The sequence below is a fragment of the Salvelinus fontinalis genome, unplaced genomic scaffold (assembly GCF_029448725.1).
Source record: "Salvelinus fontinalis isolate EN_2023a unplaced genomic scaffold, ASM2944872v1 scaffold_0437, whole genome shotgun sequence".
Classification (NCBI taxonomy): Eukaryota; Metazoa; Chordata; class Actinopteri; order Salmoniformes; family Salmonidae; genus Salvelinus; species Salvelinus fontinalis.
In genome coordinates, this window is record NW_026600646.1 from 65,453 (window position 1) to 136,060 (window position 70,608).

A 70,608-nucleotide genomic window follows, 5' to 3' on the forward strand; every position below is an offset into this window, starting at 1 on the left:
GGCGAGGTTCCTTTATCAGGGGAGGCGGAGTTTGATACCGCATCACCTGAGTCAGGAATGTCTTCATTTGGAATCGAATTTAAGCTGTTTAAATCAGCTCTGACTTCTGTCCGTGTTCTAGAAGGGATTGGGGCTGGAGTGCAATGTGTGAGGTGGTGCCAAGGTGCGCCTGATTTACCTTTGACCTGGACTGAGTGTGAAGTAACCTCCCTCACTTCGTACTGTCCAGTCCACCTGGGTTCTAGCCACTTTCTCTTGTGGACATTAACCCCACCCAGTCACCAATTTTTACCTTCCGTGTGCCAGATCTCCCTTCTGCTTCCCCGTTGGACCTTGTGAATCTGTGTGGAGAGAGCTGCAGAAAGTTCCGTCAATTATCAAACATTACAATTTGTTGTACATCAAGGGCGGGCATATGACCTCCCTTCCTTGGTGAACCCAGCATGACTCCTCCAGCCATTGTCTCATGAGGAGAGAGATGGGTGCCTGCACCTGGAGAGGCTATCATGGCCAGCAACGCCAGGGGCAGGACTTTAACCCAAATCAACTTCAAACCTGCACATACATTTGATTGGCGCGTTCCACGAGACTTATGAGATTGTGGCCTGTACACTAACCCCATCATTAAACCACATCCATTAATCAGTTGACATTTACACATCCGACCCTATTGGTACATGGAGCGTTTGTCATTAAACAACACACATGAGTTCGGTTTGCAGCCACTTAATGACCTATTTTGCATCCTCCCCTGCTGTTGGTATTGCCTCAACCCATTTAGAGAACCTGTCTACCATAACTAACAGGTACCTTTTTTCATTTGTCACATTGTCTTTCCCCATATCTGTGTGTGTTGGTGAGTGGTTCGTTCCCCAGGTCAGGTCTCCGTTTCAGTTCCTGTGCAGCTCTTTCTGCACAGGAGTGGGGTAGACCTTCAGCATTGAGTGCATCTGCCGTGTTTTTGTCAGTGTTGACAAATGTGATGTGTGATTGTGTGCATTTATTCTGGATTTTCGTTTTCCTTTCAGCGCTGAACGTGAATTCTTTGCTCATCAGATATGCTGCAACCCCATGGTGGGTGTGGATTTCCAATGGATGGCACATTATCATGTGGGCTGTTTTTCCAATAGCTTTTGCCACTGCAGCCACATACCTGGAGCATGTGGTTTGTCCTGCTTCAATGTGGTCCAGTTTGGAGGAGTGATACCTCAACACTCTTCTCTCCCCCTCTAGGTTCTGGAAAAGGATGGATGATGTAAATCCTTCTTTTTCAGAAACATCCAGATGGAACTTGTTTTTTTTTAGTCAGGTGCTGTTAGGGCTACTGCCACTTAGAGATCTGTTTTCAAGAGTGCAAAAGCCTTTGATGCTTCAGTAGTCCAGGTCAATGATGAGTGTAGGTTAGTGGTGAGCAGCTTCAGGGCCATGGGGCATATTCGTCAGCCATGCCCTGAAAAGGGGGAGGTGATTGCTGATTCGGGTCTGGATTGGGGTGATTGTATGCGGGTGGAAGGGCCGCACGTGGTTGATACATCATTGGCCTGACTCCCCCTTGGTCTAGGGGCGTATCCTCGTCCCTTTTTGGCCAGAAACTGGCTTTGGGCCGGGGTTTTTGGGTGCGGACACTGTCGCACCATATGCCCAGCTTGTTTTCAATTATGACAGCTTCCATAAGATCCAGAGTACCTCAGGGGCTGTCCCCATGTGGGTGAATAGTTTGATTGTGGTAGTGGGTAGTAGGGTTGTAGTGGTGGTTCTGACGAAGGGTATGGCTGAAGCGGGTAGGCATACGGCAGTTGGAATGGCTGCTCCTGGGGTGGGTGTATAGGTGGTCCCTGCTGGGTGAAGATGGGTAGTTGTTGTTGCTGTATCATTCGGGAAACAGTTTTTTCAATGATTTGTGAGATTTCTTGTTGGTCTTCAGCCACCATCTGTTTCTTGGGTTTCTCTCCTTTCTGGGCCTCTTTCAATTGTAGTTTCAAAAGTTGTACCTGTAGGGACTGGATTTGTGTTTCAGCCCCTCCCTTACCCTTATTGTATTGGGTAATGTGGTGATGCACATGGGAGTTGAACTGAGCCTGGGGAATTGCCATTAACCCCACAGTGCCCCTGAGATGGGTTGGGGCCGATGGGGCTGCTGTGGTGGTAGGTGGGGCGTCATTATTGTTGGGCCTGCCCTCTTTGGTGTCAGTTGGTGCTCCAGTGACCACTCCCATCGTATCAGGTTTCCGGTAAGGGAGAGCTTTTCTAATTTCCTCAATTGCCCATAATCCTATTTTCATCTCAGCCTCTGCCTTCTCCCTCTGCTTTGTCCCTTCTTTTTTAAATAAGTGACTCTTATTCTTATCAACTTCACATTCTATCCCTTGCTTCACTGCTTCCTCCAATTCTTTCTCCATAATGAGGAGTTGCCCTTTTGATGGGGCGACTCCACTAAGGAAGCCTGCTTGAATCCATCTCAGCCTCACTTCTTCCCAAACTCTTTTAACGGGTTTGTAGTGTAATTTCCCGCCTGCTCTGTCTTTCATTCTCTGATCTAAATATTCGTTGAATTTGTGTTTGGGGACGATAGTCGTGGTCATTTTGTCGTTAAGCTATGTCTGGGTCCATTATTATCTTTGTATACTTTAGCCCGTCACTGATCGAAACCAGCGATGTATTTTTCTTCCTCTAACCTCCCCCAGTCTGGTGTCCGACTCGCGTGGACAAAGGATTTTATTGCCGTGTATTCGATGAATTATTTTCGTTTTCCAACAATATTTCAGCTATATCTTTTTGAAACAATATACGAATGTATTCATGCGCTCCTGTTATAATTGGAATGACAGTTTTGGGTATTTATAATAAAAAATATTATTGCTTTTCGCTAAATTAATTAATTAAATACTTTGGCAAAATATTTCAGAAGTTTCCTTTGGGGACAATATACTAATGAATTCAGGCGCTCCTGATATAATTGGAATGGCAATTATAAGACCTTTAACTCGAGAGATATTATTTCTTTTAACTTTCCCGGTTAATTTAAACTTTTTCCGATTAATTAAATACTTTGCCAAAACATTTCAGAAATGTTCCTTTGGGGACAATATACTAGTAATTCACGCGCTTCTATAATAATTTTCAAATGAATTCTATCCCTTAAGGATTTACCAACAGTATAAGAGGGGAAAACCAGGTCAACTCATCAACCGTAAATGGCTGCTTCACCGTGGCACACAGATTCCGACTCGGCGGTCACCACTAACGGAGCCTGAACTTAGCTTATAGCTAATTAGTAGCAATAGATCTCGTGGAACGCTCAATCACGCACATTAATTTGGAGAGTTTCAGGTTTAATACCCTTGCTCCTATTTCAAGCTTAGATTTATCACCGATGCTCCTAGTTGAAAAATGTTTCAACTAGTCCCAGATTACTAATGCGACTTGAACAGCATTAATTTGGAGAGTTTCAGGTTTAATACCCTTGCTCCTATTTCAAGCTTAGATTTATCACCGATGCTCCTAGTTGAAAAATGTTTCAACTAGTCCCAGATTACTAATGCGACTTGAATCCCAATACGCCAAGCTTAGATTTCTCACTGATGCTCCTAGAGGGGTGCCATTTCCACTAGTCCCAGATTACTAATACGACTTGAACAGATCACATTACATTTCAAATACATTTGAGTTTCAAGTTTAATACCATTACTCCTAGTTCAAGCTTAGATTTATCACCGATACTCCTAGTTGAAGAATAATTCAACTAGTTCCAGATTACTAATTCGACTTGAACAGCATCAAGCTTAGATTTATCCCCGATACTCCTAGTTGAAGAATAATTCAACTAGTTCCAGATTACTAATACGACTTGATTTTATACTTCGCAAATATCTTTACACAATGCCTTAGATTCTAAACAATTCCACATAAATTTAGCAACAATTCACTCACCTCAGTACTTCTGATCATTGAATTTAGATATTGGCTATAATACAATATGCAGATTTTGATTAAACCGGCTCTGCTTACCTTAATATTTTCGAGCTCTTTGATCAGTTTCCTGGGTGAGTTGAATCGCCGACGTCTCCCTCGAGCGGGTCACCTCTCCTTCTTGAATCTTTCTCCCTCTCGTCTCCTGTCCGATGAATTTTCTATTGGGTCGAATTCAAATATGTTTTGACCATCCTCTGCTTACCAAGTTTGTTGATAATTCGTTTTACTTGAGACAGGAGACCAAGTGGAGACATAGGACGAGGTGGATAATTTTATAATAAGGCAGGTTTATTCAAGTGTAAAAATATTATGCAAAGCGTGCAGCACGGCTCTTTCTATCTGATCCGTATGGGGTCGTCAGGAAAAGAGGGAGTTTCCACAGTTGTACAGTTTTATATATAGACAACAAGCAAAGTAGGTTGATCTGCGAGTCTGGCCTTCCGATTGGTCGGTCTGGGTCTTGGGTAGTCCTGTACAGGCCTGGTGTCCACGTTCCATTGGTTCCTGAGGTAGTTCTTTGTCTGGAGCTCCAACCCTGAGTTGTGTGTGTCTGAGTGATTGTCATGGGGGAGGGGAGTTGTGGGTGTCGTGCATTTGTCCAATGAGTCCAGCATATGTCCAATATAAAAGGGAGTGTGTATATTGTGTCAACCATAGCTAATGTTGAGAAGTTGTTAAAACAAGTTACCAATATCTAATACAATTCCTTACAAGCGCAATATGATATTGCGAGGGGGTCCATCAGATCTTCGTTTCCCAAGTCGATGTGCCACATCAATCACGTCTCTTAGCCTGTCTTTGATGCATGGTGCCACTTTTCCCAGGATATTAATGACTACTTCTCTAATATCCTCTCCCTCTACCTATTTTACACCTTGGATTTTCAGATTCCACCTGCGAGAGTACGTTTGAAGTTCAGCTACATTCTCACACAGCTTATTATTTTTGGATTGCATTTTCTTCAGCTCATTCTCTAGGAACGTTATCTTATCCTTGTTCTCGCTCACAATTTTGTGTAGTTGATTGACAGTTTCTGACAAATGATCGATCTTCTTTGATGTTTCTTCTGTAGCCCGCTCTATGAGGGACACGTTGGAGAGCGTGGCGTCTTGTTTAGTAGACAGGGACTGGATTGCAGAGAAAAGTTCCGACATGGAAATGTTTTCTTTTACTTTTTTCACCGGTGGATTTTTACTTGGGGTCTGAGGTAAAGAGGTTGCAAGGATTTCATCCTGGTCAGTTTTGTTCTTTCTCTTGCTTGAGTTCGCGGCTTCTTGTGTATCCATGCTGCTCTGGTTCTCGTTGTGGCTAGCTAGCATGTCAGCCGTCTTCTGCGAGACTTGGATATTTCGTCTACTTTTGTCTTTCTGTCGTGTTCTTCCCATTCAACTTGACAAAAACGAACTCTAAACTTATCCCATGTCCATAAAAAAAGTTATAGTTAGTTTCTTTCAATATTAATAGCCAATATTTGACTGTTAACCACCTAACCCACAATATTGCTTTGAAGTCACAGCGACGCCATCTTGGCCTCCATCCTGTATTCTGATTAAGTCAACAATACCTCTAGGCATATCTGACGTCATGTATTTGATATTTTTATGTGAAGGTTAATTTCCATATTGACATCAGTTCATTGTGTTTGAGGACGGTTCACTGACGGGTTTTCAACGGATAGATTAGATTAGACTAGTTTAACAGTTACAGAGCAGCTACAGTAGCCTATCAGAACAGCTACAGTATTAGAGGCGCAGACCCTTAATTAACGGGCTACACATAATGGCTGACGACAGCCAGGTAAGGTTAATTTTAGCTTACGTTTAACGAGCTTTAGAGTTTTCCTAATTCCATCTTGTTCTAATACCAAGTCTGCCTTAAGTGCAGAAACCGTGGTTGATATTAGAAAATAAGTATGATTGGAAGTTTAGGTAAGTAATTAAATTAGGTAATTGTTGTGGGATGTTAGCATACCATACTGCGCTTATAGCATTAGTGCCATGGAGGATTGTGCAGGCCGGCAGGTTGCTACAGTTTCCTAGTAGCATTTATGCTTTAGGGATCAGATCTGGATGACTTTTTTACCTGAACTGCTCATTGGCTGTCCATAATGAGCCCAGCAAGCATGATGTGTAGCTGGGCTCTGCAATGACTAGCTCCCAGAGCAATTACAAATAACTATTCTTGTTTTAATAGCGTCATTAGAACTAGCAACATGACAGTCAGTCACCTCAGTAGAAACGCTATGTGTTGGATTCGTCCATGTCTTGCTAAATTACCTAGCTACCATAACAGCTGTGGGGAATTTATACTGCAGTTTTAAGGGATCTCTCTGAAGGTTTTAGATGATACAGTGGTGCTTCGTCCTCTGGATGAAGAATCATACATCTCGGCTTGGCTTCATTGCATTATTATTTGGGAAACGTTGACATGCCATTTGTGTTGACGGATGGATGAAAATAATGTAATTATAGTATCGTTATACATAGGCTAGCAGGAAAATCAGCATGAGATAGATACCCGTAGAACTGAGCCCTGCTCCAATTCAGCACCATGCCGCGGTCTCAGGTGCTGCCCAGACTCGAAACATTTCAGCACCATGGCACGGTTCCCTGACGCCTTGAAACGTGTCAGCACTATGCAGCGGACAATAGTTCTGAAATAGTTAAAGCCCCCTAGAACGTCATTGATTTTAAATTATTGTAAGTGCAAGTGGTTATAATTTATTGCATGTCCTAGTTTTGCAGCTTTGCAACCTCAGAATTGTAGCTAATGGATTGCAGCGAGTTACGTGTTTGTGCATGGTGATGAATGAGGATGCTTGATAAACCATACATTAAATGCAACAACGTGCACTTACAAATATTTTCGTTTGGCAGAACTTTGACAAGCTATGATCTGTTTTCTAATGGCATTGACAATTCATATAGACATTAGACTTAGGCCTAATTGTGACATCATGTGTGTATGACATCTTTGAAGAATGCCCTGGCTTCAGCCAATCGGAATCGAGTATTCAACAATGCTTTGGCATAATTCAAGGACGTTCATATTCACTTCAGTTGTCTGCCGATGGTTCACTGACGTTTTTTCAAAGGAAGTATTAGTATTACCTCTAAACAGCCTACAACAATAAGCTACACATCATGTCAGACGACAGCAAGGTAAGGTTCATTTAGCCTATTTTGAGTTTAGAGGAGAAATTACTAACAATATAGTAGGTCACTTTTTATTTATTTATTTTATTTTACCAGGTAAGTTGACTGAGAACACGTTCTCATTTGCAGCAACGACCTGGGGAATAGTTACAGGGGAGAGGAGGGGGATGAATGAGCCAATTGTAAACTGGGGATTATTAGGTGACCATGATGGTTTGAGGGCCAGTTTGGGAATTTAGCCAGGACACCGGGGTTAACACCCCTACTCTTACGATAAGTGCCATGGGATCTTTAATGACCTCAGAGTCAGGACACCCGTTTAACGTCCCATCCGAAAGACGGCACCCTACACACAGGGCAGTGTCCCCAATCACTGCCCTGGGGCATTGGGATATTTTATTAGACCAGAGGAAAGAGTGCCTCCTACTGGCCCTCCAATACCACTTCCAGCAGCATCTGGTCTCCCATCCAGGGACTGACCAGGACCAACCCTGCTTAGCTTCAGAAGCAAGCCAGCAGTGGTATGCAGGGTGGTATGGTGCTGGCACTACCACAGCAATAGGTCTCACTGGTTTAATCCATGGACTGAAATCTGACCACTATTGCCGTTTTGTTTGAAATAGGAGAGAATCATTTGTTTCATAAAGTCACAACCTTGGACTGATATTGACCTCTCATTTATCCACTAGAACGTGAATTGGGAGGATCATCCGGATGACCAAAATAAAGTTGTGGAGAATATGAAGGACGAAACAGAGACACATGAGACCAACAAGAACAGGACAGGAGGCAAGGTAAGAAATATGCTGTCCTTTATACATCCTCTGTCTACTTAGGCACAGATCTAGGATTAGTTTACTATCACTAAATCCTAACCTTAAAGCATTAGGAGACACTACACTGACCTTAGATCTGCTATGAGACCTATAATCTGTTGTCATGTAGGCTAAACGTAAGTCCAGTGGCCGTGCCAAGAAGACTTCCGTGGAGGAGGACAGCAGCATTGGTGCAGGTCCGAGATTACTTAATGTTGGGTGCAGGTTGTGTTCAAATTCATCAGCACTGATCTGAGAAGATAGTATCTATATAGGTGAAAGCAATATAGTGGAGGCCTTCAGAGAGATGTGCTTTTACCTGTCCAGTGCAATCAAATCACTAAAGGTGAAGGAAATTAGGAATAAAGTTAAGATTCAACTTTAGATTTCTCTTTGCGATTTCCCAGAGTCTTCTCAGACACCCGGGTGTGGTTTCCGGGAAAGGGGATCTATCATTGAGCAGCTGGAGAAGGAGGCTCAGAGGACTCTAATGCCTTCTCTCAAGATTGGGACATGCTGTGCCCCAATCCTCCTCTCTTTCCTGAGGAGTCTAACTGATGAGCAAGTTCCATTTCTTTTTCCAACCTCACATACAACTTATCTCAATTTATAGTCATAGTGCACCTTCTAACCACAAATGGGATTTTAAACACTACACCTAACCCTAACATCACTGTAACCACCCATAACTCTTGCTGTAAATCAAGAACAAAATGACTCATGTACATGCTAATAGCTTAATTAAATACACTTTTATTATCCCTAACATGGCTATCTAGTGACTCCACTAACTCAACACCAGTGTGCAGCTAAAATATGTTTCCTTTCTTTTCTTTTCTCTAGCCAATGGAGAGTGATTCAGCATGGCATGAAAAATAACGTAAGTCTCTCCACATAAGGTTCTGGTCAAAAGTTGTGCACTATATATACATATATATATATATATATAGGGAATGGTGTCATGGAATTGGTTGATTGGCAAAAACATTACTCTGTTTGTTGGTCATAGCTGACATTCGAGCAGCTCTCCATGCTGTGTCTGAAGATTGTTAAGGTCGTGACCCAGACAGCCCTCCGCATTCTCCTACCAGCGTTAGCTCGTATCATGGGGGTGAACCTGAGGAGTGGGGCAACCTCCCCAGAATCCCAGTGCTCTCTGACAGGGTCTGAGGATTCCTTAGGCAGTCTGGATGAGAGAGAGAAAAGGCTGCTGATCAGTGAGATGAACTACTGGACTAAGGAGAGGAGGAGGAATGGCAGTGCAGGGTGCCGCCAAAAATCCACTCGCAGAACCTCATCATCATGCTGGTCGCCTAAGAGGTATGTTCACAGCAATATTTGAACTTAATAATTTCAAGACCTGACCCATACTTATCATAAATTATTAACTTGGAATTCATACCTTGTAATTTTAAGTTCTGGACAGAAATGTTGCCCCTGAGGGAGTGGGTCCAGGTGAAGTAATTTTTAACTGGGTAAGCCATAAAGTAATCTATGAATAAATAGATCAGGTACATGCCTTTCAGAATTAGTCATATTCTGATGTCGTATAAACATAAAAATCAGGCAAAAAATTGTGTCCGTTGGCTTTAGGCTTCTAGAACTACGATGGTATGAGAAGTAAACCATCATTGCTCTAATTTGGTTTTCAGGCTCACTAATGACCCAGATAAGATACCAGTTGGTCACATTTGCATGGCATAAGTGGTGATTGTGTGTTTATCTTCAAGGTCCCAGACCTCATTGCAGAGCTTGCCTGCAACTAGAGAGGCTCCCCTCATGGAGGAGCCTCTGAAGGCTCTTTTTGGGGTAACGGAAGAGAGCCTCCTGATATCCCTGGTTGAGGGTCACTCCAACCCCACCTCCTCCAGCTCCTCCGAGTTGAGCTGTGCTATCGTGGGGGAGGTAGTACACCAGCTTAACTCTGGCCTCTCAGTGGCCATTCAGGCCAGCTCGGGGAGTTTCCCCCCTATGCACAGTCAGGACATAGCAACAGGCAAGGAGGTCATTCGGGTAGCCTCGGTGCAGATCCTGGCCGAGCTACAGAGCAAAACGTCTGAGCCAGAGTGGGTAGGGTTTATCGAGCCCCTCATGGACCCTGTGACCGATGATGTGCTGGATGCCATTGTCGGCACAATGGACAAAATGGCACAGGACTTCAACATCCTCTTGGATCTGGCCAAGAAGATGACAATCTTGGGGTCTAAATTTCTGACCAATCTTCAATGTGACCTTGATGTTGAGTGTCCATCTGGGAAAGAAGAAACCACTCACTTTCTCAAAGAGACAGGATCCTCTACCAGTGTGGTGGCCAGAAAGCTTCAGACCCTCTCTAGCCCCGACTTTCAGTCTAAAGCCCTCAAGGCGGTGAGCACCATCCTTACAAGGAAAGTCAGCAGCTCTTCTGGCATGGCTCCTTCCTCACGGGCTTCTAGTGCTGCTCCTAGCCTTACTGAAGCACCCCTGAATACCAGCTCTACAGCCCTGACATCTGTAACCTCCACTGCCACAGTGATTGTTAAGGCATTTGTGGGAGGCATGGAGACGATAGCATCATTTGAAGGCACATGTGAAGCAGTTGATTGGCCAGTTCCTGTAAATGACCACAAAACAGGTTCTTCACAGAAGATAACCTTCTCTCCAGCCCGCACACTCTACGGCCTTATACGAGCAAAGCTGAGGGACCTTTTAACTCTATCCGCTCGAGAAGAAGGTGTGGCTAAGGATGCTTCTCTTCAGGAGTATTCAGACACCCTGGAAAAGGCAACTGTTTCAACTGTTGAGGTCCAGTTACCCAGCACCAAACTTAGTAGAGTTCCCAGTGAGAGCCAAACAATATCAGCTCTCTGTCTCTCCAATCTGGATACCAGTACTCAAGAAGTTCTTAGCAGTGTTTTTTCCATCTACAAGTCAGAGTTATCAAAAGTGGAGAGTAAATCCTTGGACGTTGTCAGTTCATCTAATGAGTCCCTAGAGGCTTGTTGGTTGGTTGATGGTGTCCTATCAGAGCTTGATGACTATAGTATTTCCCAGTCATCCTCACCCAATGAAGACTTGAGTGTGAGTACTCAATGTTCTCAACTGAGCTCAGAAGAGAGTGTCAGAATCACACAGTCCTCTACTAGTCTGATTCAGAGCATTAAGAAGCTCTCCAGCAATGACTTTCAGACTCAGGCAGAAGAGGCAGTGAGTAAAGTGCTGATGAGATCCAGTCAGTCCTTTATCACACAGATCAGCCATACTGGTCTTCAGAAAAGTCCGCAGGCTGGCTTATCATCTAGCTCGCCATCAGAGATTGCCTCCATGTCTTCTCAAAATACAGCCTCTACATTAGTGGAAACCTTTGTCAAAGGAATGGTGACTATTTTCCAGAAAAATGAGTCCACTGGCACTGTGCTACTGGAAAGAAGTGGGAAAGTTTCGCAGTGCTCCCACGGGGGCTCCCAACTGGATGACACTGAATTGAGTGTTAAAATATCAGAGGAGAAGCTTTGGTCAACAGCTAAGACCATCTGCGTCAGTATGAAGAACACACTTAAGGATTTCTTCACAGGGCTGAAGCCATCCGGATCCGAAAGGACAGAAAATGCTTCTTCCAAAGAGACCCTTGGGGAAATCCTGGTTGCTATCCAGAGTGAAATCTCAAACTTAGGGCGAATGAAGGATTCCAGGGAGCTCCTTCAGATCAACGATATGGTAGGAACTATGCTGAAGGAGGTTGAGAAAAGTGAGGATGACAGTGAAGAAGTCTGCCAAGACATCCCTAGAACCTGTTCATCTTTGTCCACTTCTTTAAAGGGTCGTAGTTCCTTGTCCAGCTCTTCAAAGGGTCCTAGGTCAGAGTGTGAGTTAGAGATCAACCTCCCTGGCACTCCCATCCCTGATGAAGTGCCTTTTGATCTGACCTGCCCCATAGTCAGGAGCTCCTGCATCGACATCAGGGACTCTAAAATGCCAGAGATTTCCACAAGTGACCTAAAGACAAAGATGATGGCACACACAGATAAACCCCTGCATCGTAACAGGCCAATGACTGACAGCAGCCGACCACCGAGTGCTAAAGCCTCTTTTCGATCATCCACTCCGTCTTTCACCAGCAAGGGAACCTCTTTGGTAACAAAGGGAGATGGGATTAACATTGAAAAGAAGGAGGTGTGCATCCCCAGCAGCTCTGGCCATCTGAGGGAGCTCTTAATCACCCTGGAAATCAGCAGTGCCACTGCATTCCTACTGCAGTACTTGATGGACTCCAGCAAAGATGATGTCATGTGTTTGGTCACCATACTGGTGATACGGTTGCTATCGAAGATCAGACCCTCAGCCCTAGATGGACCCTCCCAACAGGCAGCAGACATGACAGAAACATCTCAGCAACTCACCAGACAAGTCCTGTCTGAGTTCTGTGCTGCATCCAGATTCTCCAGGACACAGGCATATTCCCAGAACCTGCACATCCACAGGGTGTTCAGAGGTGTACATAAAAACCTCATGGAGGAGTTTGGCTCTTATAACACCCTGCAAGCAGCTATTTCCTCCCAGGACCCTACATTTGACAGAGTCCTGGTAAAGTCCTTGACCCAGCAGCTGGTACAGGGATGCAAGGAGGCGTCAAGACCAGCTTCTGCTGCAACAAACCCATCAGACCAGGCTGAGACAGAGAGGGGGGCTGAGCAGAAAGCAAGAAGGAGCTTCCTTTGCTTTTCAATGACCAAACTCAGGATCAACTTCAAGGTATAGCAGGGAGTTAGCATTTTTTTGTTGTTCCAGTTAGGTGCTGATGTTATTGATGTGGCTATGATCAGACAAATACATGCGATAAATATGTTTTATTCATCACTAAATTGTTGCCTTGGATTCAGAAGTGTTCCATTTATTTATTTATTCTCTGTACCATTTTCTTTACCTTTCTCCTGTTAGCGTTCCAAGAGAGGAAACAAAAATGACTGCCATTCAGTCCAGGAACAGACTGAGATTCCCTCTACTGATGGACATTGCATAGGTAAGGATGTTTTAGAGCTCTGCTATAGCTTGTAGTTTTGTTTAGGTTTGTGTTAGAAACATAGAGTATGCCTACAAACTCATAGCACTGTTATTTTTCAATGTTATTATACTGTATTTCTCTCTCTCTCTTTCTCTCTCTCTCGCTCAATTTCTCTTTATCTCTTACCCCATCCATTTCTCTTGTGTTTCTAGCTCCAGTTGGAGAGGTTTCTCCCTCCATATCTCAGCCTATCAAAAAACGATCCTTGATTGTCAGGGTCTTTTCAGCAATGATGAAGCCATTCAGGCGCTTCACCAAGAAGAACCTGTAACCTGTAACGCTGCATGAAGAACTACTTTTGTAACAGCAAGACTTTTGACAAGAGGAATTTCTGCATGTTTACCCTTTCAAAGTCTATTTGATCAAATAAATGCAAATTATTTTACAAGAGTTTCAAGTGTTTTGGATGATTGGTAGCACTGAAGCAGCTTTTCTCAGAGAAATGTGCTAGTTCCCCCTTGGTTACACATTTATTGTGCAGTTTTTGAGTTGGCAGGACTTGGGGTGGCAAGTAGCCTTGTGGTTAGAGCGTTGGGCCAGTAACCGAAAGGTTGCTAGATCAAATCCCTGAGCTGACAAGGTAAAAATCTGTCATTCTGCCCCTGAACAAGGCAGTTAACCTGCTGTCATTGTAAATAAGAATTTGTTCTTAACTGACTTGTCTAGTAAAATATAATAACCAGAGCTTGTCTCTAATACAATAGTTGCTGCATAGACCGTCAGATAACCAGATGTTCTCTATTCAGTTAGATTGATAAGAGCTTATTAGCAGCAAGGGGAAAACACATAGAGGAGAATTAGCTATCTGCAGCTAGATCAACCCTCTGAGATGTTATCTGTATGTTGAATATATAAGGTGACAGTGTATGTCAGAGCAAAAATCAAGCCATGAGGTCAAAGAAATTGTCCGTAGAGACATGATTGTGTCAAGGCACAGATCTGGTGAAGGGTACCAAAACATTTCTGCAATATTGAAGGTCCCCAAGAGCACAGTGGCCTCCATCATTCTTAAACGGAAGAAGTTTGGAACCACCAAGACTCTTCCTAGAGCTGGCCGCCGGGCCAAACTGAGCAATCGGGGGAAAAGGGCTTTGGTCAATTCAAAAATGCTCTATTCTGAGAACTACTTTTAATCACAGAGTAGAAAACATAGAACCATACTGTGTGAATCACAAGTATGGGTGTATTCTGGAATAAGACAAACCTATAGAGTTGGAGTCCCATTACAATATCATCATTTGTCAATTCCTTTTATGAAAACCTTTACAGCTCTCAATTTCAGGAAGATGGTTGTGAAAGCTACATTTGCCACATTCAGAATTATGTCCCTGTAATTGAGGATGATTTCCACTCAGTTTGCGATTCACCTGTGTCAATTGGAGAAATTAGAGAGGCTCTGAATTCAATGAAAAAGGGGAAATCACCTGGCCCCGATGGCCTGTCAGTTGAATTCTATAGACAGTTTTGGGAGTTGCTAGAAGACCCGATTTTCAATATGTTTCAAGATTGCATTAAAAATGGGGAAATGGTCTCCACTATGAAACAGGGCCTTATTTCATTGATTCCGAAGACTGATAAAGACCCTTCTCTCATTGACAATTGGAGACCAATTACTTTATTAAATGTTGATTACAAATTGATTGCTCTGGTTTATGCCAAAAGATTAAAGAAAGGAATAGATACCATTATAAATGAGACTCACTGAATCGTGTAAACCTGCTGCACTTTCTTCTGTGTTGTGCTCGTCTCTCCCAGTGTCCCTAGGCAAAAGGTGTGTCAACCCAATTGTAAAGCAGTCTCTTAAAATTTGGAATCAGTTCCGTTTAGCCTTTGGCCTCCGAGGCTTTTCTCTATCAGGCCCAATCAATCAGAACATTTTATTTCCTCCATCTTTGAATGATGGGGCTTTTGGCATCTGGCACTCACTAGGCCTCTCCTCACTAGCCCAATTATTCTTTGATGATACATTTGCCTCTTTTGCTCAGCTACAGGAAAGGTTCAACCTCCCCCAATCCCACTTTTTCCGCTATCTCCAGACTAGGAACTTTGTCAGAGCTAACACACCTGAATTTCCCCATAGGCCTGTGAATACAGCTATAGAGAGCATCCTGGAGCTGAACAAGCTTCCTAGGGGTGCAATTTCAGATGTATATGCAATCATTCATGACTTACAGAACCCTTCTTTGGTGCCTTTAAAGACTCGATGGGAAAAGGAGTTGGGGGAGGAACTTGGGGAAGACACCTGGGAATCTGTGCTGCGCAGGGTGCACTCGTCCTCTTTTAGCACTAGACACAGCCTCATTCAATTCAAGGTGGTTCACCGTATCCACTGGTCTGGGGCCAGACTTGGAAGAATATTCTCTGATTTTGATCCTACCTGTGTCAGATGTAAAATTGGACCAGCCACACTGCTGTCATAAACTGTCAAGTTTCTGGGAATTAATATTTAAATGTTTCTCTGATATATATAACACTGTTATAGATCCCTCTCCCCTTACAGCCCTTTTTGGAGTACTGCCCATAGGTACCCCCCTGTCAAGAATCCAGTCGGACACTGTTGCTTATATAACTCTTTTAGCTAGACGGCTAATACTACAGAACTGGAAGATGGCAGCTCCCCCATCTTATAAATATTGGGTGAGAGATGTGTTGTGCTCTCTGAAACTAGAAAAAATGCAATTCACGTGGGAACCCCAAACTGTTTAATGAGGCTTGGGCTCCATTCCGGTCTTACTTTAAACAATCCATCCTCTGATGGCATTCCTATTAAAACCAAAATAAGTCTGTATTTGACCCCCCTGTGACTTAGAGGTTGGATGAGCATTTCTCTGTGTTTTTTTCTGGGGTGGGAGTGGGGGGCATTAAGGTTGATGTGCTTATTGATTGTGACCGGCGGATGCCTTGTTCATCTTGCCCGGGCAGAGACTAAGGTGTGAGCTTGTTTTTCCCAGTTATTTAAATTTTTTAATTCTGTTCACGCCTACATAAAATTATTATTATTCATTTTTTATTTTAAAGCATTGTAAACTTTTTATTTTTGGTCCAGTGGATGGTTGGTCTGTGGCCTTGACTGTCTGTGAGTGGTTGCATTTCTCCACCCCATCCCTTGACTGTTCACAGGAACAATGGTGAGGTGTTTGCTCTGTCCCTATACTATAGATTGCCCTTTAACCTTTTGTAGCCTTCTGGCTGGTGTGTTTAACTTGTCTAAAGTATGGTATCTTTAAAGTTTTTTTTTTTTAATATGTATTATTTGTATTTTTTCTAGTTGAGTATATTATTTATATTGCTTTGTCTTGTCTGTGTGTGTGTAAAACTTAATAAACAGAGTTTTCAAAATAAATGAGACTCAAACAGGATTTATGAAGGGCCGTCACATAAGCTCTAACATTCGTTTAGTCTTGGACCTTATAGATTATTCAGATGCAATTGACTCAGATGTGGTTGTCCTATTTCTGGACTTCTGTAAAGCCTTTGACACAATTTAACATGAATTTCTCTTCTACTTTTTGGATTTGGTGAACATGTTATTAAAGTAATTTGCATGTTTTACAAAGATATAAATAGTTCTGTGCTACTAACCCTTAGCATTCAGATTGAAATAACGCCAGGCATCCTCAACACAGAGATCTTTGCATAATGTAATAATAATGTTACTATTTTGAGGGTTTTGACTCGTTCTAGAAAGAAAACGATCAACAGATGCATCAGGTGTTACATTAAAATCTCCTGAAATAATTAGAAAAGCCTCTGAGTATTTGTTGCTTAAATCCTGTACTTTCCTGGTAAATTGGGCAAAAAGGGTCTTATTAGGTGCATGTGAGTTATGTCCGTATACATTACAGATGATGAAAATAGCATTGTCAAGTTTAACAGTTAATATGACCCATCTGCCGTCTTGTGAAGATGTGGATTCTAGAATGTCACAAATAACTTGTGAATAAGTGTCAAAACACCAGCAGAATGATTAGACAGGGACTGGATTGCAGAGAAAAGTTCCGACATGGAAATGTTTTCTTTTACTTTTTTCACCGGTGGATTTTTACTTGGGGTCTGAGGTAAAGAGGTTGCAAGGATTTCATCCTGGTCAGTTTTGTTCTTTCTCTTGCTTGAGTTCGCGGCTTCTTGTGTATCCATGCTGCTCTGGTTCTCGTTGTGGCTAGCTAGCATGTCAGCCGTCTTCTGTGAGACTTGGATATTTCGTCTACTTTTGTCTTTCTGTCGTGTTCTTCCCATTCAACTTGACAAAAACGAACTCTAAACTTATCCCATGTCCATAAAAAAAGTTATAGTTAGTTTCTTTCAATATTAATAGCCAATATTTGACTGTTAACCACCTAACCCTCAATATTGCTTTGAAGAGCGACGCCATCTTGGCCTCCATCCATTCTGAATAAGTCAACAATACCTCTAGGCATATCTGACGTCATGTATTTGATATCTTTATGTGAAGGTCAATTTCCATATTGACATCAGTTCATTGTGTTTGAGGACGGTTCACTGACGGGTTTTCAACGGATAGATTAGATTAGACTAGTTTAACAGTTACAGAGCAGCTACAGTAGCCTATCAGAACAGCTACAGTATTACAGGCGCAGACCCTTAATTAACGGGCTACACATAATGGCTGACGACAGCCAGGTAATGTTAATTTTAGCCTACGTTTAACGAGGTTTAGAGTTTTCCTAATTCCATCTTGTTCTAATACCAAGTCTGCCTTAAGTGCAGAAACCGTGGTTGATATTAGAAAATAAGTATGATTGGAAGTTTAGGCAAGTAATTCAATTGGGTAATTGTTGTGGGATGTTAGCATACCATACTGCGCGTGTAGCATTAGTGCCATGGAGGATTGTGCAGGCCGGCAGGTTGCTACAGTGTCCTAGTAGCATGTATGCTTTAGGGATCAGATCTGGATGACTTTTTTACCTGAACTGCTCATTGGCTGTCCATAACGAGCCCAGCAAGCAGGATGTGTAGCTGGGCTCTGCAATGACTAGCTCCCAGAGCAATTACAAATAACTATTCTTGTTTTAATAGCGTCATTAGAACTAGCAACATGACAGTCAGTCACCTCAGTAGAAACGCTATGTGTTGGATTCGTCCATGTCTTGCTAAATTACTTAGCTACCATAACAGCTGTGGAGAATTTATACTGCAGTTTTAAGGGATCTCTCTGAAGGTTTTAGATGATACAGTGGTGCTTCTTCCTCTGGATGAAGAATCATACATCTCGGCTTGGCTTCATTGCATTATTATTTGGGAAACGTTGACATGCCATTTGTGTTGACGGATGGATGAAAATAATGTAATTATAGTATCGTTATACATAGGCTAGCAGGAAAATCAGCATGAGATACCCATAGAACTGAGCCCTGCTCCATTTCAGCACCATGCCGCGGTCTCAGGTGCTGCCCAGACTCGAAACATTTCAGCACCATGGCACGGTCCCCTGACGCCTTGAAACGTGTCAGCACTATGCAGCGGACAATAGTGCTGAAATAGTTAAAGCCCCCTAGAACGTCATTGATTTTAAATTATTTTAAGTGCAAGTGGTTATAATTTATTGCATGTCCTAGTTTTGCAGCTTTGCAACCTCAGAATTGTAGCTAATGGATTGCAGCGAGTTACGTGTTTGTGCATGGTGATGAATGAGGATGCTTGATAAACCATACATTAAATGCAACAACGTGCACTTACAAATATTTTCTTTTGGCAGAACTTTGACAAGCTATGATCTGTTTTCTAATGGCATTGACAATTCATATAGACATTAGACTTAGGCCTAATTGTGACATCATGTGTGTATGACATCTTTGAAGAATGCCCTGGCTTCAGCCAATCGGAATCGAGTATTCAACAATGCTTTGTCATAATTCAAGGACGTTCATATTCACTTCAGTTGTCTGCCGATGGTTCACTGACGTTTTTTCAAAGGAAGTATTAGTATTACCTCTAAACAGCCTACAACAATAAGCTACACATCATGTCAGACGACAGCAAGGTATGGTTCATTTAGCCTATTTTGAGTTTAGAGGAGAAATTACTAACAATATAGTAGGTCACTACCACAGCAATAGGTCTCACTGGTTTAATCCATGGACTGAAATCTGACCACTATTGCCGTTTTGTTTGAAATAGGAGAGAATCATTTGTTTCATAAAGTCACAACCTTGGACTGATATTGACCTCTCATTTATCCACCAGAACGTGAATTGGGAGGATCATCCGGATGACCAAAATAAAGTTGTGGAGAATATGAAGGAGGAAACAGAGACACATGAGACCAACAAGAACAGGACAGGAGGCAAGGTAAGAAATATGCTGTCCTTTACACATCCTCTGCCTACTCAGGCACAGATCTAGGATTAGTTTACTATCACTAAATCCTAACCTTAAAGCATTAGGAGACACTACACTGACCTTAGATCTGCTATGAGACCTATAATCTGTTGTCATGTAGGCTAAACGTAAGTCCAGTGGCCGTGCCAAGAAGACTTCCGTGGAGGAGGACAGCAGCATTGGTGCAGGTCCGAGATTACTTAATGTTGGGTGCAGGTTGTGTTCAAATTCATCAGCACTGATCTGAGAAGATAGTATCTATATAGGTGAAAGCAATATAGTGGAGGCCTTCAGAGAGATGTGCTTTTACCTGTCCAGTGCAATCAAATCACTAAAGGTGAAGGAAATTAGGAATAAAGTTAAGATTCAACTTTAGATTTCTCTTTGCGATTTCCCAGAGTCTTCTCAGACACCCGGGTGTGGTTTCCGGGAAAGGGGATCTATCATTGAGCAGCTGGAGAAGGAGGCTCAGAGGACTCTAATGCCTTCTCTCAAGATTGGGACATGCTGTGCCCCAATCCTCCTCTCTTTCCTGAGGAGTCTAACTGATGAGCAAGTTCCATTTCTTTTTCCAACCTCACATACAACTTATCTCAATTTATAGTCATAGTGCACCTTCTAACCACAAATGAGATTTTAAACACTACACCTAACCCTAACATCACTGTAACCACCCATAACTCTTGCTGTAAATCAAGAACAAATTGACTCATGTACATGCTAATAGCTTAATTAAATACACTTTTATTATCCCTAACATGGCTATCTAGTGACTCCACTAACTCAACACCAGTGTGCAGCTAAAATATGTTTCCTTTCTTTTCTTTTCTCTAGCCAATGGAGAGTGATTCAGCATGGCATGAAAAATAACGTAAGTCTCTCCACATAAGGTTCTGGTCAAAAGTTGTGCACTATATATACATATATATAGGGAATGGTGTCATGGAATTGGTTGATTGGCAAAAACATTACTCTGTTTGTTGGTCATAGCTGACATTCGAGCAGCTCTCCATGCTGTGTCTGAAGATTGTTAAGGTCGTGACCCAGACAGCCCTCCGCATTCTCCTACCAGCGTTAGCTCGTATCATGGGGGTGAACCTGAGGAGTGGGGCAACCTCCCCAGAATCCCAGTGCTCTCTGACAGGGTCTGAGGATTCCTTAGGCAGTCTGGATGAGAGAGAGAAAAGGCTGCTGATCAGTGAGATGAACTACTGGACTAAGGAGAGGAGGAGGAATGGCAGTGCAGGGTGCCGCCAAAAATCCACTCGCAGAACCTCATCATCATGCTGGTCGCCTAAGAGGTATGTTCACAGCAATATTTGAACTTAAGTATGGGTCAGGTTTTGAAATTATTTTCATAAATTATTAACTTTGGATTCATACCTTGTAGTTTTAAGTTCTGGTCAGAAATGTTGCCCCTGAGGGGGTGGGTCCAGGTGAAAGTAATTTTTAACTGGGTAAGCCATAAAGTAATCTATGAATAAATAGATCAGGTACATGCCTTTCAGAATTAGTCATATTCTGATGTCGTATAAACATAAAAATCAGGCAAAAAATTGTGTCCGTTGGCTTTAGGCTTCTAGAACTACGATGGTATGAGAAGTAAACCATCATTGCTCTAATTTGGTTTTCAGGCTCACTAATGACCCAGATAAGATACCAGTTGGTCACATTTGCATGGCATAAGTGGTGATTGTGTGTTTATCTTCAAGGTCCCAGACCTCATTGCAGAGCTTGCCTGCAACTAGAGAGGCTCCCCTCATGGAGGAGCCTCTGAAGGCTCTTTTTGGGGTAACGGAAGAGAGCCTCCTGATATCCCTGGTTGAGGGTCACTCCAACCCCACCTCCTCCAGCTCCTCCGAGTTGAGCTGTGCTATCGTGGGGGAGGTAGTACACCAGCTTAACTCTGGCCTCTCAGTGGCCATTCAGGCCAGCTCGGGGAGTTTCCCCCCTATGGACAGTCAGGACATAGCAGCAGGCAAGGAGGTCATTCGGGTAGCCTCGGTGCAGATCCTGGCCGAGCTACAGAGCAAAACGTCTGAGCCAGAGTGGGTAGGGTTTATCGAGCCCCTCATGGACCCTGTGACCGATGATGTGCTGGATGCCATTGTCGGCACAATGGACAAAATGGCACAGGACTTCAACATCCTCTTGGATCTGGCCAAGAAGATGACAATCTTGGGGTCTAAATTTCTGACCAATCTTCAATGTGACCTTGATGTTGAGTGTCCATCTGGGAAAGAAGAAACCACTCACTTTCTCAAAGAGACTGGATCCTCTACTAGTGTGGTGGACAGAAAGCTTCAGACCCTCTCTAGCCCCGACTTTCAGTCTAAAGCCCTCAAGGCGGTGAGCACCATCCTTACAAGGAAAGTCAGCAGCTCTTCTGGCATGGCTCCTTCCTCTAGGGCTTCTAGTGCTGCTCCTAGCCTTACTGAAGCACCCTTGAATACCAGCTCTACAGCCCTGACATCTGTAACCTCCACTGCCACAGTGATTGTTAAGGCATTTGTGGGAGGCATGGAGACGATAGCATCATTTGAAGGCACATGTGACGCAGTTGATTGGCCAGTTCCTGTAAATGACCACAAAACAGGTTCTTCACAGAAGATAACCTTCTCTCCAGCCCGCACACTCTACGGCCTTATACGAGCAAAGCTGAGGGGCCTTTTAACTCTATCCGCTCGAGAAGAAGGTGTGGCTAAGGACGCTTCTCTTCAGGAGTCTTCAGACACCCTGGAAAAGGCAACTGTTTCAACTGTTGAGGTCCAGTTACCCAGCACCAAACTTAGTAGAGTTCCCAGTGAGAGCCAACCAATATCAGCTCTCTGTCTCTCCAATCTGGATACCAGTACTCAAGAAGTTCTTAGCAGTGTTTTTTCCATCTACAAGTCAGAGTTATCAAAAGTGGAGAGTAAATCCTTGGACGTTGTCAGTTCATCTGATGAGTCCCTAGAGGCTTGTTGGTTTGTTGATGGTGTCCTATCAGAGCTTGATGACTATACTATTTCCCAGTCATCCTCACCCAATGAAGACTTGAGTGTGAGTACTCAATGTTCTCAACTGAGCTCAGAAGAGAGTGTCAGAATCACACAGTCCTCTACTAGTCTGATTCAGAGCATTAAGAAGCTCTCTAGCAATGACTTTCAGACTCAGGTAAAAGAGGCAGTGAGTAAAGTGCTGATGAGATCCAGTCATTCCTTTATGACACAGATCAGCCATACTGGTCTTCAGAAAAGTCTGCAGGCTGGCTTATCTAGCTCGCCATCAGAGATTGCGTCCATGTCTTCTCAAAATACAGCCTCTGGATTAGTGGAAACGTTTGTCAAAGGAATGGCGACTATTTTCCAGAAGAATGAGTCCACTGGCACTGTGCTACTGGAAAGAAGTGGGAAAGTTTCACAGTGCTCCCACGGGGGCTCCCAACTGGATGACACTGAATTGAGTGTTAAAATATCAGAGGAGAAGCTTTGGTCAACAGCTAAGACCATCTGCGTCAGTATGAAGAACACACTTAAGGATTTCTTCACAGGGCTGAAGCCATCCGGATCCGAAAGGACAGAAAATGCTTCTTCCAAAGAGACCCTTGGGGAAATCCTGGTTGCTATCCAGAGTGAAATCTCAAACTTAGGGCGAATGAAGGATTCCAGGGAGCTCCTTCAGATCAACGATATGGTAGGAACTATGCTGAAGGAGGTTGAGAAAAGTGAGGATGACAGTGAAGAAGTCTGCCAAGACATCCCTAGAACCTGTTCATCTTTGTCCACTTCTTTAAAGGGTCGTAGTTCCTTGTCCAGCTCTTCAAGCCTCTTTTCGATCATCCACTCCGTCTTTCACCAGCAAGGGAACCTCTTTGGTACCAAAGGGAGATGGGATTGACATTGAAGAGAAGGAGGTGTGCATCCCCAGCAGCTCTGGCCATCTGAGGGAGCTCTTAATCACCCCGGACATCAGCAGTGCCACTGCATTCCTACTGCAGTACTTGATGGACTCCAGCAAAGATGATGTCATGTGTTTGGTCACCATACTGGTGATACGGTTGCTATCGAAGATCAGACCCTCAGCCCTAGATGGACCCTCCCAACAGGCAGCAGACATGACAGAAACATCTCAGCAACTCACCAGACAAGTCCTGTCTGAGTTCTGTGCTGCATCCAGATTCTCCAGGACACAGGCATATTCCCAGAACCTGCACATCCACAGGGTGTTCAGAGGTGTACATAAAAACCTCATGGAGGAGTTTGGCTCTTATAACACCCTGCAAGCAGCTATTTCCTCCCAGGACCCTACATTTGACAGAGTCCTGGTAAAGTCCTTGACCCAGCAGCTGGTACAGGGATGCAAGGAGGCGTCAAGACCAGCTTCTGCTGCAACAAACCCATCAGACCAGGCTGAGACAGAGAGGGGGGCTGAGCAGAAAGCAAGAAGGAGCTTCCTTTGCTTTTCAATGACCAAACTCAGGATCAACTTCAAGGTATAGCAGGGAGTTAGCATTTTTTTGTTGTTCCAGTTAGGTGCTGATGTTATTGATGTGGCTATGATCAGACAAATACATGCGATAAATATGTTTTATTCATCACTAAATTGTTGCCTTGGATTCAGAAGTGTTCCATTTATTTATTTATTCTCTGTACCATTTTCTTTACCTTTCTCCTGTTAGCGTTCCAAGAGAGGAAACAAAAAGGACTGCCATTCAGTCCAGGAACAGACTGAGATTCCCTCTACTGATGGACATTGCATAGGTAAGGATGTTTTAGAGCTCTGCTATAGCTTGTAGTTTTGTTTAGGTGTGTGTTAGAAACATAGAGTATGCCTACAAACTCATAGCACTGTTATTTTTCAACGTTATTATACTGTATTTCTTTCTCTCTCTTTCTCTCTCTCTCGCTCAATTTCTCTTTCTCTCTTACCCCATCCATTTCTCTTGTGTTTCTAGCTCCAGTTGGAGAGGTTTCTCCCTCCATATCTCAGCCTATCAAAAAACGATCCTTGATTGTCAGGGTCTTTTCAGCAATGATGAAGCCATTCAGGCGCTTCACCAAGAAGAACCTGTAACCTGTTACGCTGCATGAAGAACTACTTCTGTAACAGCAAGACTTTTGACAAGAGGAATTTCTGCATGTTTACCCTTTCAAAGTCTATTTGATCAAATAAATGCAAATTATTTTACAAGAGTTTCAAGTGTTTTGGATGATTGGTAGCACTGAAGCAGCTTTTCTCAGAGAAATGTGCTAGTTCCTCCTTGGTTACACATTTATTGTGCAGTTTTTGAGTTGGCAGGACTTGGGGTGGCAAGTAGCCTTGTGGTTAGAGCGTTGGGCCAGTAACCGAAAGGTTGCTAGATCAAATCTCTGAGCTGACAAGGTAAAAATCTGTCATTCTGCCCCTGAACAAGGCAGTTAACCTGCTGTCATTGTAAATAAGAATTTGTTCTTAACTGACTTGTCTAGTAAAATATAATAACCAGAGCTTGTCTCTAATACAATAGTTGCTGCATAGACCGTCAGATAACCAGATGTTCTCTATTCAGTTAGATTGATAAGAGCTTATTAGCAGCAAGGGGAAAACACATAGAGGAGAATTAGCTATCTGCAGCTAGATCAACCCTCTGAGATGTTATCTGTATGTTGAATATATAAGGTCCAGCAGTTGACAGTGTATGTCAGAGCAAAAATCAAGCCATGAGGTCAAAGGAATTGTCCGTAGAGACATGATTGTGTCAAGGCACAGATCTGGTGAAGGGTACCAAAACATTTCTGCAATATTGAAGGTCCCCAAGAGCACAGTGGCCTCCATCATTCTTAAACGGAAGAAGTTTGGAACCACCAAGACTCTTCCTAGAGCTGGCCGCCGGGCCAAACTGAACAATCGGGGGAGAAGGGCTTTGGTCAATACAAAAATGCTCTATTCTGAGAACTACTTTTAATCACAGAGTGGAAAACATAGAACCATACTGTGTGAATCACAAGTATGGGTGTATTCTGGAATAAGACAAACCTATAGAGTTGGAGTCTGAGTGTGTGTGCACACAGCCACCTCTTTAACCACTCTTCAAAATATTTGGCAGCCTTTGAGATGGAGAGGCAGGAGAATGAGTGACAGAACAAGAGTCTAATAAAAGCATGGCTTCTCTCCCACTCCTGCTCACAGCAGCAGTGCAGTGGAGTAGCTTCAACAGCCATAGGGCCAGGGATTTCACATCACATTCCATGATGCAATGCAGAATACGGCTTCACACAGAACAATCACCAAACCCATAAGATAACACTTCACACAGCACAGCCAAACATCATGTATCACATGAAGAGGCATGTGTGTTCTCCGGACGTGATACCTTATCACGGACCTGCTGTTTCGATCTTCGCTCTCTCTCCCTCTCTACCACACCTGCTGTCTCGACCTCTGAATGTTCGGCTATGAAAAGCCAACTGACATTTACTCCTGAGGTGCTGACCTGTTGCACCCTCTATAACCACATAATTTTTTGACCCTGCTGGTCATCTATGAAGAACTTTGAACTATAGTACTTGAAGAACAATCTGGCCTTAATGGCCATGTACGCTTATAATCTCCACCGGCACAGCCAGAAGAGGACTAGCCACCCCTCAGAGCCTGGTTCCTCTCTTGGTTTCTTCCTAGGTTCCGGCTTTTCTAGGGAGTTTTTCAAAGCCACCGTGCTTCTAAATCTGCATTGCATGCTATTTGGGGTTTTAGGCTGGGTGTCTGAATAAGCACTTTGTGACATCTGCTGATGTAAAAAGGGCTTTATAAATACATTGTACTGATTGATTGTATGAAATGGAGTAGCATATATCCATCATGTAAAATGAACAATGAACACTGTCTCCATGGAGTATACCACTGCAGCCTTAGGCAATGTATATTTGCATGGTACATAACATGCATGGCAAGACATGATTGATGTAATTAGATGCTCTGGAGAGATCCCACCCTCCTTCCCCAACACATGTAGAATGCTTAGAAACCACCAGAAACCTGTGAAATAGATCAACAGATGTTCTTTTATCTCCTCTCAAGGTCTGTTGATTTACAGTATCTCAGAATCAGGAACTGTCATATCCCATGTAATATGTCAAAACAAGTTGATGCATGTGTTATCATGGTGCATTGGGTTTGTATTTGTATTTATTGTGGATCCCCTTTAGCTGCAGCAGCTACTCTTTAAATAAAGGCAGTTATATAATTGTAAAAACATTACTATACATTCACAACAGATTTCACAAAATCCATGTTCCTGTTTGAGTTCAGGGTAGGCTGTCAACAGCACGTACTGTAACACTATGATATGTATTCTGATTAAGTATTTTTATTATTTTTTAATCATTTTTTAAATTCATAATACAAAAATCAACTTACATTGCTACATCAAACATGTCTAGCAAACCAAACACAGGTATTAACAATACTCAAACATACAAAAAATATCAATAAAAATACAAAAAATAAACAATTTAAGTGCAATTATATTCACTCTGAAAAGATCTTATTATAATGATTCATGAAGATGTTATTCTTGTTGTTATTCACTAGGGTTAATGTTTTAATAAGATAATTAAATTCAACCAGAAAAATTGGTAATTTTGGTATAGAATCTTGAAATCTTTGTTTGTGTATAAAGTATTTGGCAACAATAATAAAATAAAAAAATAATTTCAGTGGTTGTTATCATTGCAATAGTAACATATTATATATGTTATGTTAAAATATAGGCAGTGTTCATAATGGTAAATAAGTAGTTTGCAAGGTTTTCCCAAAATTCTGACACAAATTTACATTCAAAGAACAAGTGAGACAGATTCTCACCTTTTTCACAGAAAACGCAGATATCATCAATAGCCACAAATTTGGAAATCATAGAATTACATGGATACATCTTATGTAAGATTTTGAAGTGCACTTCCTTAACTTTGTTTGGTATACAGTATTTGTAAGGCCTTAAACATGCATTTTTCCAGACAATGTCAGGAATAAGCATGTTCCAGAAAAACTTTCCTCTCGGTGTAAGTTGGTTTTGTGAATGAAGAATTTGTCTCATATATTTATTACAACAAGATCTCTCAAGTAAGCCCACGCCTTCCAATCTGAGTTCTGGATAAACTTTGTGATCATTCCCAAAACTAAGATGACTTTTCATAAGTGTAGTTGTGGTCCCGTGTGGCTCAGTTGGTAGAGCATGGCGCTTGCAACGCCAGGGTTGTGGGTTCATTTCCCACGGGGGGACCAGGATGAATATGTATGAACTTTCCAATTTGTAAGTCGCTCTGGATAAGAGCGTCTGCTAAATGACGTAAATGTAGTTAGACCACTGGGAACGGCTTTGATCACAGAAATAAACTCTCTGAAAGGTATTGGAAACTCTTTCAATGTTATAAATTGTTCATATGTGAGAATATTACCCTTGTTGTCGAAAATATCAAGAACAAAGTCAATATTCCTCTCATGCCAGCTGGGGTAGAACAATGACTTATTCCTTACAGTTATGTCTGAATTATTCCACAAAATAGCTTTATGAGGGGAAAAATTGTGCAGGAAACATATTTTCCAGGCCATAAAGCTTGTTGGTGAAACCTAGCCTATTTAGCAGGTAATCTTTCAGGAAATATAATTACATTTCAGTAAAAATTGAAGTCCTCCCAATTTATTAAACACATTATTTGGAATGAAATACCATATTGAATCAGTATCGATCAAACATTTTTTCAATCAGTTTATCTTGAAAGTGTTATTTATGTCAACAAAATCCAACACTTCTAGACCGCCTTCAGCTCTTTTGTTAGAAAGGACAGATTCGTTTAGTTTGTGAGACCTATTTTTCCAGATGAAATCAAGAAAGGTCTTATTGATCTCTTACAAGTAGCTGGATTTACACATAACGATAATGAGGGGTACACAAACCGAGAAAAGTCCCTCTGCCTTGGACAGACGTACTCTCCCAAGTATAGAAAGATCTCTTTGTAGCCAATTATTAAATATATTTTTAATTCTCTTAATTTTAGGAGAGAAATTTTAGGAGAGAAATTCAAATGTTGTCTGACTAAGTGTTTTTTTGACAGATGTATTCCTAAATATTTAACACAGTCCTTTACAGGAATATTTTTAATTTCTGTATCATCAGAGTCAAATAAACATAAGATTTCACATTTAGAAACATTCAGCATTAATCCTGATGCAATAGAAAATGTAGTTATAGCATTAAGGGCATGTGCAACCTGGTCTTTGTCTCTTAAGAAAAGAGTAGTATCATCAGCCAGTTGGGAAATTTTGATTTCTTTGTTAAAAATGGTTAAGCCATACAAATTTGCATCATTCAGAATATCTAGAGATAGAAGTTCCACAACCAAAATAAATAAAAATGGCAAAATTGGGCATCCCTGTCGTACACTTCTGTTGATACTAAATCTTTTGGAAGTATTAAGGGTTATACCTGGACCAACAAAACTATTTCACGTAAATCTAGAATAGATTTATTCCTAATTTCCCCTTTTTTGTTACAATTTGTTATAGATGTAGATCATCAGTTGGCTCCCTTTTCTGATCATCACTTGATTTCCCTGAATTTACAAGCTACTAAAAAATGAAAAGGTACTCGAGGATATTGGAAATTAAACAATACACTTCTTAAAGATACTGCTCTCATTGAAAACATCAAATCATTAGCTAAAGATATTTTTGCAAGAAAAGACTTGGGTCATGGAAGTAGATGGGAATTTTTCAAATATAAAGTCAGTGGTAGCCATTAAATGCGCCAAAGAGCTGATGCAATTAAAGAACCATAGAGAAAAGGAGATGATGAGCAAGCTTGACAGTTTTCTAAAGAAAGATAATCTATCTGAAGAATTAACAATGTTTTATGCAAAGATCCCATTACAATATCATCATTTGTCAATTCCTTTTATGAAAACCTTTACAGCTCTCAATTTCAGGAAGATGGTTGTGAAAGCTACATTTGCCACATTCAGAATTATGTCCCTGTAATTGAGGATGATTTCCACTCAGTTTGCGATTCACCTGTGTCAATTGGAGAAATTAGAGAGGCTCTGAATTCAATGAAAAAAGGGATATCACCTGGCCCCGATGGCCTGTCAGTTGAATTCTATAGACAGTTTTGGGAGTTGCTAGAAGACCCGATTTTCAATATGTTTCAAGATTGCATTAAAAATGGGGAAATGGTCTCCACTATGAAACAGGGCCTTATTTCATTGATTCCGAAGACGGATAAAGACCCTTCTCTCATTGACAATTGGAGACCAATTACTTTATTAAATGTTGATTACAAATTGATTGCTCTGGTTTATGCCAAAAGATTAAAGAAAGGAATAGATACCATTATAAATGAGACTCAAACAGGATTTATGAAGGGCCGTCACATAAGCTCTAACATTCGTTTAGTCTTGGACCTTATAGATTATTCAGATGCAATTGACTTAGATGTGGTTGTCCTATTTCTGGACTTCTGTAAAGCCTTTGACACAATTTAACATGAATTTCTCTTCTACTTTTTGGATTTGGTGAACATGTTATTAAAGTAATTTGCATGTTTTACAAATATATAAATAGTTCTGTGCTACTAACCATTAGCATTCAGATAGAAAAAACGCCAGGCATCCTCAACACAGAGATCCTTGCATAATGTAATAATAATGTTACTATTTTGAGGGTTTTGACTCGTTCTAGGAAGAAAACGATCAACAGATGCATCAGGTGTTACATTAAAATCTCCTGAAATAATTAGAAAAGCCTCTGAGTATTTGTTGCTTAAATCCTGTACTTTCCTGGTAAATTGGGCAAAAAGGGTCTTATTAGGTGCATGTGAGTTATGTCCGTATACATCACAGATGATGAAAATAGCATTGTCAAGTTTAACAGTTACTATGACCCATCTGCCATCTTGTGAAGATGTGGATTCTAGAATGTCACCTTTAAACTTGTGAATAAGTGTCAAAACACCAGCAGAATGATTTGATCCATGACTGAAATAGGCCATATGTCCCCATTGTGCTTTCCAAAATTTCAAATCACTTTCACCCGAATGAGTTTCCTGAAGAAGGACAAAATCTGCATTACTGCGTTTACAGTATAAAAATAAAGCTTTCCTTTTTGTAGGATTTTTGTCAAACCCCTAGCATTCAGACTAACGATATTGAGTGAATTGAAAACGAACTCCTGCATTAAAAAAGAAAGAACACAAATTAGATAACAAGTATTAACGTGAACAATAAAACAATCAGTGAACCTTGAGAGGATTACCCTGACGGAAAACTACGCTCAGCTGAGCTAGCGGTGGTTAACAGAATAACAAATCTATTTACTTCCTTTTCTTGGCAAGTGTTCATCAGTTGTAGTTCGAACGGTACATATATAATTGGCAGTACATTAACTGTACTCATGGTGGTACTCACAGTTCAAATTTGGTTAATGTCAACAGAGTTACCCAGCAATCATTCTTCCTTCGATAAACACGTGTGGGCCTTTGAACCCCGCCTTCTTTCCCTCTTGTCGCGCCATCTGTATAAGTGGCCACAGTTTCTCTCTAGCAGCCTGATCCTGCGGTATCAGAGCTTCTTTGATGCGGAGTTTCTTCTCGTCCAGAAACTTGTTCCCCTTGGCCATTTCCCATATGATGTCCCTGTAATGGCGCATAGTTAAGCGCAAGATGATATTGCGAGGGGGTCGATCAGATCTTCGTTTCCCAAGTCGATGTACCACATCAATCACGTCTCTTAGCCTGTCTTTGATGCATGGTGCCACTTTTCCCAGGATATTAATGACTACTTCTCTTCTCTTCAGCTCATTCTCTAGGAACGTTATCTTATCCTTGTTCTCGGTCACAATTTTGTGTAGTTGATTGACAGTTTCTGACAAATTATCTATCTTCTTTCATGTTTATTCTGTAGCCAGCTCTATGAGGGACACTTTGGAGAGCTTGGCGTCTTGTTTAGTAGACAGGGACTGGATTGCAGAGAAAAGTTCCGACATGGAAATGTTTTATTTTACCTTTTTCACCGGTGGATTTTTACTTGGGGTCTGAGGTAAAGAGGTTGCAAGGATTTCATCCTGGTCAGGTTTGTTCTTTCTCTTGCTTGAGTTAGCGGCTTGTGTATCCATGCTGCTCTGGTTCTCGTTGTGGCTAGCTAGCATGTCAGCCGTCTTCTGTGAGACTTGGATATTTCGTTTACTTTTGTCTTTCTGTCGTGTTCTTCCCATTCAACTTGACAGAAACGAACTCTAAACTTATCCCATGTCCATAAAAAAAGTTATAGTTAGTTTATTTCAATATTAATAGCCAATATTTGACTGTTAACCACCTAACCCTCAATATTGCTTTGAAGAGCGACGCCATCTTGGCCTCCATCCATTCTGATTAAGTCAACAAAACCTCTAGGCATATCTGACGTCATGTATTTGATATCTTTATGTGAAGGTTAATTTCCATATTGACATCAGTTCATTGTGTTTGAGGACGGTTCACTGACGGTTTTTCAACGGATAGATTAGATTAGACTAGTTTAACAGTTACAGAGCAGCAACAGTAGCCTATCAGAACAGCTACAGTATTACAAGCGCAGACCCTTAATTAACGGGCTACACATAATGGCTGACGACAGCCAGGTAATGTTAATTTTAGCCTACGTTTAACGAGGTTTAGAGTTTTCCTAATTCCATCTTGTTCTAATAGCAAGTCTGCCTTAAGTGCAGAAACCGTGGTTTATATTAGAAAATAAGTATGATTGGAAGTTTAGGCAAGTAATTCAATTGGGTAATTGTTGTGGGATGTTAGCATACCATACTGCGCGTGTAGCATTAGTGCCATGGAGGATTGTGCAGGCCGGCAGGTTGCTACAGTGTCCTAGTAGCATGTATGCTTTAGGGATCAGATCTGGATGACTTTTTTACCTGAACTGCTCATTGGCTGTCCATAATGAGCCCAGCAAGCAGGATGTGTAGCTGGGCTCTGCAATGACTAGCTCCCAGAGCAATTACAAATAACTATTCTTGTTTTAATAGCGTCATTAGAACTAGCAACATGACAGTCAGTCACCTCAGTAGAAACGCTATGTGTTGGATTCGTCCATGTCTTGCTAAATTACCTAGCTACCATAACAGCTGTGGAGAATTTATACTGCAGTTTTAAGGGATCTCTCTGAAGGTTTTAGATGATACAGTGGTGCTTCTTCCTCTGGATGAAGAATCATACATCTCGGCTTGGCTTCATTGCATTATTATTTGGGAAACGTTGACATGCCATTTGTGTTGACGGATGGATGAAAATAATGTAATTATAGTATCGTTATACATAGGCTAGCAGGAAAATCAGCATGAGATACCCATAGAACTGAGCCCTGCTCCATTTCAGCACCATGCCGCGGTCTCAGGTGCTGCCCAGACTCGAAACATTTCAGCACCATGGCACGGTCCCCTGACGCCTTGAAACGTGTCAGCACTATGCAGCGGACAATAGTGCTGAAATAGTTAAAGCCCCCTAGAACGTCCTTGATTTTAAATTATTGTAAGTGCAAGTGGTTATGAGGGGAACGGCACCTCCGTACTTTCAGGCTCTGATCAGGCCCTACACCCAAACAAGGGCACTGCGTTCATCCACCTCTGGCCTGCTCGCCTCCCTACCTCTGAGGAAGTACAGTTCCCGCTCAGCCCAGTCAAAACTGTTCGCTGCTCTGGCACCCCAATGGTGGAACAAACTCCCTCACGACGCCAGGTCAGCGGAGTCAATCACCACCTTCCGGAGACACCTGAAACCCCACCTCTTTAAGGAACACCTAGGATAGGATAAAGTAATCCTTCTAACCCCCCCCCCCCCCCCTTAAAAGAGTTAGATGCACTATTGTAAAGTGGTTGTTCCACTGGATATCATAAGGTGAATGCACCAATTTGTAAGTCGCTCTGGATAAGAGCGTCTGCTAAATGACTTAAATGTAATGTAATGTAAATGTTATAATTTATTGCATGTCCTAGTTTTGCAGCTTTGCAACCTCAGAATTGTAGCTAATGGATTGCAGCGAGTTACGTGTTTGTGCATGGTGATGAATGAGGATGCTTGATAAACCATACATTAAATGCAACAACGTGCACTTACAAATATTTTCTTTTGGCAGAACTTTGACAAGCTATGATCTGTTTTCTAATGGCATTGACAATTCATATAGACATTAGACTTAGGCCTAATTGTGACATCATGTGTGTATGACATCTTTGAAGAATGCCCTGGCTTCAGCCAATCGGAATCGAGTATTCAACAATGCTTTGTCATAATTCAAGGACGTTCATATTCACTTCAGTTGTCTGCCGATGGTTCACTGACGTTTTTTCAAAGGAAGTATTAGTATTACCTCTAAACAGCCTACAACAATAAGCTACACATCATGTCAGACGACAGCAAGGTATGGTTCATTAGCCTATTTTGAGTTTAGAGGAGAAATTACTAACAATATAGTAGGTCACTACCACAGCAATAGGTCTCACTGGTTTAATCCATGGACTGAAATCTGACCACTATTGCCGTTTTGTTTGAAATAGGAGAGAATCATTTGTTTCATAAAGTCACAACCTTGGACTGATATTGACCTCTCATTTATCCACCAGAACGTGAATTGGGAGGATCATCCGGATGACCAAAATAAAGTTGTGGAGAATATGAAGGAGGAAACAGAGACACATGAGACCAACAAGAACAGGACAGGAGGCAAGGTAAGAAATATGCTGTCCTTTACACATCCTCTGCCTACTTAGGCACAGATCTAGGATTAGTTTACTATCACTAAATCCTAACCTTAAAGCATTAGGAGACACTACACTGACCTTAGATCTGCTATGAGACCTATAATCTGTTGTCATGTAGGCTAAACGTAAGTCCAGTGGCCGTGCCAAGAAGACTTCCGTGGAGGAGGACAGCAGCATTGGTGCAGGTCCGAGATTACTTAATGTTGGGTGCAGGTTGTGTTCAAATTCATCAGCACTGATCTGAGAAGATAGTATCTATATAGGTGAAAGCAATATAGTGGAGGCCTTCAGAGAGATGTGCTTTTACCTGTCCAGTGCAATCAAATCACTAAAGGTGAAGGAAATTAGGAATAAAGTTCAGATTCAACTTTAGATTTCTCTTTGCGATTTCCCAGAGTCTTCTCAGACACCCGGGTGTGGTTTCCGGGAAAGGGGATCTATCATTGAGCAGCTGGAGAAGGAGGCTCAGAGGACTCTAATGCCTTCTCTCAAGATTGGGACATGCTGTGCCCCAATCCTCCTCTCTTTCCTGAGGAGTCTAACTGATGAGCAAGTTCCATTTCTTTTTCCAACCTCACATACAACTTATCTGAATTTATAGTCATAGTGCACCTTCTAACCACAAATGGGATTTTAAACACCACACCTAACCCTAACATCACTGTAACCACCCCTAACTCTTGCTGTAAATCAAGAACAAAATGACTCATGTACTTGCTAATAGCTTAATTAAATACACTTTTATTATCCCTAACATGGCTATCTAGTGACTCCACTAACTCAACACCAGTGTGCAGCTAAAATATGTTTCCTTTCTTTTCTTTTCTCTAGCCAATGGAGAGTGATTCAGCATGGCATGAAAAATAACGTAAGTCTCTCCACATAAGGTTCTGGTCAAAAGTTGTGCACTATATATACATATATATAGGGAATGGTGTCATGGAATTGGTTGATTGGCAAAAACATTACTCTGTTTGTTGGTCATAGCTGACATTCGAGCAGCTCTCCATGCTGTGTCTGAAGATTGTTAAGGTCGTGACCCAGACAGCCCTCCGCATTCTCCTACCAGCGCTAGCTCGTATCATGGGGGTGAACCTGAGGAGTGGGGCAACCTCCCCAGAATCCCAGTGCTCTCTGACAGGGTCTGAGGATTCCTTAGGCAGTCTGGATGAGAGAGAGAAAAGGCTGCTGATCAGTGAGATGAACTACTGGACTAAGGAGAGGAGGAGGAATGGCAGTGCAGGGTGCCGCCAAAAATCCACTCGCAGAACCTCATCATCATGCTGGTCGCCTAAGAGGTATGTTCACAGCAATATTTGAACTTAATAATTTCAAGACCTGACTCATACTTATCATAAATTATTAACTTTGGATTCATACCTTGTAATTTTAAGTTCTGGTCAGAAATGTTGCCCCTGAGGGAGTGGGTCCAGGTGAAGTAATTTTTAACTGGGTAAGCCATAAAGTAATCTATGAATAAATAGATCAGGTACATGCCTTTCAGAATTAGTCATATTCTGATGTCGTATAAACATAAAAATCAGGCAAAAAATTGTGTCCGTTGGCTTTAGGCTTCTAGAACTACGATGGTATGAGAAGTAAACCATCATTGCTCTAATTTGGTTTTCAGGCTCACTAATGACCCAGATAAGATACCAGTTGGTCACATTTGCATGGCATAAGTGGTGATTGTGTGTTTATCTTCAAGGTCCCAGACCTCATTGCAGAGCTTGCCTGCAACTAGAGAGGCTCCCCTCATGGAGGAGCCTCTGAAGGCTCTTTTTGGGGTAACGGAAGAGAGCCTCCTGATATCCCTGGTTGAGGGTCACTCCAACCCCACCTCCTCCAGCTCCTCCGAGTTGAGCTGTGCTATCGTGGGGGAGGTAGTACACCAGCTTAACTCTGGCCTCTCAGTGGCCATTCAGGCCAGCTCGGGGAGTTTCCCCCCTATGGACAGTCAGGACATAGCAGCAGGCAAGGAGGTCATTCGGGTAGCCTCGGTGCAGATCCTGGCCGAGCTACAGAGCAAAACGTCTGAGCCAGAGTGGGTAGGGTTTATCGAGCCCCTCATGGACCCTGTGACCGATGATGTGCTGGATGCCATTGTCGGCACAATGGACAAAATGGCACAGGACTTCAACATCCTCTTGGATCTGGCCAAGAAGATGACAATCTTGGGGTCTAAATTTCTGACCAATCTTCAATGTGACCTTGATGTTGAGTGTCCATCTGGGAAAGAAGAAACCACTCACTTTCTCAAAGAGACTGGATCCTCTACTAGTGTGGTGGACAGAAAGCTTCAGACCCTCTCTAGCCCCGACTTTCAGTCTAAAGCCCTCAAGGCGGTGAGCACCATCCTTACAAGGAAAGTCAGCAGCTCTTCTGGCATGGCTCCTTCCTCTAGGGCTTCTAGTGCTGCTCCTAGCCTTACTGAAGCACCCTTGAATACCAGCTCTACAGCCCTGACATCTGTAACCTCCACTGCCACAGTGATTGTTAAGGCATTTGTGGGAGGCATGGAGACGATAGCATCATTTGAAGGCACATGTGACGCAGTTGATTGGCCAGTTCCTGTAAATGACCACAAAACAGGTTCTTCACAGAAGATAACCTTCTCTCCAGCCCGCACACTCTACGGCCTTATACGAGCAAAGCTGAGGGGCCTTTTAACTCTATCCGCTCGAGAAGAAGGTGTGGCTAAGGACGCTTCTCTTCAGGAGTCTTCAGACACCCTGGAAAAGGCAACTGTTTCAACTGTTGAGGTCCAGTTACCCAGCACCAAACTTAGTAGAGTTCCCAGTGAGAGCCAACCAATATCAGCTCTCTGTCTCTCCAATCTGGATACCAGTACTCAAGAAGTTCTTAGCAGTGTTTTTTCCATCTACAAGTCAGAGTTATCAAAAGTGGAGAGTAAATCCTTGGACGTTGTCAGTTCATCTAATGAGTCCCTAGAGGCTTGTTGGTTTGTTGATGGTGTCCTATCAGAGCTTGATGACTATACTATTTCCCAGTCATCCTCACCCAATGAAGACTTGAGTGTGAGTACTCAATGTTCTCAACTGAGCTCAGAAGAGAGTGTCAGAATCACACAGTCCTCTACTAGTCTGATTCAGAGCATTAAGAAGCTCTCTAGCAATGACTTTCAGACTCAGGTAGAAGAGGCAGTGAGTAAAGTGCTGATGAGATCCAGTCATTCCTTTATGACACAGATCAGCCATACTGGTCTTCAGAAAAGTCTGCAGGCTGGCTTATCTAGCTCGCCATCAGAGATTGCGTCCATGTCTTCTCAAAATACAGCCTCTGGATTAGTGGAAACGTTTGTCAAAGGAATGGCGACTATTTTCCAGAAGAATGAGTCCACTGGCACTGTGCTACTGGAAAGAAGTGGGAAAGTTTCACAGTGCTCCCACGGGGGCTCCCAACTGGATGACACTGAATTGAGTGTTAAAATATCAGAGGAGAAGCTTTGGTCAACAGCTAAGACCATCTGCGTCAGTATGAAGAACACACTTAAGGATTTCTTCACAGGGCTGAAGCCATCCGGATCCGAAAGGACAGAAAATGCTTCTTCCAAAGAGACCCTTGGGGAAATCCTGGTTGCTATCCAGAGTGAAATCTCAAACTTAGGGCGAATGAAGGATTCCAGGGAGCTCCTTCAGATCAACGATATGGTAGGAACTATGCTGAAGGAGGTTGAGAAAAGTGAGGATGACAGTGAAGAAGTCTGCCAAGACATCCCTAGAACCTGTTCATCTTTGTCCACTTCTTTAAAGGGTCGTAGTTCCTTGTCCAGCTCTTCAAAGGGTCCTAGGTCAGAGTGTGAGTTAGAGATCAACCTCCCTGGCACTCCCATCCCTGACGAAGTGCCTTTTGATCTGACCTGCCCCATAGTCAGGAGCTCCTGCATCGACATCAGGGACTCTAAAATGCCAGAGATTTCTACAAGTGACCTAAAGACAAAGATGATGGTACACACAGATGAACCCCTGCATCGTAACAGTCCAATGACTGACAGCAGCCGACCACCGAGTGCTAAAGCCTCTTTTCGATCATCCACTCCGTCTTTCACCAGCAAGGGAACCTCTTTGGTACCAAAGGGAGATGGGATTGACATTGAAGAGAAGGAGGTGTGCATCCCCAGCAGCTCTGGCCATCTGAGGGAGCTCTTAATCACCCCGGACATCAGCAGTGCCACTGCATTCCTACTGCAGTACTTGATGGACTCCAGCAAAGATGATGTCATGTGTTTGGTCACCATACTGGTGATACGGTTGCTATCGAAGATCAGACCCTCAGCCCTAGATGGACCCTCCCAACAGGCAGCAGACATGACAGAAACATCTCAGCAACTCACCAGACAAGTCCTGTCTGAGTTCTGTGCTGCATCCAGATTCTCCAGGACACAGGCATATTCCCAGAACCTGCACATCCACAGGGTGTTCAGAGGTGTACATAAAAACCTCATGGAGGAGTTTGGCTCTTATAACACCCTGCAAGCAGCTATTTCCTCCCAGGACCCTACATTTGACAGAGTCCTGGTAAAGTCCTTGACCCAGCAGCTGGTACAGGGATGCAAGGAGGCGTCAAGACCAGCTTCTGCTGCAACAAACCCATCAGACCAGGCTGAGACAGAGAGGGGGGCTGAGCAGAAAGCAAGAAGGAGCTTCCTTTGCTTTTCAATGACCAAACTCAGGATCAACTTCAAGGTATAGCAGGGAGTTAGCATTTTTTTGTTGTTCCAGTTAGGTGCTGATGTTATTGATGTGGCTATGATCAGACAAATACATGCGATAAATATGTTTTATTCATCACTAAATTGTTGCCTTGGATTCAGAAGTGTTCCATTTATTTATTTATTCTCTGTACCATTTTCTTTACCTTTCTCCTGTTAGCGTTCCAAGAGAGGAAACAAAAAGGACTGCCATTCAGTCCAGGAACAGACTGAGATTCCCTCTACTGATGGACATTGCATAGGTAAGGATGTTTTAGAGCTCTGCTATAGCTTGTAGTTTTGTTTAGGTGTGTGTTAGAAACATAGAGTATGCCTACAAACTCATAGCACTGTTATTTTTCAACGTTATTATACTGTATTTCTTTCTCTCTCTTTCTCTCTCTCTCGCTCAATTTCTCTTTCTCTCTTACCCCATCCATTTCTCTTGTGTTTCTAGCTCCAGTTGGAGAGGTTTCTCCCTCCATATCTCAGCCTATCAAAAAACGATCCTTGATTGTCAGGGTCTTTTCAGCAATGATGAAGCCATTCAGGCGCTTCACCAAGAAGAACCTGTAACCTGTTACGCTGCATGAAGAACTACTTCTGTAACAGCAAGACTTTTGACAAGAGGAATTTCTGCATGTTTACCCTTTCAAAGTCTATTTGATCAAATAAATGCAAATTATTTTACAAGAGTTTCAAGTGTTTTGGATGATTGGTAGCACTGAAGCAGCTTTTCTCAGAGAAATGTGCTAGTTCCTCCTTGGTTACACATTTATTGTGCAGTTTTTGAGTTGGCAGGACTTGGGGTGGCAAGTAGCCTTGTGGTTAGAGCGTTGGGCCAGTAACCGAAAGGTTGCTAGATCAAATCTCTGAGCTGACAAGGTAAAAATCTGTCATTCTGCCCCTGAACAAGGCAGTTAACCTGCTGTCATTGTAAATAAGAATTTGTTCTTAACTGACTTGTCTAGTAAAATATAATAACCAGAGCTTGTCTCTAATACAATAGTTGCTGCATAGACCGTCAGATAACCAGATGTTCTCTATTCAGTTAGATTGATAAGAGCTTATTAGCAGCAAGGGGAAAACACATAGAGGAGAATTAGCTATCTGCAGCTAGATCAACCCTCTGAGATGTTATCTGTATGTTGAATATATAAGGTCCAGCAGTTGACAGTGTATGTCAGAGCAAAAATCAAGCCATGAGGTCAAAGGAATTGTCCGTAGAGACATGATTCTGTCAAGGCACAGATCTGGTGAAGGGTACCAAAACATTTCTGCAATATTGAAGGTCCCCAAGAGCACAGTGGCCTCCATCATTCTTAAACGGAAGAAGTTTGGAACCACCAAGACTCTTCCTAGAGCTGGCCGCCGGGCCAAACTGAACAATCGGGGGAGAAGGGCTTTGGTCAATACAAAAATGCTCTATTCTGAGAACTACTTTTAATCACAGAGTGGAAAACATAGAACCATACTGTGTGAATCACAAGTATGGGTGTATTCTGGAATAAGACAAACCTATAGAGTTGGAGTCTGAGTGTGTGTGCACACAGCCACCTCTTTAACCACTCTTCAAAATATTTGGCAGCCTTTGAGATGGAGAGGCAGGAGAATGAGTGACAGAACAAGAGTCTAATAAAAGCATGGCTTCTCTCCCACTCCTGCTCACAGCAGCAGTGCAGTGGAGTAGCTTCAACAGCCATAGGGCCAGGGATTTCACATCACATTCCATGATGCAATGCAGAATACGGCTTCACACAGAACAATCACCAAACCCATAAGATAACACTTCACACAGCACAGCCAAACATCATGTATCACATGAAGAGGCATGTGTGTTCTCCGGACGTGATACCTTATCACGGACCTGCTGTTTCGATCTTCGCTCTCTCTCCCTCTCTACCACACCTGCTGTCTCGACCTCTGAATGTTCGGCTATGAAAAGCCAACTGACATTTACTCCTGAGGTGCTGACCTGTTGCACCCTCTATAACCACATAATTTTTTGACCCTGCTGGTCATCTATGAAGAACTTTGAACTACAGTACTTGAAGAACAATCTGGCCTTAATGGCCATGTACGCTTATAATCTCCACCGGCACAGCCAGAAGAGGACTAGCCACCCCTCAGAGCCTGGTTCCTCTCTTGGTTTCTTCCTAGGTTCCGGCTTTTCTAGGGAGTTTTTCAAAGCCACCGTGCTTCTAAATCTGCATTGCATGCTATTTGGGGTTTTAGGCTGGGTGTCTGAATAAGCACTTTGTGACATCTGCTGATGTAAAAAGGGCTTTATAAATACATTGTACTGATTGATTGTATGAAATGGAGTAGCATATATCCATCATGTAAAATGAACAATGAACACTGTCTCCATGGAGTATACCACTGCAGCCTTAGGCAATGTATATTTGCATGGTACATAACATGCATGGCAAGACATGATTGATGTAATTAGATGCTCTGGAGAGATCCCACCCTCCTTCCCCAACACATGTAGAATGCTTAGAAACCACCAGAAACCTGTGAAATAGATCAACAGATGTTCTTTTATCTCCTCTCAAGGTCTGTTGATTTACAGTATCTCAGAATCAGGAACTGTCATATCCCATGTAATATGTCAAAACAAGTTGATGCATGTGTTATCATGGTGCATTGGGTTTGTATTTGTATTTATTGTGGATCCCCTTTAGCTGCAGCAGCTACTCTTTAAATAAAGGCAGTTATATAATTGTAAAAACATTACTATACATTCACAACAGATTTCACAAAATCCATGTTCCTGTTTGAGTTCAGGGTAGGCTGTCAACAGCACGTACTGTAACACTATGATATGTATTCTGATTAAGTATTTTTATTATTTTTTAATCATTTTTTAAATTCATAATACAAAAATCAACTTACATTGCTACATCAAACATGTCTAGCAAACCAAACACAGGTATTAACAATACTCAAACATACAAAAAATATCAATAAAAATACAAAAAATAAACAATTTAAGTGCAATTATATTCACTCTGAAAAGATCTTATTATAATGATTCATGAAGATGTTATTCTTGTTGTTATTCACTAGGGTTAATGTTTTAATAAGATAATTAAATTCAACCAGAAAAATTGGTAATTTTGGTATAGAATCTTGAAATCTTTGTTTGTGTATAAAGTATTTGGCAACAATAATAAAATAAAAAAATAATTTCAGTGGTTGTTATCATTGCAATAGTAACATATTATATATGTTATGTTAAAATATAGGCAGTGTTCATAATGGTAAATAAGTAGTTTGCAAGGTTTTCCCAAAATTCTGACACAAATTTACATTCAAAGAACAAGTGAGACAGATTCTCACCTTTTTCACAGAAAACGCAGATATCATCAATAGCCACAAATTTGGAAATCATAGAATTACATGGATACATCTTATGTAAAATTTTGAAGTGCACTTCCTTAACTTTGTTTGGTATACAGTATTTGTAAGGCCTTAAACATGCATTTTTCCAGACAATGTCAGGAATAAGCATGTTCCAGAAAAACTTTCCTCTCGGTGTAAGTTGGTTTTGTGAATGAAGAATTTGTCTCATATTTATTACAACAAGATCTCTCAAGTAAGCCCACGCCTTCCAATCTGAGTTCTGGATAAACTTTGTGATCATTCCCAAAACTAAGATGACTTTTCATAAGTGTAGTTGTGGTCCCGTGTGGCTCAGTTGGTAGAGCATGGCGCTTGCAACGCCAGGGTTGTGGGTTCATTTCCCACGGGGGGACCAGGATGAATATGTATGAACTTTCCAATTTGTAAGTCGCTCTGGATAAGAGCGTCTGCTAAATGACGTAAATGTAGTTAGACCACTGGGAACGGCTTTGATCACAGAAATAAACTCTCTGAAAGGTATTGGAAACTCTTTCAATGTTATAAATTGTTCATATGTGAGAATATTACCCTTGTTGTCGAAAATATCAAGAACAAAGTCAATATTCCTCTCATGCCAGCTGGGGTAGAACAATGACTTATTCCTTACAGTTATGTCTGAATTATTCCACAAAATAGCTTTATGAGGGGAAAAATTGTGCAGGAAACATATTTTCCAGGCCATAAAGCTTGTTGGTGAAACCTAGCCTATTTAGCAGGTAATCTTTCAGGAAATATAATTACATTTCAGTAAAAATTGAAGTCCTCCCAATTTATTAAACACATTATTTGGAATGAAATACCATATTGAATCAGTATCGATCAAACATTTTTTCAATCAGTTTATCTTGAAAGTGTTATTTATGTCAACAAAATCCAACACTTCTAGACCGCCTTCAGCTCTTTTGTTAGAAAGGACAGATTCGTTTAGTTTGTGAGACCTATTTTTCCAGATGAAATCAAGAAAGGTCTTATTGATCTCTTACAAGTAGCTGGATTTACACATAACGATAATGAGGGGTACACAAACCGAGAAAAGTCCCTCTGCCTTGGACAGAAGTACTCTCCCAAGTATAGAAAGATCTCTTTGTAGCCAATTATTAAATATATTTTTAATTCTCTTAATTTTAGGAGAGAAATTTTAGGAGAGAAATTCAAATGTTGTCTGACTAAGTGTTTTTTTGACAGATGTATTCCTAAATATTTAACACAGTCCTTTACAGGAATATTTTTAATTTCTGTATCATCAGAGTCAAATAAACATAAGATTTCACATTTAGAAACATTCAGCATTAATCCTGATGCAATAGAAAATGTAGTTATAGCATTAAGGGCATGTGCAACCTGGTCTTTGTCTCTTAAGAAAAGAGTAGTATCATCAGCCAGTTGGGAAATTTTGATTTCTTTGTTAAAAATGGTTAAGCCATACAAATTTGCATCATTCAGAATATCTAGAGATAGAAGTTCCACAACCAAAATAAATAAAAATGGCAAAATTGGGCATCCCTGTCGTACACTTCTGTTGATACTAAATCTTTTGGAAGTATTAAGGGTTATACCTGGACCAACAAAACTATTTCACGTAAATCTAGAATAGATTTATTCCTAATTTCCCCTTTTTTGTTACAATTTGTTATAGATGTAGATCATCAGTTGGCTCCCTTTTCTGATCATCACTTGATTTCCCTGAATTTACAAGCTACTAAAAAATGAAAAGGTACTCGAGGATATTGGAAATTAAACAATACACTTCTTAAAGATACTGCTCTCATTGAAAACATCAAATCATTAGCTAAAGATATTTTTGCAAGAAAAGACTTGGGTCATGGAAGTAGATGGGAATTTTTCAAATATAAAGTCAGTGGTAGCCATTAAATGCGCCAAAGAGCTGATGCAATTAAAGAACCATAGAGAAAAGGAGATGATGAGCAAGCTTGACAGTTTTCTAAAGAAAGATAATCTATCTGAAGAATTAACAATGTTTTATGCAAAGATCCCATTACAATATCATCATTTGTCAATTCCTTTTATGAAAACCTTTACAGCTCTCAATTTCAGGAAGATGGTTGTGAAAGCTACATTTGCCACATTCAGAATTATGTCCCTGTAATTGAGGATGATTTCCACTCAGTTTGCGATTCACCTGTGTCAATTGGAGAAATTAGAGAGGCTCTGAATTCAATGAAAAAAGGGATATCACCTGGCCCCGATGGCCTGTCAGTTGAATTCTATAGACAGTTTTGGGAGTTGCTAGAAGACCCGATTTTCAATATGTTTCAAGATTGCATTAAAAATGGGGAAATGGTCTCCACTATGAAACAGGGCCTTATTTCATTGATTCCGAAGACGGATAAAGACCCTTCTCTCATTGACAATTGGAGACCAATTACTTTATTAAATGTTGATTACAAATTGATTGCTCTGGTTTATGCCAAAAGATTAAAGAAAGGAATAGATACCATTATAAATGAGACTCAAACAGGATTTATGAAGGGCCGTCACATAAGCTCTAACATTCGTTTAGTCTTGGACCTTATAGATTATTCAGATGCAATTGACTTAGATGTGGTTGTCCTATTTCTGGACTTCTGTAAAGCCTTTGACACAATTTAACATGAATTTCTCTTCTACTTTTTGGATTTGGTGAACATGTTATTAAAGTAATTTGCATGTTTTACAAATATATAAATAGTTCTGTGCTACTAACCATTAGCATTCAGATAGAAAAAACGCCAGGCATCCTCAACACAGAGATCCTTGCATAATGTAATAATAATGTTACTATTTTGAGGGTTTTGACTCGTTCTAGGAAGAAAACGATCAACAGATGCATCAGGTGTTACATTAAAATCTCCTGAAATAATTAGAAAAGCCTCTGAGTATTTGTTGCTTAAATCCTGTACTTTCCTGGTAAATTGGGCAAAAAGGGTCTTATTAGGTGCATGTGAGTTATGTCCGTATACATCACAGATGATGAAAATAGCATTGTCAAGTTTAACAGTTACTATGACCCATCTGCCATCTTGTGAAGATGTGGATTCTAGAATGTCACCTTTAAACTTGTGAATAAGTGTCAAAACACCAGCAGAATGATTTGATCCATGACTGAAATAGGCCATATGTCCCCATTGTGCTTTCCAAAATTTCAAATCACTTTCACCCGAATGAGTTTCCTGAAGAAGGACAAAATCTGCATTACTGCGTTTACAGTATAAAAATAAAGCTTTCCTTTTTGTAGGATTTTTGTCAAACCCCTAGCATTCAGACTAACGATATTGAGTGAATTGAAAACGAACTCCTGCATTAAAAAAGAAAGAACACAAATTAGATAACAAGTATTAACGTGAACAATAAAACAATCAGTGAACCTTGAGAGGATTACCCTGACGGAAAACTACGCTCAGCTGAGCTAGCGGTGGTTAACAGAATAACAAATCTATTTACTTCCTTTTCTTGGCAAGTGTTCATCAGTTGTAGTTCGAACGGTACATATATAATTGGCAGTACATTAACTGTACTCATGGTGGTACTCACAGTTCAAATTTGGTTAATGTCAACAGAGTTACCCAGCAATCATTCTTCCTTCGATAAACACGTGTGGGCCTTTGAACCCCGCCTTCTTTCCCTCTTGTCGCGCCATCTGTATAAGTGGCCACAGTTTCTCTCTAGCAGCCTGATCCTGCGGTATCAGAGCTTCTTTGATGCGGAGTTTCTTCTCGTCCAGAAACTTGTTCCCCTTGGCCATTTCCCATATGATGTCCCTGTAATGGCGCATAGTTAAGCGCAAGATGATATTGCGAGGGGGTCGATCAGATCTTCGTTTCCCAAGTCGATGTACCACATCAATCACGTCTCTTAGCCTGTCTTTGATGCATGGTGCCACTTTTCCCAGGATATTAATGACTACTTCTCTTCTCTTCAGCTCATTCTCTAGGAACGTTATCTTATCCTTGTTCTCGGTCACAATTTTGTGTAGTTGATTGACAGTTTCTGACAAATTATCTATCTTCTTTCATGTTTATTCTGTAGCCAGCTCTATGAGGGACACTTTGGAGAGCTTGGCGTCTTGTTTAGTAGACAGGGACTGGATTGCAGAGAAAAGTTCCGACATGGAAATGTTTTATTTTACCTTTTTCACCGGAGGATTTTTACTTGGGGTCTGAGGTAAAGAGGTTGCAAGGATTTCATCCTGGTCAGGTTTGTTCTTTCTCTTGCTTGAGTTAGCGGCTTGTGTATCCATGCTGCTCTGGTTCTCGTTGTGGCTAGCTAGCATGTCAGCCGTCTTCTGTGAGACTTGGATATTTCGTTTACTTTTGTCTTTCTGTCGTGTTCTTCCCATTCAACTTGACAGAAACGAACTCTAAACTTATCCCATGTCCATAAAAAAAGTTATAGTTAGTTTATTTCAATTTTAATAGCCAATATTTGACTGTTAACCACCTAACCCTCAATATTGCTTTGAAGAGCGACGCCATCTTGGCCTCCATCCATTCTGATTAAGTCAACAATACCTCTAGGCATATCTGACGTCATGTATTTGATATCTTTATGTGAAGGTTAATTTCCATATTGACATCAGTTCATTGTGTTTGAGGACGGTTCACTGACGGTTTTTCAACGGATAGATTAGATTAGACTAGTTTAACAGTTACAGAGCAGCAACAGTAGCCTATCAGAACAGCTACAGTATTACAAGCGCAGACCCTTAATTAACGGGCTACACATAATGGCTGACGACAGCCAGGTAATGTTAATTTTAGCCTACGTTTAACGAGGTTTAGAGTTTTCCTAATTCCATCTTGTTCTAATAGCAAGTCTGCCTTAAGTGCAGAAACCGTGGTTTATATTAGAAAATAAGTATGATTGGAAGTTTAGGCAAGTAATTCAATTGGGTAATTGTTGTGGGATGTTAGCATACCATACTGCGCGTGTAGCATTAGTGCCATGGAGGATTGTGCAGGCCGGCAGGTTGCTACAGTGTCCTAGTAGCATGTATGCTTTAGGGATCAGATCTGGATGACTTTTTTACCTGAACTGCTCATTGGCTGTCCATAATGAGCCCAGCAAGCAGGATGTGTAGCTGGGCTCTGCAATGACTAGCTCCCAGAGCAATTACAAATAACTATTCTTGTTTTAATAGCGTCATTAGAACTAGCAACATGACAGTCAGTCACCTCAGTAGAAACGCTATGTGTTGGATTCGTCCATGTCTTGCTAAATTACCTAGCTACCATAACAGCTGTGGAGAATTTATACTGCAGTTTTAAGGGATCTCTCTGAAGGTTTTAGATGATACAGTGGTGCTTCTTCCTCTGGATGAAGAATCATACATCTCGGCTTGGCTTCATTGCATTATTATTTGGGAAACGTTGACATGCCATTTGTGTTGACGGATGGATGAAAATAATGTAATTATAGTATCGTTATACATAGGCTAGCAGGAAAATCAGCATGAGATACCCATAGAACTGAGCCCTGCTCCATTTCAGCACCATGCCGCGGTCTCAGGTGCTGCCCAGACTCGAAACATTTCAGCACCATGGCACGGTCCCCTGACGCCTTGAAACGTGTCAGCACTATGCAGCGGACAATAGTGCTGAAATAGTTAAAGCCCCCTAGAACGTCCTTGATTTTAAATTATTGTAAGTGCAAGTGGTTATGAGGGGAACGGCACCTCCGTACTTTCAGGCTCTGATCAGGCCCTACACCCAAACAAGGGCACTGCGATCATCCACCTCTGGCCTGCTCGCCTCCCTACCTCTGAGGAAGTACAGTTCCCGCTCAGCCCAGTCAAAACTGTTCGCTGCTCTGGCACCCCAATGGTGGAACAAACTCCCTCACGACGCCAGGTCAGCGGAGTCAATCACCACCTTCCGGAGACACCTGAAACCCCACCTCTTTAAGGAACACCTAGGATAGGATAAAGTAATCCTTCTAACCCCCCCCCCCCCCCTTAAAAGAGTTAGATGCACTATTGTAAAGTGGTTGTTCCACTGGATATCATAAGGTGAATGCACCAATTTGTAAGTCGCTCTGGATAAGAGCGTCTGCTAAATGACTTAAATGTAATGTAATGTAAATGTTATAATTTATTGCATGTCCTAGTTTTGCAGCTTTGCAACCTCAGAATTGTAGCTAATGGATTGCAGCGAGTTACGTGTTTGTGCATGGTGATGAATGAGGATGCTTGATAAACCATACATTAAATGCAACAACGTGCACTTACAAATATTTTCGTTTGGCAGAACTTTGACAAGCTATGATCTGTTTTCTAATGGCATTGACAATTCATATAGACATTAGACTTAGGCCTAATTGTGACATCATGTGTGTATGACATCTTTGAAGAATGCCCTGGCTTCAGCCAATCGGAATCGAGTATTCAACAATGCTTTGTCATAATTCAAGGACGTTCATATTCACTTCAGTTGTCTGCCGATGGTTCACTGACGTTTTTTCAAAGGAAGTATTAGTATTACCTCTAAACAGCCTACAACAATAAGCTACACATCATGTCAGACGACAGCAAGGTATGGTTCATTAGCCTATTTTGAGTTTAGAGGAGAAATTACTAACAATATAGTAGGTCACTACCACAGCAATAGGTCTCACTGGTTTAATCCATGGACTGAAATCTGACCACTATTGCCGTTTTGTTTGAAATAGGAGAGAATCATTTGTTTCATAAAGTCACAACCTTGGACTGATATTGACCTCTCATTTATCCACCAGAACGTGAATTGGGAGGATCATCCGGATGACCAAAATAAAGTTGTGGAGAATATGAAGGAGGAAACAGAGACACATGAGACCAACAAGAACAGGACAGGAGGCAAGGTAAGAAATATGCTGTCCTTTACACATCCTCTGCCTACTTAGGCACAGATCTAGGATTAGTTTACTATCACTAAATCCTAACCTTAAAGCATTAGGAGACACTACACTGACCTTAGATCTGCTATGAGACCTATAATCTGTTGTCATGTAGGCTAAACGTAAGTCCAGTGGCCGTGCCAAGAAGACTTCCGTGGAGGAGGACAGCAGCATTGGTGCAGGTCCGAGATTACTTAATGTTGGGTGCAGGTTGTGTTCAAATTCATCAGCACTGATCTGAGAAGATAGTATCTATATAGGTGAAAGCAATATAGTGGAGGCCTTCAGAGAGATGTGCTTTTACCTGTCCAGTGCAATCAAATCACTAAAGGTGAAGGAAATTAGGAATAAAGTTAAGATTCAACTTTAGATTTCTCTTTGCGATTTCCCAGAGTCTTCTCAGACACCCGGGTGTGGTTTCCGGGAAAGGGGATCTATCATTGAGCAGCTGGAGAAGGAGGCTCAGAGGACTCTAATGCCTTCTCTCAAGATTGGGACATGCTGTGCCCCAATCCTCCTCTCTTTCCTGAGGAGTCTAACTGATGAGCAAGTTCCATTTCTTTTTCCAACCTCACATACAACTTATCTCAATTTATAGTCATAGTGCACCTTCTAACCACAAATTAGATTTTAAACACTACACCTAACCCTAACATCACTGTAACCACCCATAACTCTTGCTGTAAATCAAGAACAAAATGACTCATGTACATGCTAATAGCTTAATTAAATACACTTTTATTATCCCTAACATGGCTATCTAGTGACTCCACTAACTCAACACCAGTGTGCAGCTAAAATATGTTTCCTTTCTTTTCTTTTCTCTAGCCAATGGAGAGTGATTCAGCATGGCATGAAAAATAACGTAAGTCTCTCCACATAAGGTTCTGGTCAAAAGTTGTGCACTATATATACATATATATATATATAGGGAATGGTGTCATGGAATTGGTTGATTGGCAAAAACATTACTCTTTTTGTTGGTCATAGCTGACATTCGAGCAGCTCTCATTGCTGTGTCTGAAGATTGTTAAGGTCGTGACCCAGACAGCCCTCCGCATTCTCCTACCAGCGTTAGCTCGTATCATGGGGGTGAACCTGAGGAGTGGGGCAACCTCCCCAGAATCCCAGTGCTCTCTGACAGGGTCTGAGGATTCCTTAGGCAGTCTGGATGAGAGAGAGAAAAGGCTGCTGATCAGTGAGATTAACTACTGGACTAAGGAGAGGAGGAGGAATGGCAGTGCAGGGTGCCGCCAAAAATCCACTCGCAGAACCTCATCATCATGTTGGTCGCCTAAGAGGTATGTTCACAGCAATATTTGAACTTAATCATTTCAAGACCTGACCCATACTTATCATAAATTATTAACTTGAAATTCATACCTTGTAATTTTAAGTTCTGGTCAGAAATGTTGCCCCTGAGGGAGTGGGTCCAGGTGAAGTAATTTTTAACTGGGTAAGCCATAAAGTAATCTATGAATAAATAGATCAGGTACATGCCTTTCAGAATTAGTCATATTCTGATGTCGTATAAACATAAAAATCAGGCAAAAAATTGTGTCCGTTGGCTTTAGGCTTCTAGAACTACGATGGTATGAGAAGTAAACCATCATTGCTCTAATTTGGTTTTCAGGCTCACTAATGACCCAGATAAGATACCAGTTGGTCACATTTGCATGGCATAAGTGGTGATTGTGTGTTTATCTTCAAGGTCCCAGACCTCATTGCAGAGCTTGCCTGCAACTAGAGAGGCTCCCCTCATGGAGGAGCCTCTGAAGGCTCTTTTTGGGGTAACGGAAGAGAGCCTCCTGATATCCCTGGTTGAGGGTCACTCCAACCCCACCTCCTCCAGCTCCTCCGAGTTGAGCTGTGCTATCGTGGGGGAGGTAGTACACCAGCTTAACTCTGGCCTCTCAGTGGCCATTCAGGCCAGCTCGGGGAGTTTCCCCCCTATGCACAGTCAGGACATAGCAGCAGGCAAGGAGGTCATTCGGGTAGCCTCGGTGCAGATCCTGGCCGAGCTACAGAGCAAAACGTCTGAGCCAGAGTGGGTAGGGTTTATCGAGCCCCTCATGGACCCTGTGACCGATGATGTGCTGGATGCCATTGTCGGCACAATGGACAAAATGGCACAGGACTTCAACATCCTCTTGGATCTGGCCAAGAAGATGACAATCTTGGGGTCTAAATTTCTGACCAATCTTCAATGTGACCTTGATGTTGAGTGTCCATCTGGGAAAGAAGAAACCACTCACTTTCTCAAAGAGACAGGATCCTCTACCAGTGTGGTGGCCAGAAAGCTTCAGACCCTCTCTAGCCCCGACTTTCAGTCTAAAGCCCTCAAGGCGGTGAGCACCATCCTTACAAGGAAAGTCAGCAGCTCTTCTGGCATGGCTCCTTCCTCACGGGCTTCTAGTGCTGCTCCTAGCCTTACTGAAGCACCCCTGAATACCAGCTCTACAGCCCTGACATCTGTAACCTCCACTGCCACAGTGATTGTTAAGGCATTTGTGGGAGGCATGGAGACGATAGCATCATTTGAAGGCACATGTGACGCAGTTGATTGGCCAGTTCCTGTAAATGACCACAAAACAGGTTCTTCACAGAAGATAACCTTCTCTCCAGCCCGCACACTCTACGGCTTTATACGAGCAAAGCTGAGGGACCTTTTAACTCTATCCGCTCGAGAAGAAGGTGTGGCTAAGGATGCTTCTCTTCAGGAGTATTCAGACACCCTGGAAAAGGCAACTGTTTCAACTGTTGAGGTCCAGTTACCCAGCACCAAACTTAGTAGAGTTCCCAGTGAGAGCCAAACAATATCAGCTCTCTGTCTCTCCAATCTGGATACCAGTACTCAAGAAGTTCTTAGCAGTGTTTTTTCCATCTACAAGTCAGAGTTATCAAAAGTGGAGAGTAAATCCTTGGACGTTGTCAGTTCATCTAATGAGTCCCTAGAGGCTTGTTGGTTGGTTGATGGTGTCCTATCAGAGCTTGATGACTATAGTATTTCCCAGTCATCCTCACCCAATGAAGACTTGAGTGTGAGTACTCAATGTTCTCAACTGAGCTCAGAAGAGAGTGTCAGAATCACACAGTCCTCTACTAGTCTGATTCAGAGCATTAAGAAGCTCTCCAGCAATGACTTTCAGACTCAGGCAGAAGAGGCAGTGAGTAAAGTGCTGATGAGATCCAGTCATTCCTTTATCACACAGATCAGCCATACTGGTCTTCAGAAAAGTCCGCAGGCTGGCTTATCATCTAGCTCGCCATCAGAGATTGCCTCCATGTCTTCTCAAAATACAGCCTCTACATTAGTGGAAACCTTTGTCAAAGGAATGGTGACTATTTTCCAGAAAAATGAGTCCACTGGCACTGTGCTACTGGAAAGAAGTGGGAAAGTTTCGCAGTGCTCCCACGGGGGCTCCCAACTGGATGACACTGAATTGAGTGTTAAAATATCAGAGGAGAAGCTTTGGTCAACAGCTAAGACCATCTGCGTCAGTATGAAGAACACACTTAAGGATTTCTTCACAGGGCTGAAGCCATCCGGATCCGAAAGGACAGAAAATGCTTCTTCCAAAGAGACCCTTGGGGAAATCCTGGTTGCTATCCAGAGTGAAATCTCAAACTTAGGGCGAATGAAGGATTCCAGGGAGCTCCTTCAGATCAACGATATGGTAGGAACTATGCTGAAGGAGGTTGAGAAAAGTGAGGATGACAGTGAAGAAGTCTGCCAAGACATCCCTAGAACCTGTTCATCTTTGTCCACTTCTTTAAAGGGTCGTAGTTCCTTGTCCAGCTCTTCAAAGGGCCCTAGGTCAGAGTGTGAGTTAGAGATCAACCTCCCTGGCACTCCCATCCCTGATGAAGTGCCTTTTGATCTGACCTGCCCCATAGTCAGGAGCTCCTGCATCGACATCAGGGACTCTAAAATGCCAGAGATTTCCACAAGTGACCTAAAGACAAAGATGATGGCACACACAGATAAACCCCTGCATCGTAACAGGCCAATGACTGACAGCAGCCGACCACCGAGTGCTAAAGCCTCTTTTCGATCATCCACTCCGTCTTTCACCAGCAAGGGAATCTCTTTGGTACCAAAGGGAGATGGGATTGACATTGAAGAGAAGGAGGTGTGCATCCCCAGCAGCTCTGGCCATCTGAGGGAGCTCTTAATCACCCTGGACATCAGCAGTGCCACTGCATTCCTACTGCAGTACTTGATGGACTCCAGCAAAGATGATGTCATGTGTTTGGTCACCATACTGGTGATACGGTTGCTATCGAAGATCAGACCCTCAGCCCTAGATGGACCCTCCCAACAGGCAGCAGACATGACAAAAACATCTCAGCAACTCATCAGACAAGTCCTGTCTGAGTTCTGTGCTGCATCCAGATTCTCCAGGACACAGGCATATTCCCAGAACCTGCACATCCACAGGGTGTTCAGAGGTGTACATAAAAACCTCATGGAGGAGTTTGGCTCTTATAACACCCTGCAAGCAGCTATTTCCTCCCAGGACCCTACATTTGACAGAGTCCTGGTAAAGTCCTTGACCCAGCAGCTGGTACAGGGATGCAAGGAGGCGTAAAGACCAGCTTCTGCTGCAACAAACCCATCAGACCAGGCTGAGACAGAGAGGGGGGCTGAGCAGAAAGCAAGAAGGAGCTTCCTTTGCTTTTCAATGACCAAACTCAGGATCAACTTCAAGGTATAGCAGGGAGTTAGCATTTTGTTGTTGTTCCAGTTAGGTGCTGATGTTATTGATGTGGCTATGATCAGACAAATACATGCGATAAATATGTTTTATTCATCACTAAATTGTTGCCTTGGATTCAGAAGTGTTCCATTTATTTATTTATTCTCTGTACCATTTTCTTTACCTTTCTCCTGTTAGCGTTCCAAGAGAGGAAACAAAAAGGACTGCCATTCAGTCCAGGAACAGACTGAGATTCCCTCTACTGATGGACATTGCATAGGTAAGGATGTTTTAGAGCTCTGCTATAGCTTGTAGTTTTGTTTAGGTTTGTGTTAGAAACATAGAGTATGCCTACAAACTCATAGCACTGTTATTTTTCAATGTTATTATACTGTATTTCTCTCTCTCTCTTTCTCTCTCTCTCGCTCAATTTCTCTTTCTCTCTTACCCCATCCATTTCTCTTGTGTTTCTAGCTCCAGTTGGAGAGGTTTCTCCCTCCATATCTCAGCCTATCAAAAAACGATCCTTGATTGTCAGGGTCTTTTCAGCAATGATGAAGCCATTCAGGCGCTTCACCAAGAAGAACCTGTAACCTGTTACGCTGCATGAACAACTACTTTTGTAACAGCAAGACTTTTGACAAGAGGAATTTCTGCATGTTTACCCTTTCAAAGTCTATTTGATCAAATAAATGCAAATTATTTTACAAGAGTTTCAAGTGTTTTGGATGATTGGTAGCACTGAAGCAGCTTTTCTCAGAGAAATGTGCTAGTTCCCCCTTGGTTACACATTTATTGTGCAGTTTTTGAGTTGGCAGGACTTGGGGTGGCAAGTAGCCTTGTGGTTAGAGCGTTGGGCCAGTAACCGAAAGGTTGCTAGATCAAATCCCTGAGCTGACAAGGTAAAAATCTGTCATTCTGCCCCTGAACAAGGCAGTTAACCTGCTGTCATTGTAAAGAAGAATTTGTTCTTAACTGACTTGTCTAGTAAAATATAATAACCAGAGCTTGTCTCTAATACAATAGTTGCTGCATAGACCGTCAGATAACCAGATGTTCTCTATTCAGTTAGATTGATAAGAGCTTATTAGCAGCAAGGGGAAAACACATAGAGAAGAATTAGCTATCTGCAGCTAGATCAACACTCTGAGATGTTATCTGTATGTTGAATATATAAGGTCCAGCAGTTGACAGTGTATGTCAGAGCAAAAATCAAGCCATGAGGTCGAAGGAATTGTCCGTAGAGACATGATTGTGTCAAGGCACAGATCTGGTGAAGGGTACCAAAACATTTCTGCAATATTGAAGGTCCCCAAGAACACAGTGGCTCCATCATTCTTAAACGGAAGAAGTTTGGAACCACCAAGACTCTTCCTAGAGCTGGCCGCCAGGCCAAACTGAGCAATCGGGGGAGAAGGGCATTGGTCAATTCAAAAATGCTCTATTCTGAGAACTACTTTTAATCACAGAGTGGAAAACATAGAACCATACTGTGTGAATCACAATTATGGGTGTATTCTGGAATAAGACAAACCTATAAATAGAGTTGGAGTCTGAGTGTGTGTGCACACAGCCACCTCTTTATCCACTCTTCAAAATATTTGGCAGCCTTTGAGATGGAGAGGCAGGAGAATGAGTGACAGAACAAGAGTCTAATAAAAGCATGGCTTCTCTCCCACTCCTGCTCACAGCAGCAGTGCAGTGGAGTAGCTTCAACAGCCATAGGGCCACGGATTTCACATCACATTCCATGATGCAATGCAGAATACGGCTTCACACAGAACAATCACCAAACCCATAAGATAACACTTCACACAGCACAGCCAAACATCATGTATCACATGAAGAGGCATGTGTGTTCTCCGGACGTGATACCTTATCACGGACCTGCTGTTTCGATCTTCGCTCTCTCTCCCTCTCCCCCACCTCTTTCTCTCTCTCCCTCTCTCTCTCTACCACACCTGCTGTCTCGACCTCTGAATGTTCGGCTATGAAAAGCCAACTGACATTTACTCCTGAGGTGCTGACCTGTTGCACCCTCTATAACCACATTATTTTTGGACCCTGCTGGTCATCTATGAAGAACTTTGAACTACAGTACTTGAAGAACAATCTGGCCTTAATGGCCATGTACGCTTATAATCTCCACCGGCACAGCCAGAAGAGGACTAGCCACCCCTCAGAGCCTGGTTCCTCTCTAGGTTTCTTCATAGGTTCCGGCTTTTCTAGGGAGTTTTTCAAAGCCACCGTGCTTCTAAATCTGCATTGCATGCTATTTGGGGTTTTAGGCTGGGTGTCTGAATAAGCACTTTGTGACATCTGCTGATGTAAAAAGGGCTTTATAAATAAATTGTACTGATTGATGATTGATTGTATGAAATGGAGTAGCATATATCCATCATGTAAAATGAACAATGAACACTGTCTCCATGGAGTATACCACTGCAGCCTTAGGCAATGTATATTTGCATGGTACATAACATGCATGGCAAGACATGATTGATGTAATTAGATGCTCTGGAGAGATCCCACCCTCCTTCCCCAACACATGTAGAATGCTTAGAAACCACCAGAAACCTGTGAAATAGATCAACAGATGTTCTTTTATCTCCTCTCAAGGTCTGTTGATTTACAGTATCTCAGAATCAGGAACTGTCATATCCCATGTGATATGTCAAAACAAGTTGATGCATGTGTTATCATGGTGCATTGGGTTTGTATTTGTTTTTATTGTGGATCCCCTTTAGCTGCAGCAGCTACTCTTTAAATGAAGGCAGTTATATAATTGTAAAGACATTACTACACATTCACTACAGATTTCACAAAATCCATGTTCCTGTTTGAGTTCAGGGTAGGCTGTCAACAGCACGTACTGTGACACTATGATATCTATTCTGATTAAGTATTTTTATTATTTTTTAATCATTTTTTAAATTCATAATACAAAAATCTACTTACATTGCTACATCAAACATGTCTAGCAAACCAAACACAGGTATTAACAATACTCAAACATACAAAATATATCAATAAAAATACAAAAAATAAACAATTTAAGTGCAATTATATTCACTCTGAAAAGATCTTATTATAATGATTCATCAAGATGTTATTCTTGTTGTAATTCACTAGGGTTAATGTTTTAATAAGATAATTAAATTCAACCAGAATTTTTTTACATTTTGGTATAGAATTTTGAAATCTTTGTTTGTGTATAAAGTATTTGTTAACAAGAATAAAATAAAAAAATAATTTCAGTGGTTGTTATCATTGCAATAGTAACATATTATATATTTTATGTTAAAATATAGGCAGTGTTCATAATGGTAAATAAGTACTTTGCAAGGTTTTCCCAAATTCTGACACAAATTTACATTCAAAGAACAAGTGAGACAGATTCTCACCTTTTTCACAGAAAACGCAGATATCATCAATAGCCACAAATTTGGAAATCATAGAATTACATGGATATATCTTATGTAAAATTTTGAAGTGCACTTCCTTAACTTTGTTTGGTATACAGTATTTGTAAGGCCTTAACCATGCATTTTTCCAGACAATGTCAGGAATAAGCATGTTCCAGAAAAACTTTCCTCTCGGTGTAAGTTGGTTTTGTGAATGAAGAATTTGTCTCATATATTTATTACAACAAGATCTCTCAAGTAAGCCCACGCCTTCCAATCTGAGTTCTGGATAAACTTTGTGATCATTCCCAAAACTAAGATGACTTTTCATAAGTGTAGTTAGACCACTGGGAACGGCTTTGATCACAGAAATAAACTCTCTGAAAGGTATTGGAAACTCTTTCAATGTTATAAATTGTTCATATGTGAGAATATTACCCTTGATGTCGAAAATATCAAGAACAAAGTCAATATTCCTCTCATGCCAGCTGGGGTAGAACAATGACTTATTCCTTACAGTTATGTCTGAATTATTCCACAAATAAGTTTTATGAGGGGAAAATTGTGCAGGAAACACATTTTCCAGGCCAGTAAAGCTTGTTGGTGAAACCTAGCCTATTTAGCAGGTAATCTTTCAGGAATATAATTACATTTCAGTAAAAATTGAAGTCCTCCCAATTTATTAAACACATTATTTGGAATGAAATACCATATTGAATCAGTATCGATCAAACATTTTTTCAACCAGTTTATCTTGAAAGTGTTATTTATGTCAACAAAATCCAACACTTCTAGACCGCCTTCAGCTCTTTTGTTAGAAAGGACAGATTCTTTTAGTTTGTGAGACTTATTTTTCCAGATGAAGTCAAGAAAGGTCTTATTGATCTCTTACAAGTAGCTGGATTTACACATAACGATAATGAGGGGTACACAAAACGAGACAGTCCCTCTGCCTTGGTGTCACGATCGTCTTCTTGAGAGATATTGGACCAAGGCGCAGCGTGTGCAAAATACATCTTTTATTGAGAAGAGAGAGAAAACACAAAACGAACACTATATACAAACTAACAAAACAACAAACGACCATGAAGCTAAATAACGTAAGTGCACAGACAAGCAACAAACGTTCAACATAGACAATTACCCACAAATGCATGATGCCTATGGCTGCCTTAAATATGGTTCCCAATCAGAGACAAATGAAAGACATCTGTCTCTGATTGAGACCCACCCAGGCAACCATAGACATACCTAGAAACATACACTCCACCATAGACACAGCTAGACTTCTATACTACACATAAACCCAACTACTCTAATAAACCCCCTAAACCTTACAACCACCCTAGACACTACAAAAACCACATACATTCCCCATGTCACACCCTGACCTAACTAAAATAATTAAGAAAACAAAGAATACTAAGGCCAGGGCGTGACACTTGGACAGATGTACTCTCCCAAGTATAGAAAGATCTCTTTGTAGCCAATTATTAAATATATTTTTAATTCTCTTAATTTTAGGAGAGAAATTCAAATGTTGTCTGACTAAGTGTTTTTTTGACAGATGTATTCCTAAATATTTAACACAGTCCTTTACAGGAATATTTTTAATTTCTGTATCATCAGAGTCAAATAAACATAAGATTTCACATTTAGAAACATTCAGCATTAATCCTGATGCAATAGAAAATGCAGTTATAGCATTAAGGGCATGTGCAACCTGGTCTTTGTCTCTTAAGAAAAGAGTAGTATCATCAGCCAGTTGGGAAATTTTGATTTCTTGGTTAAAAATGGTTAAGCCATACAAATTTGCATCATTCAGAATATCTAGAGATAGAAGTTCCACAACCAAAATAAATAAAAATGGCAAAATTGGACATCACTGTCGTACACTTCTACGTAGCCATTAAACGCGCCAAAGAGCTGATACAATTAAAGAACCATAGAGAAAAGGAGATGATGAGCAAGCTTGACAGTTTTCTAAGGAAAGATAATCTATCTGAAGAATTAACAATGTTTTATGCAAAGATCCCATTACAATATCATCATTTGTCAATTCCTTTTATGAAAACCTTTACAGCTCTCAATTTCAGGAAGATGGTTGTGAAAGCTACATTTGCCACATTCAGAATTATGTCCCTGTAATTGAGGATGATTTCCACTCAGTTTGCGATTCACCTGTGTCAATTGGAGAAATTAGAGAGGCTCTGAATTCAATGAAAAAAGGGAAATCACCTGGCCCCGATGGCCTGTCAGTTGAATTCTATAGACAGTTTTGGGAGTTGCTAGAAGCCCCGATTTTCAATATGTTTCAAGATTGCATTAAAAATGGGGAAATGGTCTCCACTATGAAACAGGGCCTTATTTCATTGATTCCGAAGCCTGATAAAGACCGTTCTCTCATTGACAATTGGAGACCAATTACTTTATTAAATGTTGATTACAAATTGATTGCTCTGGTTTATGCCAAAAGATTAAAGAAAGGAATAGATACCATTATAAATGAGACTCAAACAGGATTTATGAAGGGCCGTCACATAAGCTCTAACATTCGTTTAGTCTTGGACCTTATAGATTATTCAGATGCAATTGACTCAGATGTGGTTGTCCTATTTCTGGACTTCTGTAAAGCCTTTGACACAATTTAACATGAATTTCTCTTCTACTTTTTGGATTTGGTGAACATGTTATTAAAGTAATTTGCATGTTTTACAAAGATATAAATAGTTCTGTGCTACTAACCCTTAGCTTCCAGATTGAAATAACGCCAGGCATCCTCAACACAGAGATCTTTGCATAATGTAATAATATTGTTACTATTTTGAGGGTTTTGACTCGTTCTAGGAAGAAAACGATCAACAGATGCATCAGGTGTTACATTAAAATCTCCTGAAATAATTAGAAAAGCCTCTGAGTATTTGTTGCTTAAATCCTGTACTTTCCTGGTAAATTGGGCAAAAAGGGTCTTATTAGGTGCATGTGAGTTATGTCCGTATACATTACAGATGATGAAAATAGCATTGTCAAGTTTAACAGTTACTATGACCCATCTGCCATCTTGTGAAGATGTGGATTCTAGAATGTCACCTTTAAACTTGTGAATAAGTGTCAAAACACCAGCAGAATGATTTGATCCATGACTGAAATAGGCCATATGTCCCCATTGTGCTTTCCAAAATTTCAAATCACTTTCACCCGAATGAGTTTCCTGAAGGACAAAATCTGCATTACTGCGTTTACAGTATAAAAATAAAGCTTTCCTTTTTGTAGGATTTCTCAAACCCCTAGCATTCAGACTAACGATATTGAGTGAATTGAAAACGAACTCCTGCATTAAAAAAGAAAGAACACAAATTAGATAACAAGTATTAATGTGAACAATAAAACAATCAGTGAACCTTGAGAGGATTACCCTGACGGAAAACTACGCTCAGCTGAGGTAGCGGTGGTTAACAGAATAACAAATCTATTTACTTCCTTTTCTTGGCAAGTGTTCATCAGTTGTAGTTCGAACGGTACATATATAATTGGCAGTACATTAACTGTACTCATGGTAGTACTCACAGTTCAAATTTGGTTAATGTCAACAGAGTTACCCAGTAATCATTCTTCCTTCGATAAACACGTGTGGGCCCTTGAACCCCGCCTTCTTTCCCTCTTGTCGCGCATTCTGTATAAGCGGCCACAGTTTCTCTCTGGCAGCCTGATCCTGCGGTATCAGCTTCTTTGATGCGGAGTTTCTTCTCGTCCAGAAACTTGTTCCCCTTGGCCATTTTCCATACGATGTCCCTGTAATGGCGCATAGTTAAGCGCAAGATGATATTGCGAGGGGGTCCATCAGATCTTCGTTTCCCAAGTCGATGTACCACATCAATCACGTCTCTTAGCCTGTCTTTGATGCATGGTGCCACTTTTCCCAGGATATTAATGACTACTTCTCTAATATCCTCTCCCTTTGGATTTTCAGATTCCACCTGCGAGAGTACCTTTGAAGTTCAGCTACATTCTCACACAGCTCATTATTTTTGGATTGCATTTTCTTCAGCTCATTCTCTAGGAACTTTATCTTATCCTTGTTCTCGCTCACAATTTTGTGTAGTTGATTGACAGTTTCTGACAAATGATCGATCTTCTTTGACGTTTCTTCTGTAGCCCGCTCTATGAGGGACACGTTGGAGAGCGTGGCGTCTTGTTTAGTAGACAGGGACTGGATTGCAGAGAAAAGTTCCGACATGGAAATGTTTTATTTTACTTTTTTCACCGGTGGATTTTTACTTGGGGTCTGAGGTAAAGAGGTTGCAAGGATTTCATCCTGGTCAGTTTTGTTCTTTCTCTTGCTTGAGTTCGCGGCTTCTTGTGTATCCATGCTGCTCTGGTTCTCGTTGTGGCTAGCTAGCATGTCAGCCGTCTTCTGTGAGACTTGGATATTTCGTCTACTTTTGTCTTTCTGTCGTGTTCTTCCCATTCAACTTGACAAAAACGAACTCTAAACTTATCCCATGTCCATAAAAAAAAGTTATAGTTAGTTTCTTTCAATATTAATAGCCAATATTTGACTGTTAACCACCTAACCCTCAATATTGCTCTGAAGTCACAGCGACGCCATCTTGGCCTCCATCCTGTATTCTGAGTAAGTCAACAAAACCTCTAGGCATATCCGACGTCATGTATTTGATATCTTTATGTGAAGGTTAATTTCCATATTGACATCAGTTCATTGTGTTTGAGGACGGTTCACTGACGGGTTTTCAACGATTAGATTAGACTAGTTTAACAGTTACAGAGCAGCTACAGTAGCCTATCAGAACAGCTACAGTATTACAGGCGCAGACCCTTAATTAACGGGCTACACATAATGGCTGACGACAGCCAGGTAAGGTTAATTTTAGCCTACGTTTAACGAGGTTTAGAGTTTTCCTAATTCCATCTTGTTCTAATACCAAGTCTGCCTTAAGTGCCGAAACCGTGGTTGATATTAGAAAATAAGTATGATTGGAAGTTTAGGCAAGTAATTCAATTGGGTAATTGTTGTGGGATGTTAGCATACCATACTACGCGTGTAGCATTAGTGCCATGGAGGATTGTGCAGGCCGGCAGGTTGCTACAGTGTCCTAGTAGCATGTATGCTTTAGGGATCAGATCTGGATGACTTTTTTACCTGAACTGCTCATTGGCTGTCCATAATGAGCCCAGCAAGCAGGATGTGTAGCTGGGCTCTGCAATGACTAGCTCCCAGAGCAATTACAAATAACTATTCTTGTTTTAATAGCGTCATTAGAACTAGCAACATGACAGTCAGTCACCTCAGTAGAAACGCTATGTGTTGGATTCGTCCATGTCTTGCTAAATTACCTAGCTACCATAACAGCTGTGGAGAATTTATACTGCAGTTTTAAGGGATCTCTCTGAAGGTTTTAGATGATACAGTGGTGCTTCGTCTCGGCTTGGCTTCATTGCATTATTATTTGGGAAACGTTGACATGCCATTTGTGTTGACGGATGGATGAAAATAATGTAATTATAGTATCGTTATACATAGGCTAGCAGGAAAATCAGCATGAGATACCCATAGAACTGAGCCCTGCTCCATTTCAGCACCATGCCGCGGTCTCAGGTGGTGCCCAGACTCGAAACATTTCAGCACCATGGCACGATCCCCTGACGCCTTGAAACGTGTCAGCACTATGCAGCGGACAATAGTGCTGAAATAGTTAAAGCCCCCTAGAACGTCATTGATTTTAAATTATTGTAAATGCAAGTGGTTATAATTTATTGCATGTCCTCGTTTTGCAGCTTTGCAACCTCAGAATTGTAGCTAATGGATTGCAGCGAGTTACGTGTTTGTGCATGGTGATGAATGAGGATGCTTGATAAACCATAAATTAAATGCAACAACGTGCACTTTCAAATATTTTCGTTTGGCAGAACTTTGACAAGCTATGATCTGTTTTCTAATGGCATTGACAATTCATATAGACATTAGACTTAGGCCTAATTGTGACATCATGTGTGTATGACATCTTTGAAGAATGCCCTGGCTTCAGCCAATCGGAATCGAGTATTCAACAATGCTTTGGCATAATTCAAGGACGTTCATATTCACTTCAGTTGTCTGCCGATGGTTCACTGACGTTTTTTCAAAGGAAGTATTAGTATTACCTCTAAACAGCCTACAACAATAAGCTACACATCATGTCAGACGACAGCAAGGTATGGTTCATTTAGCCTATTTTGAGTTTAGAGGAGAAATTACTAACAATATAGTAGGTCACTACCACAGCAATAGGTCTCACTGGTTTAATCCATGGACTGAAATCTGACCACTATTGCCGTTTTGTTTGAAATAGGAGAGAATCATTTGTTTCATAAAGTCACAACCTTGGACTGATATTGACCTCTCATTTATCCACCAGAACGTGAATTGGGAGGATCATCCGGATGACCAAAATAAAGTTGTGGAGAATATGAAGGAGGAAACAGAGACACATGAGACCAACAAGAACAGGACAGGAGGCAAGGTAAGAAATATGCTGTCCTTTACACATCCTCTGCCTACTCAGGCACAGATCTAGGATTAGTTTACTATCACTAAATCCTAACCTTAAAGCATTAGGAGACACTACACTGACCTTAGATCTGCTATGAGACCTATAATCTGTTGTCATGTAGGCTAAACGTAAGTCCAGTGGCCGTGCCAAGAAGACTTCCGTGGAGGAGGACAGCAGCATTGGTGCAGGTCCGAGATTACTTAATGTTGGGTGCAGGTTGTGTTCAAATTCATCAGCACTGATCTGAGAAGATAGTATCTATATAGGTGAAAGCAATATAGTGGAGGCCTTCAGAGAGATGTGCTTTTACCTGTCCAGTGCAATCAAATCACTAAAGGTGAAGGAAATTAGGAATAAAGTTCAGATTCAACTTTAGATTTCTCTTTGCGATTTCCCAGAGTCTTCTCAGACACCCGGGTGTGGTTTCCGGGAAAGGGGATCTATCATTGAGCAGCTGGAGAAGGAGGCTCAGAGGACTCTAATGCCTTCTCTCAAGATTGGGACATGCTGTGCCCCAATCCTCCTCTCTTTCCTGAGGAGTCTAACTGATGAGCAAGTTCCATTTCTTTTTCCAACCTCACATACAACTTATCTCAATTTATAGTCATAGTGCACCTTCTAACCACAAATGGGATTTTAAACACTACACCTAACCCTAACATCACTGTAACCACCCCTAACTCTTGCTGTAAATCAAGAACAAAATGACTCATGTACTTGCCAATAGCTTAATTAAATACACTTTTATTATCCCTAACATGGCTATCTAGTGACTCCACTAACTCAACACCAGTGTGCAGCTAAAATATGTTTCCTTTCTTTTCTTTTCTCTAGCCAATGGAGAGTGATTCAGCATGGCATAAAAAATAACGTAAGTCTCTCCACATAAGGTTCTGGTCAAAAGTTGTGCACTATATATACATATATATAGGGAATGGTGTCATGGAATTGGTTGATTGGCAAAAACATTACTCTGTTTGTTGGTCATAGCTGACATTCGAGCAGCTCTCCATGCTGTGTCTGAAGATTGTTAAGGTCGTGACCCAGACAGCCCTCCGCATTCTCCTACCAGCGCTAGCTCGTATCATGGGGGTGAACCTGAGGAGTGGGGCAACCCCAGAATCCCAGTGCTCTCTGACAGGGTCTGAGGATTCCTTAGGCAGTCTGGATGAGAGAGAGAAAAGGCTGCTGATCAGTGAGATGAACTACTGGACTAAGGAGAGGAGGAGGAATGGCAGTGCAGGGTGCCGCCAAAAATCCACTCGCAGAACCTCATCATCATGTTGGTCGCCTAAGAGGTATGTTCACAGCAATATTTGAACTTAATAATTTCAAGACCTGACTCATACTTATCATAAATTATTAACTTTGGATTCATACCTTGTAATTTTAAGTTCTGGTCAGAAATGTTGCCCCTGAGGGAGTGGGTCCAGGTGAAGTAATTTTTAACTGGGTAAGCCATAAAGTAATGTATGAATAAATAGATCAGGTACATGCCTTTCAGAATTAGTCATATTCTGATGTCGTATAAACATAAAAATCAGGCAAAAAATTGTGTCCGTTGGCTTTAGGCTTCTAGAACTACGATGGTATGAGAAGTAAACCATCATTGCTCTAATTTGGTTTTCAGGCTCACTAATGACCCAGATAAGATACCAGTTGGTCACATTTGCATGGCATAAGTGGTGATTGTGTGTTTATCTTCAAGGTCCCAGACCTCATTGCAGAGCTTGCCTGCAACTAGAGAGGCTCCCCTCATGGAGGAGCCTCTGAAGGCTCTTTTTGGGGTAACGGAAGAGCGCCTCCTGATATCCCTGGTTGAGGGTCACTCCAACCCCACCTCCTCCAGCTCCTCCGAGTTGAGCTGTGCTATCGTGGGGGAGGTAGTACACCAGCTTAACTCTGGCCTCTCAGTGGCCATTCAGGCCAGCTCGGGGAGTTTCCCCCCTATGGACAGTCAGGACATAGCAGCAGGCAAGGTCATTCGGGTAGCCTCGGTGCAGATCCTGGCCGAGCTACAGAGAAAAACGTCTGAGCCAGAGTGGGTAGGGTTTATCGAGCCCCTCATGGACCCTGTGACCGATGATGTACTGGATGCCATTGTCGGCACAATGGACAAAATGGCACAGGACTTCAACATCCTCTTGGATCTGGCCAAGAAGATGACAATCTTGGGGTCTAAATTTCTGACCAATCTTCAATGTGACCTTGATGTTGAGTGTCCATCTGGGAAAGAAGAAACCACTCACTTTCTCAAAGAGACAGGATCCTCTACTAGTGTGGGGGCCAGAAAGCTTCAGACCCTCTCTAGCCCCGACTTTCAGTCTAAAGCCCTCAAGGCGGTGAGCACCATCCTTACAAGGAAAGTCAGCAGCTCTTCTGGCATGGCTCCTTCCTCTAGGGCTTCTAGTGCTGCTCCTAGCCTTACTGAAGCACCCCTGAATACCAGCTCTACAGCCCTGACATCTGTAACCTCCACTGCCACAGTGATTGTTAAGGCATTTGTGGGAGGCATGGAGACGATAGCATCATTTGAAGGCACATGTGACGCAGTTGATTGGCCAGTTCCTGTAAATGACCACAAAACAGGTTCTTCACAGAAGATAACCTTCTCTCCAGCCCGCACACTCTACGGCCTTATACGAGCAAAGCTGAGGGACCTTTTAACTCTATCCGCTCGAGAAGGTGTGGCTAAGGACGCTTCTCTTCAGGAGTCTTCAGACACCCTGGAAAAGGCAACTGTTTCAACTGTTGAGGTCCAGTTACCCAGCACCAAACCTAGTAGAGTTCCCAGTGAGAGCCAACCAATATCAGCTCTCTGTCTCTCCAATCTGGATACCAGTACTCAAGAAGTTCTTAGCAGTGTTTTTTCCATCTACAAGTCAGAGTTATCAAAAGTGGAGAGTAAATCCTTGGACGTTGTCAGTTCATCTAATGAGTCCCTAGAGGCTTGTTGGTTTGTTGATGGTGTCCTATCAGAGCTTGATGACTATACTATTTCCCAGTCATCCTCACCCAATGAAGACTTGAGTGTGAGTACTCAATGTTCTCAACTGAGCTCAGAAGAGAGTGTCAGAATCACACAGTCCTCTACTAGTCTGATTCAGAGCATTAAGAAGCTCTCTAGCAATGACTTTCAGACTCAGGCAGAAGAGGCAGTGAGTAAAGTGCTGATGAGATCCAGTCATTCCTTTATTACACAGATCAGCCATACTGGTCTTCAGAAAAGTCTGCAGGCTGGCTTATCTAGCTCGCCATCAGAGATTGCGTCCATGTCTTCTCAAAATACAGCCTCTGGATTAGTGGAAACCTTTGTCAAAGGAATGGCGACTATTTTCCAGAAGAATGAGTCCACTGGCACTGTGCTACTGGAAAGAAGTGGGAAAGTTTCACAGTGCTCCCACGGGGGCTCCCAACTGGATGACACTGAATTGAGTGTTAAAATATCAGAGGAGAAGCTTTGGTCAACAGCTAAGACCATCTGCGTCAGTATGAAGAACACACTTAAGGATTTCTTCACAGGGCTGAAGCCATCCGGATCCGAAAGGACAGAAAATGCTTCTTCCAAAGAGACCCTTGGGGAAATCCTGGTTGCTATCCAGAGTGAAATCTCAAACTTAGGGCGAATGAAGGATTCCAGGGAGCTCCTTCAGATCAACGATATGGTAGGAACTATGCTGAAGGAGGTTGAGAAAAGTGAGGATGACAGTGAAGAAGTCTGCCAAGACATCCCTAGAACCTGTTCATCTTTGTCCACTTCTTTAAAGGGTCGTAGTTCCTTGTCCAGCTCTTCAAAGGGTCCTAGGTCAGAGTGTGAGTTAGAGATCAACCTCCCTGGCACTCCCATCCCTGATGAAGTGCCTTTTGATCTGACCTGCCCCATAGTCAGGAGCTCCTGCATCGACATCAGGGACTCTAAAATGCCAGAGATTTCCACAAGTGACCTAAAGACAAAGATGATGGCACACACAGATAAACCCCTGCATCGTAACAGGCCAATGACTGACAGCAGCCGACCACCGAGTGCTAAAGCCTCTTTTCGATCATCCACTCCGTCTTTCACCAGCAAGGGAACCTCTTTGGTACCAAAGGGAGATGGGATTGACATTGAAGAGAAGGTGTGCATCCCCAGCAGCTCTGGCCATCTGAGGGAGCTCTTAATCACCCTGGACATCAGCAGTGCCACTGCATTCCTACTGAGGTACTTGATGGACTCCAGCAAAGATGATGTCATGTGTTTGGTCACCATACTGGTGATACGGTTGCTATCGAAGATCAGACCCTCAGCCCTAGATGGACCCTCCCAACAGGCAGCAGACATGACAGAAACATCTCAGCAACTCACCAGACAAGTCCTGTCTGAGTTCTGTGCTGCATCCAGATTCTCCAGGACACAGGCATATTCCCAGAACCTGCACATCCACAGGGTGTTCAGAGGTGTACATAAAAACCTCATGGAGGAGTTTGGCTCTTATAACACCCTGCAAGCAGCTATTTCCTCCCAGGACCCTACATTTGACAGAGTCCTGGTAAAGTCCTTGACCCAGCAGCTGGTACAGGGATGCAAGGAGGCGTCAAGACCAGCTTCTGCTGCAACAAACCCATCAGACCAGGCTGAGACAGAGAGGGGGGCTGAGCAGAAAGCAAGAAGGAGCTTCCTTTGCTTTTCAATGACCAAACTCAGGATCAACTTCAAGGTATAGCAGGGAGTTAGCATTTTTTTGTTGTTCAAGTTAGGTGCTGATGTTATTGATGTGGCTATGATCAGACAAATACATGCGATAAATATGTTTTATTCATCACTAAATTGTTGCCTTGGATTCAGAAGTGTTCCATTTATTTATTTATTCTCTGTACCATTTTCTTTACCTTTCTCCTGTTAGCGTTCCAAGAGAGGAAACAAAAAGGACTGCCATTCAGTCCAGGAACAGACTGAGATTCCCTCTACTGATGGACATTGCATAGGTAAGGATGTTTTAGAGCTCTGCTATAGCTTGCAGTTTTGTTTAGGTTTGTGTTAGAAACATAGAGTATGCCTACAAACTCATAGCACTGTTATTTTTCAACGTTATTATACTGTATTTCTTTCTCTCTCTTTCTCTCTCTCTCGCTCAATTTCTCTTTCTCTCTTACCCCATCCATTTCTCTTGTGTTTCTAGCTCCAGTTGGAGAGGTTTCTCCCTCCATATCTCAGCCTATCAAAAAACGATCCTTGATTGTCAGGGTCTTTTCAGCAATGATGAAGCCATTCAGGCGCTTCACCAAGAAGAACCTGTAACCTGTTACGCTGCATGAACAACTACTTTTGTAACAGCAAGACTTTTGACAAGAGGAATTTCTGCATGTTTACCCTTTCAAACTCTATTTGATCAAATAAATGCAAATTATTTTACAAGAGTTTCAAGTGTTTTGGATGATTGGTAGCACTGAAGCAGCTTTTCTCAGAGAAATGTGCTAGTTCCTCCTTGGTTACACATTTATTGTGCAGTTTTTGAGTTGGCAGGACTTGGGGTGGCAAGTAGCCTTGTGGTTAGAGCGTTGGGCCAGTAACCGAAAGGTTGCTAGATCAAATCCCTGAGCTGACAAGGTAAAAATCTGTCATTCTGCCCCTGAACAAGGCAGTTAACCTGCTGTCATTGTAAATAAGAATTTGTTCTTAACTGACTTGTCTAGTAAAATATAATAACCAGAGCTTGTCTCTAATACAATAGTTGCTGCATAGACCGTCAGATAACCAGATGTTCTCTATTCAGTTAGATTGATAAGAGCTTATTAGCAGCAAGGGGAAAACACATAGAGGAGAATTAGCTATCTGCAGCTAGATCAACCCTCTGAGATGTTATCTGTATGTTGAATATATAAGGTCCAGCAGTTGACAGTGTATGTCAGAGCAAAAATCAAGCCATGAGGTCAAAGGAATTGTCCGTAGAGACATGATTGTGTCAAGGCACAGATCTGGTGAAGGGTACCAAAACATTTCTGCAATATTGAAGGTCCCCAAGAGCACAGTGGCCTCCATCATTCTTAAACGGAAGAAGTTTGGAACCACCAAGACTCTTCCTAGAGCTGGCCGCCGGGCCAAACTGAGCAATCGGGGGAGAAGGGCTTTGGTCAATTCAAAAATGCTCTATTCTGAGAACTACTTTTAATCACAGAGTGGAAAACATAGAACCATACTGTGTGAATCACAATTATGGGTGTATTCTGGAATAAGACAAACCTATAGAGTTGGAGTCTGAGTGTGTGTGCACACAGCCACCTCTTTAACCACTCTTCAAAATATTTGGCAGCCTTTGAGATGGAGAGGCAGGAGAATGAGTGACAGAACAAGAGTCTAATAAAAGCATGGCTTCTCTCCCACTCCTGCTCACAGCAGCAGTGCAGTGGAGTAGCTTCAACAGCCATAGGGCCAGGGATTTCACATCACATTCCATGATGCAATGCAGAATACGGCTTCACACAGAACAATCACCAAACCCATAAGATAACACTTCACACAGCACAGCCAAACATCGTGTATCACATGAAGAGGCATGTGTGTTCTCCGGATGTGATACCTTATCACAGACCTGCTGTTTCGATCTTCGCTCTCTCTCCCTCTCCCCCACCTCTTTCTCTCTCTCCCTCTCTCTCTCTACCACACCTGCTGTCTCGACCTCTGAATGTTCGGCTATGAAAAGCCAACTGACATTTACTCCTGAGGTGCTGACCTGTTGCACCCTCTATAACCACATTATTTTTTGACCCTGCTGGTCATCTATGAAGAACTTTGAACTACAGTACATGAAGAACAATCTGGCCTTAATGGCCATGTACGCTTATAATCTCCACCGGCACAGCCAGAAGAGGACTAGCCACCCCTCAGAGCCTGGTTCCTCTCTAGGG

General features: G+C 41.9%; 6 protein-coding genes across 8 annotated transcripts; all 6 read left to right on the plus strand.

The window, feature by feature from the left end:
- Window positions 1–5,056: 5,056 nt before the first annotated feature.
- On the plus strand, window positions 5,057–13,373 carry LOC129846055 (uncharacterized). 3 transcript variants are annotated; one of them, XM_055914040.1, is made up of 9 exons: window positions 5,057–5,179; window positions 7,817–7,921; window positions 8,073–8,139; window positions 8,350–8,503; window positions 8,786–8,822; window positions 8,952–9,262; window positions 9,673–12,673; window positions 12,860–12,941; window positions 13,136–13,373. In XM_055914040.1, exons 2-9 carry the CDS (start codon window positions 7,868–7,870, stop codon window positions 13,252–13,254), a joined length of 3,825 nt encoding a protein of 1,274 aa, XP_055770015.1. In that variant the 5' UTR covers window positions 5,057–5,179; window positions 7,817–7,867; the 3' UTR covers window positions 13,255–13,373. The 3 variants fall into 3 exon arrangements, with proteins under 3 accessions (XP_055770015.1, XP_055770014.1, XP_055770017.1); XM_055914039.1 differs by lacking the exon at window positions 5,057–5,179 and adding an exon at window positions 5,721–5,769; XM_055914042.1 differs by lacking the exons at window positions 5,057–5,179; window positions 8,073–8,139 and having other exon boundaries at window positions 7,839–7,921.
- Window positions 13,374–17,490: 4,117 nt separating this feature from the next.
- LOC129846058 (uncharacterized) lies at window positions 17,491–23,201 on the plus strand. The gene is made up of 7 exons (XM_055914045.1): window positions 17,491–17,624; window positions 19,188–19,292; window positions 19,444–19,510; window positions 19,721–19,874; window positions 20,157–20,193; window positions 20,313–20,623; window positions 21,035–23,201. The coding sequence occupies exons 1-7, from the start codon at window positions 17,607–17,609 to the stop codon at window positions 23,199–23,201; spliced, it is 2,859 nt and encodes a 952-aa protein (XP_055770020.1). The 5' UTR covers window positions 17,491–17,606.
- On the plus strand, window positions 22,665–24,377 carry LOC129846059 (uncharacterized). Its single transcript, XM_055914046.1, has 3 exons — window positions 22,665–23,796; window positions 23,983–24,064; window positions 24,334–24,377. The coding sequence occupies exons 1-3, from the start codon at window positions 23,308–23,310 to the stop codon at window positions 24,375–24,377; spliced, it is 615 nt and encodes a 204-aa protein (XP_055770021.1). The 5' UTR covers window positions 22,665–23,307.
- Window positions 24,378–31,871: 7,494 nt separating this feature from the next.
- Window positions 31,872–39,537, plus strand: LOC129846060 (uncharacterized). The gene is made up of 9 exons (XM_055914047.1): window positions 31,872–31,952; window positions 33,942–34,046; window positions 34,198–34,264; window positions 34,475–34,628; window positions 34,911–34,947; window positions 35,067–35,377; window positions 35,788–38,785; window positions 38,972–39,053; window positions 39,248–39,537. The coding sequence occupies exons 1-9, from the start codon at window positions 31,935–31,937 to the stop codon at window positions 39,364–39,366; spliced, it is 3,891 nt and encodes a 1,296-aa protein (XP_055770022.1). The 5' UTR covers window positions 31,872–31,934; the 3' UTR covers window positions 39,367–39,537.
- A 7,321-nt stretch (window positions 39,538–46,858) lies between these two features.
- Window positions 46,859–50,391, plus strand: LOC129846061 (uncharacterized). The gene is made up of 6 exons (XM_055914048.1): window positions 46,859–46,939; window positions 48,928–49,032; window positions 49,184–49,250; window positions 49,461–49,614; window positions 49,897–49,933; window positions 50,059–50,391. Exons 1-6 carry the CDS (start codon window positions 46,922–46,924, stop codon window positions 50,389–50,391), a joined length of 714 nt encoding a protein of 237 aa, XP_055770023.1. The 5' UTR covers window positions 46,859–46,921.
- A 124-nt stretch (window positions 50,392–50,515) lies between these two features.
- Window positions 50,516–54,480, plus strand: LOC129846056 (uncharacterized). Its single transcript, XM_055914043.1, has 3 exons — window positions 50,516–53,780; window positions 53,967–54,048; window positions 54,243–54,480. Exon 1 carries the CDS (start codon window positions 50,829–50,831, stop codon window positions 53,658–53,660), a length of 2,832 nt encoding a protein of 943 aa, XP_055770018.1. The 5' UTR covers window positions 50,516–50,828; the 3' UTR covers window positions 53,661–53,780; window positions 53,967–54,048; window positions 54,243–54,480.
- Window positions 54,481–70,608: the final 16,128 nt, after the last annotated feature.

Excerpts from the sequence above, each read along its gene's own strand:
- LOC129846055 (XM_055914039.1), top strand. Across the intron at positions 8,504-8,785 it reads CTGAGGAGTCTAACTGATGA|CCAATGGAGAGTGATTCAGC; the intron begins GCAAGTTCCATT and ends TCTTTTCTCTAG. Across the intron at positions 8,823-8,951 it reads AGCATGGCATGAAAAATAAC|CTGACATTCGAGCAGCTCTC; the intron begins GTAAGTCTCTCC and ends TGTTGGTCATAG.
- LOC129846058 (XM_055914045.1), top strand. Across the intron at positions 19,293-19,443 it reads AGAACAGGACAGGAGGCAAG|GCTAAACGTAAGTCCAGTGG; the intron begins GTAAGAAATATG and ends GTTGTCATGTAG. Across the intron at positions 20,624-21,034 it reads TCATGCTGGTCGCCTAAGAG|GTCCCAGACCTCATTGCAGA; the intron begins GTATGTTCACAG and ends TTTATCTTCAAG.
- LOC129846061 (XM_055914048.1), top strand. Across the intron at positions 49,033-49,183 it reads AGAACAGGACAGGAGGCAAG|GCTAAACGTAAGTCCAGTGG; the intron begins GTAAGAAATATG and ends GTTGTCATGTAG. Across the intron at positions 49,251-49,460 it reads GGACAGCAGCATTGGTGCAG|AGTCTTCTCAGACACCCGGG; the intron begins GTCCGAGATTAC and ends GCGATTTCCCAG.
- LOC129846060 (XM_055914047.1), top strand. Across the intron at positions 34,265-34,474 it reads GGACAGCAGCATTGGTGCAG|AGTCTTCTCAGACACCCGGG; the intron begins GTCCGAGATTAC and ends GCGATTTCCCAG. Across the intron at positions 39,054-39,247 it reads TACTGATGGACATTGCATAG|CTCCAGTTGGAGAGGTTTCT; the intron begins GTAAGGATGTTT and ends TTGTGTTTCTAG.
- LOC129846056 (XM_055914043.1), top strand. The coding sequence starts at position 50,829 with ATGGAGGAGCCTCTGAAGGCTCTTTTTGGGGTAACGGAAGAGAGCCTC.
- LOC129846059 (XM_055914046.1), top strand. The coding sequence starts at position 23,308 with ATGGACTCCAGCAAAGATGATGTCATGTGTTTGGTCACCATACTGGTG. Across the intron at positions 23,797-23,982 it reads AACTCAGGATCAACTTCAAG|CGTTCCAAGAGAGGAAACAA; the intron begins GTATAGCAGGGA and ends TTCTCCTGTTAG. Across the intron at positions 24,065-24,333 it reads TACTGATGGACATTGCATAG|CAATGATGAAGCCATTCAGG; the intron begins GTAAGGATGTTT and ends GGGTCTTTTCAG.